The sequence below is a fragment of the Sander vitreus genome, chromosome 9, assembly GCF_031162955.1.
Source record: "Sander vitreus isolate 19-12246 chromosome 9, sanVit1, whole genome shotgun sequence".
NCBI lineage: Eukaryota > Metazoa > Chordata > Actinopteri > Perciformes > Percidae > Sander > Sander vitreus.
In genome coordinates this window covers 2,950,214-3,022,302 of record NC_135863.1, presented here as the reverse complement: position 1 = coordinate 3,022,302, position 72,089 = coordinate 2,950,214, and the positions used below count along the sequence as shown (strand labels likewise).

At 41.1% G+C, this 72,089-nt stretch overlaps 4 protein-coding genes and 1 long non-coding RNA gene across 5 annotated transcripts in view; 2 read left to right on the top strand and 3 right to left on the bottom strand.

The window, feature by feature from the left end:
* The window catches only part of gmds (GDP-mannose 4,6-dehydratase), a 181,439-nt gene extending 172,673 nt beyond the window's left edge, over positions 1-8,766 (top strand). The window contains exons 10-11 of the mRNA XM_078258355.1: positions 6,721-6,789; positions 8,231-8,766. Of these exons, the coding sequence (XP_078114481.1) occupies positions 6,721-6,789; positions 8,231-8,293 (132 nt within the window). The 3' untranslated portion in view covers positions 8,294-8,766. The remainder of the gene's footprint in view (positions 1-6,720; positions 6,790-8,230) is intronic.
* Positions 8,767-20,310: 11,544 nt separating this feature from the next.
* On the bottom strand, positions 20,311-22,506 carry LOC144523062 (forkhead box C1-A-like). Its single transcript, XM_078258354.1, has one exon. It carries the CDS (start codon positions 22,201-22,203, stop codon positions 20,788-20,790), a length of 1,416 nt encoding a protein of 471 aa, XP_078114480.1. The 5' UTR covers positions 22,204-22,506; the 3' UTR covers positions 20,311-20,787.
* A 2,785-nt stretch (positions 22,507-25,291) lies between these two features.
* On the top strand, positions 25,292-28,156 carry LOC144522860 (uncharacterized). The gene is made up of 3 exons (XR_013502456.1): positions 25,292-25,358; positions 26,529-26,631; positions 27,257-28,156. It is a non-coding gene; the product is annotated as an uncharacterized LOC144522860 (long non-coding RNA).
* Positions 28,157-36,125: 7,969 nt separating this feature from the next.
* foxf2b (forkhead box F2b) lies at positions 36,126-40,821 on the bottom strand. The gene is made up of 2 exons (XM_078258353.1): positions 38,684-40,821; positions 36,126-36,800 (listed from the first exon to the last, which is right to left on the bottom strand). The coding sequence occupies exons 1-2, from the start codon at positions 39,657-39,659 to the stop codon at positions 36,628-36,630; spliced, it is 1,149 nt and encodes a 382-aa protein (XP_078114479.1). The 5' UTR covers positions 39,660-40,821; the 3' UTR covers positions 36,126-36,627.
* A 3,700-nt stretch (positions 40,822-44,521) lies between these two features.
* Positions 44,522-46,165, bottom strand: foxq1b (forkhead box Q1b). The gene has a single exon (XM_078258352.1). It carries the CDS (start codon positions 45,971-45,973, stop codon positions 45,077-45,079), a length of 897 nt encoding a protein of 298 aa, XP_078114478.1. The 5' UTR covers positions 45,974-46,165; the 3' UTR covers positions 44,522-45,076.
* Between the last annotated feature and the right edge of the window lie 25,924 nt (positions 46,166-72,089).

Below are 72,089 nucleotides of genomic sequence, written 5' to 3'. Positions count from 1 at the left end.
TAGCACAAAACCTATTTGATTAGAGTTAGGGTAGTCTATATCCATGAAGTTCCACTTTCGGTATTTCTCTCGTTCTGCCGGAAATTCCACCGGATGTCACTCTTTTTGGATGTTTCATTACCTTCCACTTTCTTTTTTGTTGTGATTTTAAACTCCGGTGGATTTCTGAGGACTATGGTTAACTGCTCCTCAGATCTCTGCAGGGTAAATCCAGACAGCTAGCTAGACTACCTGTCCAATCTGAGTTTTCTGTTGCACGACTAAAACAACTTTTGAACGTACACGTTCCACCAAAACAAGTTCCTTCCTGAGGCTATTTTCCAGGGGCAACGTTGCTCCATCCGGCGCTTAGCGCCACCCAAGACAATTATGATTGGTTGGTAGAAATGCCAATAAACCAGAGCATTTAAACCAGTGTTTTTCTCCCATCCCAGAATGCTGTGTGGACTCGTCGGACCCTCCTTCGGAGCGCTGTGGAGGAAGGTCTGGCAATGCAAGACTAGAGTTAGGGAAATATGGTGGTTGGGTTATAAAAACTAAACTACTTGGTTAAGTATAAGGAAAGATTGTGGTCACGGTGAGAGGATACCAAGACTCATGGGATGTGGATAGTCATCGTCCTCTCTAAGGCAGAGCGCGTTTGCAAAATGTGAGGTGCACTGCCCTGATCAGACCCATAACGTCTTTTTGTTATTCTTGCTAGGCAACCATCGAATCACCAGTCCTCAGCTGTTAAGTAAATGAAGTCCGGCGATTTTTCCTCTCTATAAGTTGATGTTTTTTTTGTTACTTAAGGTGTTCAGGTTATCCGGCAAAAAAATGAGAGGCAAAACACTTTACTCTCATTGAAAACAGTAACAAAAAGCCGCCCAGGATGCTGATTGTCTGATCGCGGCCTCACACGTTTTCCAGTATTATTACAATGTCACGCTACTTTTGCCTTTTCCTTTTGAGTGAAAAAAGTCATATTCCTCATGGCAACAAGAGGTCCTTTTCCAGATAGCGTAAACATAGGTATTTTTGTTGTTGTTGTTTGTTTGCATTTAACAAATTATCAGTGCCATTGTATTCCCTGTGAGAGTATTTTTTTAAAGCAATTATTGATTTATCTGGTCTAGGGAGGTGTTCACATTTTTACTGTCCACTAAAGAGGTAGATATTTTAGATTTATCTTAAAATATGGACTTAAAGTGAACATGTTTCAACTTCCCAATATCACCAGGAGAAAACCCAGGCCACTAGCATGACTATAGCTCTCATTTGTCCCAGTTACTGTAGATGATAAGCCACTGCAGTATTACCACCACTTGAATAGCCATAAAAAGTGCCCTGGTTGATTTATCAGTTCAACCAATTAGCAAATGAAAAAAGGTTCATTGGAAAATAGTAAAATGGACACAATTCTGTATATGACAACAGTAGTAGTAGTAGTAGTAGTAGCAGTAGTAGCAGTAGCAGCAGCTTCCCAGTCGGAAACTATATGTCTATGGCATAGACTGTATAAAACAGGTCTATGGTCGGAAATGTCAATTCTGAAAGATATAGCATTATTTGCTCTATGAAAGACATTGACAAAGACGAAAACTAAGGACATTTATTCAATCATTTTATTTTAGTTTTGCAAACAGACATTACAGTTTTAGTTAGTTATCGTTTTTTTGTAATGACTCGTTTTTATTTTTATTTCAGTTTACGACAATGTTTTTTCCCACCTAGTTTTCTTTATATCGTTCGTTTTCGTTAACGATTATAACCTTGTTTCCCACTCTTAATTCCTACTTGTGATACACATCAGTCCTCAGAGACTGTGATGCTCACTCACAGGCCTGTAACATAGTCTCAGATGGTGAGTTGGCGTAGTTCATATTGTCATTTAATCTCTAAAAATGCCTAATGCTCGCAGAGTGAGGGGCACATTTTGTCACGGCTAATCTTCGGCTTACTTCTACCAGTTGTTGTTATTATCACTGCTGCATATTTTCAGACATGGGCAGAGCGCTGCTTTAAACAGGATGTACCAAAACGTTGGGTTTGGTTCCAAATCGGATCCATATGAAGATTATATTGTGCCCCCATCTGTTAGTAGTTCGTGTTGAATTATTTGCTACATGCTCTGTTTGGGGTGAGTTCACTTGGTCACAGAATGCTCTTGTTAGCAGTTTAGAAGCAGCTTTTATTCCACTGAGCCGCACTCTGCAGACGGATCTACGAGGGTGAGAATGTCTGTCACCTGCAGAAATCCTGGTTGAGAAAGACCAGGCGCGGGATTAACTTCCTAGATGCTGAACTGTGTGGTTGTCTGCTAAGACGGCAGACTTAGCAGACAAGAGTCTGATTTCAACAGATGTTCTCCTGCCAAGCTGAGATGGAGATTTCAGAGGCCAGTCATGACGATGTTGATGACGAAGATGATGATGATGATAATACAAGGCACGTCTCTGCGTACTTCCTGTTAGCCCTGGGTATCATTTGAAATGTTTCGATATTGGTGCAAATACAATACCAGAGTTTTGGTAAAGAATATAAAATGTTTGGAATATCTTAGTTTAAGGAATTGTACATTTAACAAAGTACGCCCGACATCTTGGTGTTTAATGTCTTTAACACAAGCAGCAATACAAGAACTTTGCATAAATAACATCAAAAATGATATCTGATCAAGAATACGTAACAAAAAGACCAATTTGACGGAGCATCTGGTGTTAACTTTCGATACGTGACACTCAAAAAGTATAGAGGTTCAATGCTCCGCCCTACTTTGTGGGTCCAGGTCTCTCAATGATTTGTAGCTGGTCAGCAAAGAGAGCGATCAGCTGGATTTTTACCAGTGGTGAAGTCACAAAAACGTGATTAATGTACAGGTAAAAACAATGATCATCTTTCATGCGGTGAAACTTTGCTACATTAATAATTGGTAATGATTTTCTGTGTCTGTTTTAGCACACGGTTTACTAAAATGAGGGTTCTCATGTCTTGGTCCCTCAGCCGATAAGCCAATTTATGCTTTCCACATTCGTGTGGCCACAAAGGCTCCTTGTGACGTAAATATCGTCATCTGCCCATGACCGTGAGAGTCGGTGTGGATCAGCATGCAGCCAAGTTTGTAGTCTGGTTGTGTAATCTTGTACAAAACAGCATGATGGCACACAGCTAGAATAATAACTTCATCTCCAAACACAAGATGTGTCAAGAAAACACTCTTTTTATTGGTTGCCCATGCAAATTTGCTGGTTAAAGCTTGGCAAAGGTGTGGCCGGGTTAGCTCAGTTGGTAAAGCAGGCGCACATATATAGAGGTTTACTCCTTGATGCAGCGGCTGCGGGTTCAACTCCGACCTGCGGCCCTTTGCTGCATGTCATTCCCCCTCTCTCTCCCCTTTCATGTCTTCATCTGTCAAGTGAAAATAAAGGCCTAAAAATGCCCCAAAAAATAATCTCAACTAGAAACAGGAAACACATTCTTGAGTCACTCTGGCTTCAGTTGAAGTGAAGGAAAGACTGATGGCACCTTGACTCGGTGCGCCGACAGTTTTGTCGTCATTACTTAAAATTCCTCATGGCGGTGACAGAAACTACGCACTACAGCTTTAATCAATGAGACACTGCATCACAGCTTTGAGTTTTTTTCAGTTCATGGGATTAACATATGCACACAGACACTAAACAAAAGTTACAACTTTCTGGCATTTATCTTCCCTTTTTTGGCATCGGCCTCTGACAGACTCATATCACATAAGACCCGCCCTCTTGGCATTTAGTAACCAATCAACAAGGGACATAAAGAAAACGTGGGACACACAAATCCTAAAACAGGTTTAGTTTCTAACAAAAAATAGTCTCTGTAACACTTCAGACCAGCTTCAGTGTTCGTGACGAGAACAGTTGATGTTTCTTTTATGCCAGCTACGAAATGTTCTCCATTACAAACCCTAATCAATATAATTATGAGGCAAGTGGATTATTTAATGTAATTGTGGAGTAAGTCACCCTATAATAATTACATTCAGCTCCATGATAAATTATGTCTCATTGCTGTAGGTAATTAGTCTGAAAATGTTTCCAGTTATGGCTTCAGAGCCAAAAATGGATGTGAGTAATGTACAGAGCTGCTCACATGAGAAAGAGCTGTTTGTGCTGCCGTTACAGACGGAGGAGAAAATGGGCTTTCATCTGCTGCTGGGCTGCCTGTATGTGCACCATGTGAAGTTAAAAATAAAAGGACCCAGAATTGAACCGCGTTTTCAAACTGAGCAGCGTCCCAGCCTGAATCGGCCTGTACTTGTTCACTATGTGTGTGTTCAGTGTTCTTGCCTTTGTGTGTATCAGAAGAGTGTGATTAAGCGCCATGGAGCCTCTCTTGAGATGTGGGTCCCTGCTCTCTAAAGGGCTGAACTATGCCAGTGCTGCTGTGAGCGTTCCTCTGTAATAAGATCACCCAGAAAAGACATTTTCAAGAGGTTCAACGTCAGATAAAAAACACTGCTGGGCCCCCGGATAACTCAGCTGGTAGAGCAGGCGCCCATATATAGAGGTTTACTCCTCGATGCAGCGGCCGAGGGTTCAACTCCGACCTGCGGCCCTTTGCTGCATGTCATTCCCCCCTCTCCCTCTCTCTCTCTCTCTCTCCCCCTTTCATGTCTTCAGCTGTCCTGTCAAATTAAAGGCCGAAAATGCCCAAAAAAACACTGCTCTCCTTTTTATATTTGGCCGACTGTGTACTTCTGGTCTCGGGCTGTTTTTCATGGTTTTGGTTAAGCATCTTAGTTCCAATCCATAGCATCCAATATTTTAGACAAAAATGTGCTTCCACTTTCTGGCAGTAGTTTGGGGAATAGTTAAAACAGGTTGGTGTGTAAGAACCATCTAACACCTTTTGGGATAACCCGGGTCTTCATTTGTAGTTCAGCTTCGATTTCCACCTGTTAATAGCATCACTGAAACAATAGTCGGATGGATTGGATAAGGCCGTATCATGTTTTCTATTATTTTCCCCACAATAACTGAGTTTACATTCTTTCATTTACTTTGTGAGAGAAGCCACAGTGGTAAGGTCTGCCTTGTTTCAATAGTGAATGAGACCATTTCATTTATTGTTCATTTAATAGGGACAAATACAGTCCTGCTTATAGAATTGCACAACAAATATCCACTGCAGTGTATCACAGCATTTATAGCTGCTGCTAATTTCCAATACCCGTTTCTAGAAGGGCCTTTAAATTAACAAATATAAAAGATGTTCAGACAATAAACATACATTCTCTTGAATTTATAGAAACAGAAGTATGACTCTCCGGTATACTAATATATACTATTCCATGCAGTTGCCATATTTAGGTTCTTTGGTTAACCATGATGGAGTGACAGTGAAGATTTTCAGTGGAGATGGCTTTACTAAATGTTTGTTTCTGAAAAGGACAAGATAACTGCCGTTTTTAACTTTCTCTGCCGGCAAAGTTCTTCCAGTTTCCACGTGGTATCTCCTTAGCCACCGCTGCCCCATCATGTAGTTGCATTTTTCAGTTACTGCGTGGCTACATGCATATACTCTGTAGCTACACTGTAATCCCTTAAAGTATTATTATAAATCAACGTTAATGCTCTTGTGGCTAAATTGAAGGAAATCCCTGCTTCAAGCATCCAAAATATTGTGGAAAGCTTTCCCAGAAGTGTGTAGGCTATTATAGCACTGCCCAGTGGGTTCTCAGCAATCACATGTTGGTGAAATGCGTGGGTGTCCACATACTTTTGGCCATACAGTGTGTGAGACTAGCACATACTTTTTGAGAAAGCTCTAAAAGCAAAATAGAAGTCTTTGTTATCCTTTCAACAAAGGATTTTCTTGAAGGATTCATTCATTTTGGAATTAGCTGCAGGATTAAGAAACATAATCACCACAGTATCAGTTAATTGAAAAAAGCAGATTCTTCAGTATCAGGTTTCACTACAACACTTTATTAGACCCCTGGAGGCCAACATGTGTGATTCTGATACAAACATAATACAGATGATGCCTGAGAGAACGAAAAAAAAACTCCCCAAAAGTTAAGATGGAAATAGAAGTGGGAGAGAGAGAAAGAAAGGGAGCTTTATAAACATAGAGGACAGGAAAAAGTTTTTTTTTTTTTTTTTTTCCTGTCTCTTTGGTGGTCTCAAACAGGGTCTCGCTGGATCTTGAACCCGGTGCAAAACACAACAGGGGGGGAAATGAGTAAGGGGTTGAGGAGGTAGGAAGGGTGAGTGGGGGGTCCTGGGCTGGGGGTTACACCACCAGAGTCCCACAATTCATCATCCTCTGGCACCAACGGGGGCTGTCTGGACAGATCGGTGGGGGGATTGATGGCCAGCGAGACTCTGTGACCTCCCTTTTTCCCCGAGAGAGGAGATAGTGTGTGTGTGTGTGTGTGTGTGTGTGTGTTCATCACCCTCCATCCCTTGCATCCTGTTGAAGACGTTAAGTTTGGACATTGAGTTGAATCCAGTATGTCTTCATGTGAGGACGACACATCAGCTGGCTGCAGGGTTCTCCTCATCAAATCAGACATGACGGATGATTTGTTTGTTTTTCTTCCCCCTCTCTCTCTCTCTCCCTCGCTCGCTCTCTCTCTCTCTCTCTCTCTCTCTCTCTCTCTCTCTCTCTCTCTGTCTCTCTCTCTCTCCCTCGCTCGCTCTCTCTCTCTCTCTCTCTCTCTCTCTCTCTCTCTCTCCTTTCTTTTTTTAACAGGACTTCCTGCAAGGCGACAGCACCAAAGCATATCAGAGGTTGGGTTGGAAGCCAAAGGTTACTTTTGAGGTGCGTGTCACACATCCGATAGAGCTGGACGACGTGGTTGAAGTCAATATGGTCACATGAATGAGTAGATTTTGCCACACAAGTACAGACATGGAATGATTTGATGAGACATAATTTATATCACAGGCGGGACAAGATAAAATACCAAAGTCAAATATTTTTGAAGGATTTCTGGCAGATGTAGAAAACAATGGACTCTGCTGGAGATTGAAGTGTCTGAATCTGTATTTCTATATGTATCTACATATGTAGAAGGTGGGTGGGTTAAGCAGATTATGCGAGTACAGGCCTACTTGTATGTCTTAGACAGTAATCTGATATGAACCTACTGTATGTTATATGGGAAGGAATATGAAATTGCTTTCTTTATTGGAAAAGTTTTTAACCAGAACTTCATGATGGACAGCATTGAATTTAATAAAAATAACAAACCAAAATATGTTCCAATATATTTCAAGACATGGCAAAGTTATGCAAAGCCACATATAAACTGTGTTCAACTGTATTTTAGTTTTTTTTTTTAATGATCTCTATTTACTATTTGCTTGTAAGCCTTAATATAGACAACATGATTAAATAAAACAATAACATGATATGTTCATATACTGTTGCGGCCAAAGGGATAACATATTTGGGTAAATATGATGCCCCTTTGATACTGGTGCCAAAATTATATTTTTCTGAGAAACATAAACATAGTTTTCAAACAAACAATCAAAAATTTCTTAAATGTGTGGCCAGGATAGCTCAGTTTGGAGGAGCAGGCACACGTATATAGAGGTTTATGCCTCGACGCAGAGGGTCCAGGGTTCGAGTCTGATCTGTGACGATTTCCTGCATGTCTTCCCTCTCTCTCTCTCTCTCTCTCCCCCCTTTCATAGCTGTCCTATCCATTGAAGGCAGAAATACCCCAAAAAATCATCTTTAAAAAAAAATAAAAATAAAAAAATTCTTAAATGTTAAAAAGTTGTATTAACACAAGCAGCAAAAATGAGAGGAAAAAAGGTATACAATTGCCAACATTTTGAATTAAATCAGGAAATAAGTGATCAAAGAAAAAGCGAATAAGACTCAGAATGTGACCTGACTCTCAATGCCAGTTTTCGGTACTTCACAGTTTTCCATATTCTGTGCACTGGACATGTTTTGGTCGGTGTCTAAAAAAACAAGGAGGTTTCATCATCATTCGTCATTCTAAAAAGTACATTTCAGCAGAAAGTCAACAAATGATTATATTGAATTATTGCTGATACTGAACATTGTTGGCATCGTCATTAATGGCAGGCCTACTATAAACCACAATGTAAATATATTTAAAGAAAGCATTTTAATTACAATCAGTTGCTTTACTCTGTTTTTATTAAGAGATGTATGTCACTAAAGATGAATTGTCAACCTTTTCAAAGTTAGGAAACTAAATGTTAACGTTGTCCCTCTGCAGGAGCTGGTGAAGGAGATGGTGGATGCGGACGTCGAGCTAATGAAGAAAAACCCAAACGCCTGAGTCCAAATCAGTCAATCCACCCGGGACGGGAACATTTTAGCACTCCTGTGTTCAGTGAAAGAAACACATTTTATCTTTTATGACTTTGACCAAATGAATTGGGTCCTTTCTTCTTTGTTGAGGAGGTTTAACTTAACTTTGTATTGCCTTTGTTTCTTGGGTCTATTTCTAACATGTTATTTTTTGTTTTGTTATCACATAGCAGAGATGTCTTTTATATTTCCACGCTGATCATGTCATTATTTATATATATGGCAAGTTTAAAGGGTTTATGTATGTCTTTTGTTATTTTGAATTGTGGTTGAATTGATTTAGATTCTTTCTGTCAGTGGAAGAAATGGTAGAATATATGAATAAATATAATAATGAAGATTTGATCATTTATTGGAAAATAGAAATCAACGGGTTTATTAACAGTCTGACATATAAATGAACAAATAAACTGTTTGCTACAATAAAGACTGGTCTATTTATATATTGTCCTAATCTTTGTCTGAGGCTACGCGAAACTGATAAATGATGTAAGATGGAGGTTTAGGGGACTTCTGGTTTGGCGATGTAGGTGTGAGACGCAGAGCAGGGGGGCTGTCACTGCCCGATGTGAGTCGAGTGCAGATGTGAGTCGCGCATGCGTCACTTTGCGACAAGTCGCCTACAAGATAACGACAGACTTCTGTAATGTCAATACAATAAAATGGACCTACAACGAAGTTCGTTCACTGCTGGCTACAAGTTAGCAACCAAACCCAACAAAGGCTCACTTGAATGGCGTTTTGAGCTAACGTTACCAATCAAACAATCTTAGATAGCTAAAACGTTTTTGAAATGATTTCCATCTTCTGTTATTGTATGTAAAGAGAAATGTTTATTATTTTATGGATTTCACAAATTTCAGTATGACACGTTATGCCGTAAACCGTTTTAATCTGAGCATGCGCAACTCACGTCTGCACTCGACCAGAGCCGGTCTGACTCGACTAACATCGGGTATGACACGTTATGCCGTAAACCGTTTAAATCTGACCATGCGCGACCATAGACCGCATATAGAATGGACCAACAGATCCCGTTGCTCTGGACGGAGACCAGTGAAGGATATTAGAAGCACTTTTCCAGTGAGCGTTACTGCGCAGCCTCCAACTGAGAGAGACGACGTAAATGTGACGTGAGCAACCTGTCTGAAAGTTGTAAGTCTTCTGGTAGCTGTGACAAGAGAAATCTCAATCATTCCGATTATTGCAGAGACGGAGAGCGTAGGTATATGTAAGGAGATGACATGGACACAGGCTAATTATTGCTAACTAAAATGCTAGTTAACATTAGTAATTAAATTTGAACAGCTAATGTAAGTCCAAACTGCCTGCGAGCTTCTCCTGTACTATACGGTAATTCCTCTACTATGCGACAGTAAGTCCCGTGGTTATGACACAATCGTTAGCCTATTTTTACAAAAACGTCTGCTACAGAACCATAACGTGAGATACAAGGTAATGGAGCCTTTTACACATTGTTGTGTTTCTTTAGAAATAAACAATGGACAAATAAAGTATTTAAATGCTTCAGATGTAAAGTTATTCATTATAAATGAATGGCAGTCAATGGGATGCCAACGGGGGGGGGTGAGTGCTTGTTAGCATCAAAATGGCGCCATAGGAAGTACACGTTGTGAGGAGAAGCTTACCCCCTTGTGCGCGACTCACATCTGCACTCGACACACATCGGGCAGTGACGGGCTCCCGATTGCGAAATTACGAATCTCACTATGGCCACGCCAAGACCCACCCTATGAAGCAGCTCGACTGGTTGGGGATAGGCATTTGACCTTGAGTGGTTAAGGTTAGGATAGCTGATTGGTCAGGGGATAGGACCTGTATAAATGGGGTTACGTTACCTTGCGTAAGCATGGACGCCTGGCCACTAAATGCTATTGAAGGGTGGGTCTTGGCGTGGCCGTAGTGGGATTCGTAATATCGCCTCCCGATTAACTCTCTTAATCACCCAAATAACTGACGACTTTCCACCGAGATTTGATCGAAGTGTAAGAGTTAGAGTTACTGGTCTTTCGAGGTGACAAAATGAGTAAGCAGCAGAGACAAGCGAGCACACGATCTAATGTTAGCTTAACTAGCAAGGTAGCTTCTATGGCCGCGGCAGCTAACACTACTACTATCGCTGACAAATCGGAAAATGGCCATTCTGGAGACTCTCTCTTAATGCCATTAATGATTGCTGAACTAGCTAAACAACGTATTGGTTTTAAGGAAGACATGGTCACACTAATCCAAGAATCAATGAAGCCCCTGCAAGCCTCAGTGGATGGACTGTGTGATACAGTCAACTCTTTTCAAGGCCGTCTTACCGCAACAGAAACCTTGGCAGGCGACAACTTCGAACAGCTGTTCGCAACTAAAGCCACCATCAAATCGCTCCAGACCCTGAACACGTCTCTGTCCGACCGCCTTGAAAATCTGGAAAATAGGTCTCGCAGAGCTAATCTACGCATCCTGAATTTACCTGAAGGTAGCGAAGATGGCCAAGACCCCACTACGTTTGTATCCAGGCTGCTGAAAGATGCCATGGGAGCGGACGTATTTGCAAATCCTCCAGAACTTGACCGAGCACACCGCGCACTAGGTCCGAAGCATGCAGAGGGACGACCTCCAAGACCTGTGCTTCCATCGGTACCGAGGGAAAGACCCCGCCTTGAAATGGTCCAGACCACACCAAGTGAAATATGATGGAATTACATTGAGGATATATCCGGACCTCAGTACCACCCTCTCAAAGATGATGTATGACTGGCTGCGGCTCATAGCTCAGATTGCATGCAACAGGTATGTGTGTATGAGTCTTTTATTTATTTATTTATTTTTTTTTACTTCTTTTCTTCTAATCCTCTTTCCCACCCCATTGTTTGCACTGACTAAATGGGACGTTAACTTAGTCTGCAACCAGACAGCAGCTCTCCCAAGAGATCGCCAACGCATCGCAATAACTGATCTGAACACTGCTACAAGGATTTTTCTTTTCTTCTTTATGCTTATGGACTGTCGGCCAACTGAACAATTCACCGATTTAGCATTAGGCCTTGTATCAGTAGAAACACGGTAGTATTTTCGAATGACCGTGCTTCCCTCCCTCATGTCCCCCTGAGACGAGAGATCTCTGTATTGTGGGTCTGGGAAAAAATCTTCCGATGACGCAAAAATTGTCGTTTTCTGTCATCGGAAGATTTTTTGCCCAGAGGCAATGTACTACAGCCAGTAGTAGTAGCTACTTCCGCATGTTTTCAACCCGCCCATAGGGTCGTCTTTACCCGAAGCAAAACGAGTGTCAGCCATCTTGAAGCTTCGCTAAACAGTCTCCGTCTTATCAGCAGAAAACTTTTACAACAATTATGTGCATTCAAACTACCGCACGTGTACCACCAGGATGCATTGGTACAGATCAGAGAATATGCACGAAACTTTATTACAGAGGGAGTACTCTACACACTACGCGAGCTTCGCCTGCTACGGAGACCAGCACCTCAGCCTGCGGTCTCACTCTATGCCGCTAACTGGTAGGTGACATCCTCAGCGGTGAAATGCGGAAAGAGTGCTGGATTACGACTTAGCTGGGTGGAAAGCTAACGCTAGCCGGACACCTGTTCCATCAATCCTGCTTCCAAGTGTCCGTTCATTAGCCAACAAACTGGACTACATCCAACTTCAACGAAACTCCCAACGCGAGTTCAGAGACTGCTGTGTTTTTGTTGTTGTGGAAACATGGCTGAACAACAGTGTACCGGACTATCCAGCTACCGGGCCTGCTGCTCTGTCGCCGGGTAAGACTAGTGGAGGTGGGCTGTGTTAACACGGACTGGTGCTTGTATCCAACTAACTGCTAACTGCTGGTGGAGTTTGTCACTGTTAAATGCCGACCATTCTACATTCCACGTAAATTTACAGCTGTGTTTATACTCTGTGTTTACAGCCCACCGAGTGCTAATGCTAGTATGCGTTAGCTGAACTTTACGGAGCATATAATGTGTGTGCACTAAATGTAGCCTGTTTCGTATGTCGTTTTTATATAACGTTGTTTTTATATATTTTAAATGTGTAACACCACTTGAGCCACGGTGAAATGTTTCGTGGATATGGTTGAAATAACAATAAAACACACTTGAGTTGAGTTGACTGTCTGTCTGTCTGTAAACGGTAGGCGTGACTTGGGAGTGGACTCTAAAGCAACGAAGCAAGTGCATTCTGGGATTTGGTGTCCATCTACATGAGCAAAAAAACACATTTTCTGGCTTTTCTCGGCCTAGAAGCCACCAATTTCTAAAACATTTTCAGATTTCTACAACGTAAGTGACCCAATTTAAAGATATATTCATCTTTCCAACGGTGAAATATCCCTTTAATTTGAAGTAGGTCTTACTTATCTTTCATTCTTATTTTAATTTTATTTTTCCTGGAGAGAACTGAATCTCAATTCCCTGGACACAATAGGTAAGCTACACTGTGTATTGAGCCTTGTAACATGTACAAATAGAGTAGATTTTAGGGTGATCACGAGAACTGGAGATGTCGGCCCACTAGGCATGATACATATACACTGTACTGAAATAGAATTCGGCCATAAAGGAATAGTATTGATCACCGCAATGTATATTCAGTTGGTTATTGTTAGTTGATCCAATGCTCAACGCAAATGTGATGATATTGATATTGCATTATTATTTTTTATTTTTATTTTACAATTATTGGTATGGATATACGCACACAAACCACTTGTTAACCTTTACTCAGCGTTTATGACAGACATAATTTCTGTGCATCAAACTGGCTTTATTAAAGGTTGTCATTCTTTTGCCAATATATGCAGGCTCCTTGTCGTCATTCACTCCTCGGCATCCTCTGAGCCTCCCGAGGTGGTGATTTCCTTTGATGCGGAGAAGGAGTTTGACTGAGTTGAGTGGCCATATTTGTTTATATTGGAAAAATTTGGATTTGGACCAAAACTTGTATCACCTCACAAAACTTAAATGGAATCTACAGAGGAAATATGGACCATAGAGTGTCCTTGTACGCGGACGACTTATTGCTCTACATTTCGCCATGCGCCTCTGACACTGTGAAAATGCTGCATCGATTTGGTAGTTTTTGAGGTTATAAATTAAACTTTTCAAAAAGTGAATGTTTTCTGGTCAATAATCCATCCCTTACAATTGCAGAGTCAGCCTTGCCCTTCCCTCTTTCTAGGTCAGGATTTAAATATTTGGGAATCAATGTTACCCGTAATCTATCTGGTCTTTATGACAAAAATGTTATACCCTTGATTAACAAGCTTAAAACTGACCTCCAGAAGTGGAGTCTATTAAATCTGTCTCTGGCAGGCAAAATTGTGTGTATGAACGTACTGCCCAAATTTTTATATCTGTTTCAGAGCTTTTTGGACTACGGTATTCCAGACGTTGTCTGAGGCATTTGACAGAGATATTCGGCCTAGTGCTGAAATTGCTATTTTTGGTGTTCCAGGGGAAGGTATACAAATGACAAGTAGACTAAAAGATGTGTTTGCCTTTGCAACTCTTCTTGTGCGGAGAAGGATTTTGTTAGAGTGGAAAATCGGAACATTCACCCAATGCCTCACCTTGGATGAACGACCTGATGCTATTTCTAAAGTTATGAAAGATTAAATATTCCAGTAGAGGGTTGATCCACAAATTCCATAAGAGATGGGCTGCTTTGGTGTTTTATTTTGAAAGGCACAAGACTCTTCCCGAAAATAAAGAAGGACTGCATCCTCCATAACTAACCCTGCTCCATTGTTTGAGCTCTCAGCATACTAGAGTATAATGATAAGAGCTGATGGCAAATTAGCCTATATACTTGTGCATCCACAGACATCCTTTATTCGTACCTCTAAATATGTATTTTTATTTTTTTATATTTATTTTTTATATTGTTACTTTATTTTAATATATATTTTTATTTGATGTTTATGTATTTACTTTATTGCCTACTTAGTACAATACCCTGTATATATGTTGGAAATAAGTACTTTTTTTCCCCAGTATAACTATTATTTGCATAGGCAGTATGTGGGGGGTGGGGGGAGCAAAAAAACAAAATGTTTGTTGCCAAATGTCTGTAAGCAATTGCTGTTCTTTTTTATAATTTAATTTGAGGCAATTTATAAAAAAAAAAATCTGCAGCAGATGGTTGTCTTTTGGGTTTTTTTGTGTATATATTTATTTGTCTTATCCCTTTAGGCCTGCCAGTGAACGTGTGAGAAATGAGGGCAGCAAGCAGCAAATCTTCCCCCATTTAAATACATGTGCGTGCGTGCGTGTGTGTGTGTGTGTGTGTGTGTGTGTGTGTGTGTGTGTGTGTGTGTGTGTGTGTGTGTGTGTGTTGCCCAGGTTGTGCAGAGGTCGGCTGGCTCAGCTCCTGTCGTTTCTTTCCAGGGTTTTTATTTGCGGGCACACTGCGCTCTTTTATTCGGCAGGAAGTGCGTTTTTCCCGGGGAACGGAGTCCCGCTCTCAAACGCCTCTTGTCTGTCCAGACTGGCTGCAAGTTAGTATAGAGCCTGGATCCAGACCTGCTCTGGTCCTGATGATAGTTGTTAAGTTGTACACTGATAACAGCAAAAACACGTCCCAATTGCATAGGTTATTATTTCTCTTAAGCAACAGATTTAAGATTTTGTCTCCTTAATTTGCGATCAAAATCTTTAAACTGCTTTGAAGGGAATAATTCAAACATTTTCTTTCAAGCAATGCGGTTTGCATGGCAGCACTTGAATCTCAGTCATCTTTAAAGATTGCTCTCACTTGTTTTTGCAAAAAATAAGTCCGTAACTTTAATTAGCCTACAAAGTGCTATTTTCAGCTAAGTTCTCATTTTCTCCCCCCCCCCCTGGAATATTAAATGAATATAATGCACATATAGGCTTAATAGATAATATTATGTTTAATACCGTCTCTTGGACCTATCATCATCCGTGAAACCTCAGTTGGCCTAAAGCTGTGGATGTATTTGTGTATTTCAGTATTTTGGGGAATTAGTTGTGGAATAGGCGACATATTCAGATCAGCTTAAGTAAAAAGAGCACATGTAAAACTGTGTTACAAATGAAAGTCCTGCATTCAAAATCCTACATGGGCCCAAGTTAAAGTATTAGTGCTTAGCCTACTAATCAACTTAGTCAAAGCTGTTATGCAGCAGGATGGCTCCTGTCACTGTTAGGCTAATATTAAAATAAATAAATTATTGGATTATTATGCCTGATGCATTCAAGTTAATCAGCGTTAACCTTGTAAATTGCTGATATCGTTTTAATGCATCATATTTATGATCTCTGATATTTTTATATAGCCTATAAAATCTTAATTTGTAAAGTAGGCCTAACGAAAGCTGTCAGATGAACAGTGGAGTAAAAGTGACAGTATTTCTACCGTATAAAGCAGCGGAAAATATGCTCAAAAATGTACTTTGGTATATATTTAGCTATACTCTAGGCTACTTTGGGGTTGAGCTGTTCGACATTCAACTTGTCCGGAGGCCTGAGTGTCTCAGCGGCGTGAGTGGGATCGCCTCTGTCCGTCTGTCTGCCTGTCTGCCTGTCTGTCTGTCTGTGTGTGTGTGTGTGTGTGTGTGTGTGCGTGTGTGTGTGGGGGACAACACCTAGCCACAGGACATTTTAAAGTGTCTCTGTGATCGTCCCGCGCGGCGCTGAGTCTGTGCGGACTCTGCATTGAGAACAGATGTGGCTCTGAGGTAGTTCGGGCCCCTGAAACCGCGCGGAGGGCAGACAGCACACACTGAGCCTGAAGCGTCTCGCAGGTGCACCGCGAATCGCTCAACAACAATTAGGCGAGCCTTGTGATCAGCTTTACTGTTGGCACTCAAACAAAGTAAAGCTATTCTGGATGTGGACCACGAATGTAAAGGAAAAAAAAAACAAAAAAACTCCAAGCTGCTAAACAAACACTTTAAGGAGATAAAACGGTCAATTTAAACTTATGATTCCATAAGTCCTTGTAAAATAAGAATATTTCAGTTTGTTTTGTTTGTTCTGCTCTAATGGACTTCAGGGGAAAATAAACTCTCAGATTACACCTCCAGGTGGAAGAAGAAACGCTTTCGATCAAAGCAGCAATTTTAAAACTTTACATTATTGTTGTTTTAACTGCTTTGAGCACATTTTGACAGACTTGAAAAACAGCATTTTTTTGTCATAAAAACATATTCTAAGGAATCTAAATCCGGTATCTATATTTCGTGTAGGCTATAACGTGTTACTCAAAGCGTAAAATTGTTATTTAGGCCTGCTGGATAGTAAAACATTTATTTATGTTTTCATCATTTCATATTAGAGGCCTTACTATCATATGTAATTAAAAATAACAGACGTTTTTTTCTCCTTTTTCAGCTGTGCTAGAAAACCGAAATGAAATGACCAATCTAACCATACCATGTTTAATATTACAGCTCTCCCATAAGCTCTCCCATTAATTGTGTTGTTACACAATTTAAAAAAAAATAAATAAAAAAAAAGAAGCTCAAAAAGCCTCACTAAAGATGAATAAAGTCGTTTGTGGGAGCAAATCAATAATTCAAGCTGTAGAATTTGGGACGGAGGAAAATATAAATAAAGTTTTCTTTTCTTTTTTTTAAAAAAATCCAAAAACAGTCAGTGACGCATAAAACGAATCGTTACCGTGACATTGATCTGAGGACATATTTTACCATTTTATTTCACCTTACTTGTGTTTCATGACGGCCATCTGAAGGCTTTGATATGTCAAAGACTTGGCTCTGCGGGACTTCATGGATGTTTTCAGGGCACGAATACTCGAAAACCAACATAAGAGGCAGAAAACTCAAATCACACACACACACACACACACACACACACACACACACACACACACACACACTCTCTCTTCAGACTGAACATTGAGATAGCCTTACAATTAGGCCTATTAGTTTTTAGCGGCCATAGATGTTCTGCATTTAAAGTGAAACGCCTTCAGTTTGTGATCTTCCAATGTCCTTGTAAGGTTTTGATATAAAATACATATGTATACTAATTGAAATAAGCGTTATAGGCTCTCACAAGCAATATTACATTTCCTTCAGATTTTAGAAATTAAAACATGTAAATACGATTATAAATTATAGGCCTATTAGTCATATCCGCGGGAATTTTTTAATATTTGCGTTTTGGCTCCAGCTGCAAAAATATGCTAACAAATTTTTCTTAATTTTTTTTAAATTATAAAAAAATATAGGCCATTAAAGAGGCCGGTTAGCTCAGTTGGTAGAGCGGGCGCACATGTGCAGAGGTTTAATCCTCGACGCAGAAGGACTAGGGTTCGAATCCGATCTGTGACGGTTTTCCTGCATGTCTTCCACCCTCTCTCTCCCCTTTCATATTTCGGCCTAGTGCTCAGCTTTAAATACAGCGGTGCTTCGGTGAATAAAGAAGCGTTTTCAAAATCCAAATTACTGGCTGCGCAAGATATGTCGCCTAAATACTTTGCTATGTGCCAAACATTGAATAGGCCTACATGAGATGTGGGCTTTCAGGTTGCTTTACAACTCGCCGTAACGCAGCAGTAGACTACATTAATAAGAACTCACCCAATAGGACATCTGCAGACACCTACACCACTATAATCCCTTGAGGCGATGTATATTTTTAACCTGATGTCAGTTAACTGAATAATAATATCCCTCCAACACAACATGGCACAATAACCTAATCCTTCTTTAATTAGGCCTTTTGACTGCGCGTTTAGTGCGCTTGTTACGCGCATTGGCAGCGTTTCCAGTCCACAGAGCCCTCCTCTCCTCCTCTGGGAGTCTTTGTACGCTGCGTGCCTATTAAACTGCCGTAACAACACACTCTACAGTCCCAGTGAAGGTGGTTTAGATAAGGTAATGACAGGCTTTACTGCAGCCTTCTCGCCGTCCTTTCCTAAAGTGCATTGTTGACATCCTCTCCATTGACCTCCATCACCTTCTCCTGTCTTGTCCTTACAATGAAAAATGATTCTCATCCGTGACGGGATTTTCCTTCCTGAGTGTCCTGAGTGTCCTGAGTGCCACATAAATCACAGAGACGTTTGTTTAGAAGCAATAATCTAGTTATTTTTTATTAGTGCTAGGCAACTTTCTGTGCACATGATGTCATTTAGCAGTTAAACTTACATTAAACCCCCTGTGGAAGGTGCAGCACATTGTTTACGTTAGCTTTATGGGCTTGACTCATCTGACTGCTGGCCCTGGGGAGCGTTTGCATGCGCTGGATTTTTTAGTTTCACTGACTCATTAAAATCTCATCCACACAGGCCTGAAACTGACAGTCACGTTTAAGCTTTCACCGTCTGCTCGGCCTTGCAAGGACACACACACACACACACACACACACACACACACACACACACACACACACACACACACACACACACACACACACACACACACACACACACTGCTCCGTGTCCAGAGGTGTTTTACTGTCTGCCAGATAATGAAAATGTCTCCAAGAGCTCAAATAAACACAACACTTTGAACTTTTTAGGTTATTCTTAGACAACATCCAAACTGTCCAATGTATTGTTATTATTATTATTATTATTATTATTATTATTATTATTATTATTATTGCTGATTTTATTGGTGTTGCCAGAATCATTTTTTATTGTAATTTCTTATAAACATTTACGTCACTTACCTATATTTTTTTGCGCGGGGCCAAAATATTGAGAAGTACACAATTCTATTTAAGTATCCATAATGATAACTTTCTCGAATTATTGTATCTAAAATATAATTCAAAGTACAACAATCTTAATAATAATATACTGATAATAACAGCATGCAAGCTGCATGCAGTGGATCAATACAGATTTGCAAAAAACGCCTCATGAAAAGTTTTGATCTTCATATGTGTGTGTGTTGTTGTTGTGTTTTTGGGAGGGGGGGGTGTTTCCCCATGTTATCAAGAACATAAATAAACATCTGACAGCAGCAATATTTCAATCAGTCAAAACAGCTCAGTGCTGCTGCTGTGATTGTGGAGCCTGCTGGACACCGTCAGACCGTCCCCAGCCTGCTGCACAACGTAGCCTACCTCTGAAGACATCCAAAACAAATGCAGCTGCAGCTTTTTTTTTTTTTTTTTTTGCATCCCTAACCTCCCCTGATTGACAAACAGCAGTCAGACGGAAGCCTGTTCGGTTTGTAATGACTGATTTGTTTTGCTGACAAGGCCTTTAGTGAGTTCAAACCGCACCGCTGAACTGCTGCCACGTGTGTATTTATTCCCCGCGTGCATTTACTGTACACATGCATGTAAAAAATACACAATCTGCAGGTTAGCCTAAAGCTTTTATACTGAAAGGCAAAATGAACATGAATCTGGTTGATCTCTCACAGTTTGATATTGTAGGTAACCTCGGCTGGAGAGGTTGCATTTGGCCTCTGCAGCGTTAAGTAGCAGATCCCCTCACACCTTTAAATAAAAGATTCCTTCTTCGAACCAAACAGGCGCTAGGAACCTTAATTCATGTTGCATTGGTTTTGTCTTACATAAAATAGAATATTCAAATAATGTGGATCTCCTGAGAGACTCAAATGCACGCAGACAAAAACAACACACTTCTTGCATTTTCTTAAAAGACTGTTTCTTAGTGGCCACCATTTTAGAGCATTTAGAAAGTTCCAAATATAATGTTAAAAATGTTGTAATTAAGTTAAAGCAAGTATAGGCCTTTATTTGGATAGGACAGCTTAGACTTGAAAGGGGAGAGAGAGGGGGAAAGACATGCAGCAAAAGGCCGCGGGTCGGGGTCGAACCGGCGGCCGCTGCGTTGAGGAATAATCCTCTAAATATGGGTGCCTGCTCTACCATGTGAGCTAACCAGGCGCTCTTGTTAACTCTCTCTTAATTTAAAAAATAAAATATGCCTACTCCCTTGCTGTAGCGTTAGCCTACCACTGCTAATAAATCACTCCAATTAGGATCAAATAGACGGCACTTTATTAAACAAACAAAATGTAATGCCTTCAAAATAGTTTTTGACAAATAAGACAAAATGAATAAAATAAGTCAGTATAGTCTACAAAGTCCCCTCTCTATTTCTATACAAGAACTGGGACAAATAAAGGCAGCAATAAGAAAACTGGAAAAACTTTAAGTGTTTGGTCCTCAATATCCAACCACTCCCTTGCCCTAAAAAATAAATTACTATATTAGGCTATAATTTACAGTCTATGGTCATAAAAGCTGGTATTTGAGCCATTTGTATAAACAATTCTCAAAGTGAGAGGGAAGAAAACTTACGTGTTTTCGGTGTTACACACGCCTCGACAAAACAGTCTCTGAGTCTCTTATGTCCATTCGGAGTGTGAATAAAAAAGACCAAAAGTACAAAAAAAATATATATATAAAACATATATTAGAGTTATTAATTTAAAAGACACACTTTTAGCTTTCAGAACTTGCTGCAGTCATAAACAAAAGCTCCTGAGGTGCGGTAGATGGACTGGCCGGATGGGAAAGCCATCTGACAGCTATTATTCCCGTTGACCGGGGAGCCGTTCAGCCCGATCCGCTGGGACTCAAACATCTCCCGCACAGAGTGGAAGTTCTGCTGCTGCGCCGGGTAACCCGGGCTCAAGTGGCTCAGGTCCCCGTACCAGGACGCGAGCCTGCCCTGGTGCCCGTGGTGGCCTTCCTGGCCTGCCTGGCCCAGGTTGCTGTGTCCGAGAGGGGACGCGGTGGTCGTGGTGATGCAGTAGTCGGGCAGAGCCTCCTCCACCGTGGAGGACGGCGCCAGGTGGCCGCCGGATGATCTGTCCCCCGCGTACAGACTCATGGCTTGCATGTTGCAGTGATAGGTCGCGTTGGAGTTGGACAAGGCGTTCTGGTTGCAGGGCGTTGAGCTGTACCCGGATGTTTGGTTCGGGGAATAGTTGAGCGACAGTGAAGGGGTTATACCTGTCCGAGAGGAGGCGATGAGTGGCGGGGAGAGCTCGGCCTGCGGAGACCCCCGCAGGGTGGTCATGATGTTATCCACGCTGAAGCCCTGTGCCGGGGCCTGGCCGTGGTGTTGGTGGTGTTCGGGTCCATCCATGCTGAGGGACCGGGTGGAGGGCACACTGTGCGGGCTGCCTGTTGACATGCTGCTGCTGCTGCTGCTGTCAGGGCTCTCGATTTTGGGAACGGCGCTCAGGGCCGGGGACGCGGCCTGCGGCGGCGTTGAGGTCCCGTTCTCCGTCTTTATATCCTGGATCCGCACCGGCTGAGAGCCCTGCACAGACGGGTCCTGCTCCCTGCCCGGGGTGCGGGCAGAGGGGTCCTTGCCTGGTCTGTCATCCTTGTCCTTTTGCACGTCCTTCTTTTTGAACCTCCTCCGGCGCCGTAGGAAGCTGCCGTTCTCAAACATGTTGTAGGAGTCCGGGTCAAGAGTCCAGTAACTGCCCTTACCGGGCTTCTTATCGTCCCTGGGCACTTTGACAAAGCACTCGTTTAGAGACAGATTGTGTCTTATGCTGTTCTGCCAGCCCTGCTTGTTATCCCGGTAGAAGGGGAACCTCTCCATGATAAACTGATAAATTCCGTTCAGGGTGATCTTTTTCTCCGGTGAATTTTGAATGGCCATGGTGATGAGAGCGATGTAGCTGTAGGGAGGTTTGACCATGTCCTTCGGCTGGTGCTGAGGGGTGTACGGTCCGTACGCCCGGGCCATGCTGGCCGGGTACTGGTCGTGGGCCGCATGGGAGTACATGCTCATGGGCGCAGGCATCCCGGTGTATCCACCGCCGGCCCGGTAGTAGCTCTGGTCGCTGCTGATGTACGGTACAACTCCCAAAGAGTTGGGGCTGGAGACGGAGTAGCGCGCCTGCATCCTGCGCAATGCGTAAAACCTCCCCAAACTGTGTCCCCCCAGAAACTCTTATAACGTCGGCGTGTGCTCCGATTCTATGACTGCTTTCTCTTCTTTCTGTATCGTCTGGAAGTCCCTTTTTAAGCCACAACTCGCCACGGTGAACCGGAGAGAGCGCACACTGCTGCAGTGAACTGAAAGTAAGGCTGGAGGAGCGTGAGTCTACACAGCAAGGAAGTCTTTTTTTTTTTACCCTTCACATTTTTTCCTCCCTTTTGGCTGCTCGGACTGCTCCTCCCCGAATGTGTGCTCCATCATCCAATTGGAGGACGAAGTGAACCTGTGGAAAAGCTGCATGGTGACAAAAGTTACTACACCACCCCTCCTCTTCCTCCGCCGCCCCCTCTCTCCTTCCCTCTCTCCTCAGCTCAGACATGGAGTTATTAAAATGCTGTTAAGGGTGTGCCTAGAATGTTGTTCCCTTAATGACTCAAATTGCGAGACATTTATTATTTGTATTAATGCATCATATTGGGAGCCATAAAATAACTTCTCATTAATCTATTTTGGAAACGAGAAAATTAGTTCACTGTAGGGTTACGAGCCTTAAAACTTCTCAAGAAATGTGTGTACCCTCCTCTTCAGCTCCGAAATTTAATTTAATTCACCAACTCTGCGTAAAAGTAGAAATTATCCAAAACAGAGCTCCCAAAATGTACCAACAAGGCCATTCACAAGTATATTCTGTTACATCTGTGTCATAGGAGGCCTTATAGGCCCTGGAATGAGAGGCCTTTTCCAAAATGAACAGTTCACATGTATATTATTACAATATGTTTGGATGCCTACATATCTAATTAGAACGAAGGTATTAGCGATTAGGAATGCAAAAGGAGCTAATGAGGCTGCAGTCTGTGAGGAACTCTCGTCAGCTGCGGTTGAGCCTCTGAATAAACAGACGGACATGAAAGAGTGGGGATGCCTCCCTCCTGCTCCCCGACCGCGCCGGTGGGCGGTGTGTGGAAACTAATTAAAGGTTAAATTAACCTCATTTGGTCGAGATGGGTGAGAAAAGGTCCCCTGGGTGCGAGCGGCTGCTGGGACTGAGGTGGGATTTTAAGATGAAGACCTCCAAATGTCATTCACACTGAACGGGTGTCAACGGAGCCATCAGACCCCCCCCGTGGCTTCTGGAAAGTTATGTTTCGTTGTGTTGATTGCAAAGCCTAAGAACAACATACGTGTGTTTCCAGCCTGATGCAAATAATCGTTTAAAAACATTACAAAGATGAAGACGATGAAGGATGTTTTTTTTTTTAACTGACAGATAATATACATTAATTAACAGTTAACAGTTAATTATTAAACTGAGAAAATAGCATACAAATAGCAGGATACAATAACAAATACTATTTCATGTTTGTCCTAAAATCTTTTTTTTTTCTTTATTTCTTTTATTGGTGATTTGTTACTAAAAGGGCGTTTAACGCTTTGCCACTCACAGTTCTGAATTTAATTCAGTTTTATGTTAAATGAATAACATTTGTTGAAAAAAAATCTGTCCTCACATGTTTTTAAATATAAATTGTTGTGTCTAAAAATGTAGAAAAGTAAAATGTCTTAGTGTGTTTTAGTATAGAATTATTTCAAACGTATGAAGCAGCCCTGCATGTGGCATTTACAACATTAATGTAACCAAAGCCGGAGTTTCTCTGTTTTATTTTGTTATTGTTCTTACTAAACTATAGTTTATTAAAGGTAGCAAACTGCAAATAATGTAGCCTAGAATTTCCTGAGCGTTCCAACACAAGACTTTATAAAATTATTCTATCTCATTCATGGATTTAACGAAATGTAAGTTTAGCAAATTCCCCTCAATGTTCTTTAAATTTCACAAATGTTTCCAAAACGAAAATATTTCCTAAATATCTCTATTGACTAATAAGTCAGGTTAACATAAAGCTTGGCTGCAGTTGTAGAGACTAGTTGAGTTAAAACTTTGCCTTTTTACATCCTTTTTTGGGAAAACACATGTAGTTTATTGGTATTAAGACACACCTAAGAGCCCATGGAAATCATTAAAAATAGCATATAGGCTAGGCCTAATGCAATAGAAGAGGTACAAGTCAGCTTAATTATCATATCCCTATTTTGTAATTTGACCTGAATGATCAAGAGAACAACTCTTTCAGAATGTGCAGAGTTTTCATTTACGTAACAAAAGAAGATACAAAAATAAATAAAACATAGCAAACTGATAATCTTTGACAAGAGTTCATTTCTCACTTGTGTGTTTTCTTTCTGCTCTTTGTTCTGTGATTTGCATGTGTTGTCAGGACTCTCCCGAGGAAGCAAATGCAGAGCGGACTGTGTCACCTGTGGGGTCCGGCCGGTGAGTCCTTTGTACCGGCCACGGCTGCCCAGTGAGCCCGGCTGACACACCGAGGTTCGCCTGTTTCTCCACAGCATCTTTCGGTGTGTGTGGAGGGAAACCGTAGCCTGCAGGGAACTTAACCAGCAACCCACAGGTGGATGCATGAGATGTAGACTACTGGTTGGTAAAATATTTGTAACGCTAAAAAAAAAATATATTCTGAATTAGTCATGGCATTTGTTCCAGGAGTTCTGAGAGAGAACAGGATAAACCCGTTCATACGGGCAGCACTATCTTGCTATCTGTCACTACTGAGATTCCAATGAAAACCAATCACATCCTGAGATTATATCTTGGACCAAATACAAGAAGCACATCGGTGCTAAGCCTCCTTATATGTAAATATTAAAGGAGTATTACAGTGATTATGTTTTTTTTCTTTTTAAATATAAATTAATAGTTAAGATAATTTAATTAGATGTTTACTAGATAAGTTTGAAACAAAAATATCCTGCTAAGAGAAAGCTTGAAAGCTTTATTTTGTAATAAAGAAATGATTCTCCTAATATACGACACACTACTGCCCCCCAGTGGTCAGCACGTAAACGTGCATGTTATAGATGCATGTTGTCAGTAGGGGAGACCGGGGATAGTGGGAACACATCCATTTTCTCCAATCACGAACAAGTTTGGACTCACCTGATTCACTCTAAACATGCTCTGTTTAGGCCATACACATGTGAAGAAGCAGTCCCCTGTGACGGCACTGAACATTTTAGAAAGAAACAAAAACTATTTTTAGGTAAGAAAGTATTATTTTTTTTACCTCATTTATTTTTGTGATAGCATTGCCGGCTTTGTAGTTAAACTCAACAAACTTAAATCATGTTTATTATGTGTCTTTATGGATATATTTCATGCAGGTTGTTAGTGCTAATGTTTTTAGCTGTTAGCTGTAAATTAAGCTAGTTCATGGCGACAATAGTCTGGGTTAGTTGTAACAAGAGTCTGGGTTAGAAAACGTTACAACCTACCCCAAGCAAAATTCTGGTTGTATTTACGTTTTTTTCTTTAAATTTCGGTTTTGGAAAAGAAAGACAGACCGAGGCGTGCCTCTCAACCCATACACACACAAATAATTTATGTAAAAAGTAATTTAAATGTTGAATGAAAGTTTCAGTTTTTCACCCGGGGTAAATTGTAACATTTCACTCCTCCGTGTTTGAGAGTAAACCATGCATTTTCTGTTTCGGTTACAAAGATAACAGCTACAGCATTTAATAGCAGGCAAATGTAACTAGTTTGTAACATATTTTGAATGCGCTGGCTCAAAAGAGCTCTGAGATACAGAGAAGAAATGTCGAAAAAAATTTTATTAAGTAAAAGTAGTCTACAATAGTATTAGCATCAAAATAAAGCCTACAAGTACAAAAATAACAAATAATCATTATGCAGAATGGCACATTTCAGAATAATATTGTATTATTTTTGGGGGCATTTCTGCCTTTAATGGATAGGAAAGCTGAGAGAGAGGGGGAAGACATGCAGGAAAACCGTCACTGGTCGGATTCGAACCCTGGACCTTCTGCGTCGAGGAATAAACCTCTGCATATGTGCGCCCGCTTTTCCAACTGAGCGATCCGGCCACATTGGGTTATAATTATTGATGCATTAATGTGTTCATCATTTTGATGTTGCAGCTGGTAAACGTGGAGCTGATTTGAACTATTTAAATAACTAGAGGGATCAGTTGTATGTGTGAGTTGTAGAGGAGTAGAAGTATACAGTAGCATAACATGGAAATAAATAACATGTAGTAAATAACAAGTACCTTAAAATCATACTTAAGTACAGTAGCTTAAATGTACTTAGTTACCTTCCCCCACTGGTTTTTACTTAAGGTTGGAGCTTCACACAGTCAAAGACGTCTGCGTTCATGTTCAATTTATTTTGACAGAGACAATTTCCACAGTTTGTTGATAGGATCATATTTCATAGATGTTTTGGGGACTCAGGTGCAACATATCGAGGGAGTTTCATCACCTGTAGACGGATGACGACTGCTAATCAATCAGGTGAGACAAAGAGAGCAAATGCAGGATCTGTGCAATAAAGATGTATCAACCCCTGAATGTTCCCAAAGAAACATTTTTTCACTACCGTGTAGTAACACCACTAACACCTACTTATTATCACTAGTTTTTACACACATTTTTGAAACTCATGGTCAATTAACCGAATTTATAGGAAATTATACCTAATTCTTGAGTTAAAAAAGCAGAACGGTTGGATAATCACCGACTGGTGTATGGCAACGTTCAGTCAGGATACTGTTTCAAAACCACTTTCTTTTTTTATTTTCAAATGCCATGAAATTGAATGAAACACCCAACATTCGATGAAAGTAGAGATCCAATCATTTATTGTACTTGTACTTGTTTTTGGGTAATTCAAATTGGTAGTAGTTAAAAAAGAAACCCATATTTCTGATATAGACATTTTTAAAACGGGTCAAATTTGACCCACAAGGGTTAAGAAAAAAGGCTAAATGTTGAAATGTATTTGAAATGAATGTGCAGCACTCCCTAAAGTGGCTGTGACAAGATTTATGACTTAAAATATTCAGTTTTATATATAAAGTAAATAAACAGCTATTGTATGCAGTGGAACATCAGCTTTATTTCTGGTTTTTATTTCCAGGTATCAACACCACCATCATCTTCGTCATCATCATCATCATGATCATTATCACGATGATGTTGCCACCAGTCTCTCCAGCTTCTAAGTCATTGTATTACACTCAAACTGGCATTAAGTAGTAACAGAGCGCCCTCTGCTGCCACATTGATGCACATGCACCAATGGCAGCAACAACAAGGACTTTGGTTAAGGGATGAGACGCAGAAAAGGTCCGCGTGTTGGATTCGAACCGGGGCCGCTGCAAAGGACTCAGCGCTCCATGGGACACACACTCTACTGGGTGAGCTAGAGTCCACCCCAACAACAAGGAAGTAAAAGAAGGAAACCCTGATTTATGAGCAACATTTGGTTTTATTAAGCTCAATTCAATAAGGAATGTCCATAAAAAATGAAGTATAGAGTATTTTAATTCTGTATTTTTACTGGTGACCTCACATCAGTTTGTGGTCTTTTCTGAAATTGTTTTGCAGGCACTTCAGTGTGTCATAGACAGTGTTTATATTAGGTGCCTAATTAAACACAGACAGTTTCCAAAATATCCCAGGACCTCAAACCCATGCGCCCAAAGAGCACATTGGAATTGGTTTTCAAATAAATAGCTGCCAATCATCCATGTGCAAAACATTAATCTTGTGTTTGGTGCTCCGGCTGTGACTGGTTTGAAGGGGGTAAATCTGTTCTCAAGGCCACAAAGCGCCTCAGTGTGGCAGTTTCCCCTTTTTTTTACCCCAAAACTCAACCTTTAAGAGCAGACAGACGAATGTGTCGAGCTTCTCTGAAAATCCAAATAAAGCCATGGGAAATGACTGACGAAAAGTTTTCTTAAGATTGAGCTGTTTCTGATTTAGCTGCCTTGATGAGCGTCATCATTTTCTCACACGACACAAAAAAAATCCATCTTTATCTGCACGGCATTTCAAATGAAATCAAAATTAGCATAGAAACTGTGCAGAATAAACATTTAGATCTATTTGACTCTCTGTCTCTTTGGAACTTTAGACTATATGTGTCCATACATCAATGGACAAAAAGCCTGAATAGCATTGTGGGATTAAGTTCATTGTTCAGTCATTCAACTATTGAATCTATCTGTACAGCATTGCACAGTGAACTGTGTGACCTGACTGTAAAATTAGCAAACTAAAAAGATTAGGCGTAAACAATTGTCAACAAATCTTGCAGGATTTTATAACATAGAAATCAAGTTTTCAATATTTCTCAAAGTGGAAAGACAGAAGATGCATCATCATAAAAATCCTTTGGATATGAGATAATGGACAATGTCTCTAAAATGCTAATGGCGTTCACAATCGGCAAACAAACTTTATTTTTCCTGATAGGAGATTTGTTAGTCTGTGGCTTTAGTTATTTTGCGACTAGATATGTATTTTAGTTTGTTAGTCAAATTAGTACAAGCTGCTAAACTAAGCAGCAGACCCAAACTGCTGCTAAACTCTGCCCTCTAGTGTGATACCTGCAAACATCACCCTCTTCTTCAGGGCTGGTCTTCCTTTTATTTTCTCTTCCTTGAAGAAGGTTAGCTGAGTGCTTTCAATAACTTTGTAGATTCAAACCTGGAAAGGTCTTTTCTTACGCCAGTTTCCAGATCTGCAGAGCTTCCGGTTTTTATAAGCATATTTTCCAGATAAAATGCACTTGGAAAAAGCCACAGCTGCAGTGAGAAGACAAGATTTCAAGCTTACTGTAATGGCTTTGACCTGCAAAAGAAGATGCTTCAGCATTAGATAGAGCTGTTGATAAAGCAACTCCACCAGAAGCTCAGACTACAGAGAGTCAGGAAACCAAATTGAACCTACAGTCATGTGAAAAAATTAGGACACCCATGCTAAAGTTGAATAAAAAGAGCAATAAAAAAAATCATCTTTTGGAAATTGATCGTAATGCCTTAATTAAAAAAATGAGGAAAAATCCAATCTTTAAGGACACCAATTTTCTTTGTGAATGAATACTGTATCGTAAATAAATAAATGTTCTTCCTTAAAATACAGGGGGCATAAGTAAGTCCACCCCTATGTTAAATTCCCATAGAGGCAGGCAGATGTTTATTTTTAAAGGCCAGTTACTTCATGGATCCAGGATACTATGCATCCTGATAAAGTTCCCTTGACCTTTGGAATTAAAATAGCCCCCCCACATAATCACATACCCTTCACCATACCTAGAGACTGGCATGGTTTTATTTCAGTTAGCCTAATAGCTGGTTTGATTTACATTGAGAGATGATTTTATGGAAAGTACCCCATGCCAATCTCTAGGTATGGTGAAGGGTATGTGATGATGTGGGGGGGGCTATTTTAATTCCAAAGGCCAAGGGAACTTTATCAGGATGCATAGTATCCTGGATCCATGAAATAACCCTTTAAAAAAGCCTTTAAAAATAAACATCTGCCTGCCTCTATGGGAATTTAACATAGGGGTGTGCTTACTTATGCCCCCTGTATTTTAAGGAAGAACATTTATTTACGATACATTATTCAATCACAAAGAAAATTGGGTCCTTAAAGGTTGGATTTTTCCTCATTTTTTTAATTAAGGCATTAAGATCAATTTCCAAAAGATGATTTTTTTATTCCTCTTTTTAGTCAACTTTAGCATGGGTGTCCTAATTTTTTCACATGACTGTACAGCAATGATCTGTGGAAAAGGAGGTTCTCCTTAAAGTACAGCAGCTGGAGGTAACTTTTAAAAAGTCAATCAAGTGGCTCTAAAGGCTGTGGAGAAGAGTCAGGCCTCCCAGCTAGCTCAGCTAAGAGAAAATCTTGATCATGGCTGCCACGATGCAGGCTGAGCAGTAGGAGGATAATACTTTGTATTGGCTCTGAAGGAGAAGGTGTAAACGGGGATGTGAGGTTGTGATCTGGAGAGCTGAGCTGAGCCAGATGTTGGAGAAAAGACGAGAAAGCCTGATTTCCTGCTTGGAAAGAATCTTTAAACCCCTGGCCCCACCCCTGATGGAGGAGGAGAGGGAAAAAAAACACACACACACACACACACACACACACACACACACACACACACACACACACACACACACACACACACACACACACACACACACCTCACCTCACCTCAAGAACCATTTCCAGCCCATCAACCCAACTGTGTTCTGTTAAACGGTGAGGTTATGCTTGACTGATGTCTATATCTGAGAATTCTTGGCCTGTAACTAGCTGGGTGGTTCTAGGTCTGGCAATGTCAGTTGGATGGTCTGTCGGTTGTACAGTTAAAGGGAAATATTTACCACAACTCGGATGCATTTCCATTTCCATTCATGGTTGCCCCCATGCTAGCTGTAGCATTAGCATGTTGATATCAGCATTCAAAGCACCGAGTAAGAATACCAAAGTTGTCTTTTCATTTAGTGTTCATGTGAAATGAACTTTACAGCCTCACAGGGCTTTAAACTAATTCTTGTTACAAAATAATACGCTAAATGTTCACATTTAAGGGTACAACACCTTGTCCCTGTGGCGGTACCCTGTAATGTACAGTTGTTGTACCCTTATCGTTTGCTTGGAAACCTTGAGGTCCAATAATTAGTCCTAGGGGGTACACTAGTGTAAATTGTAACTTTGGGGACAGACATGGACTCCTACTGTACCCCTATTTGGGACCGGGAGATCAGTTCAGTTTATTCTTATTTTTAACTTAAATCTGTTTAAATGCTGAGCCAATTGAATAGTACGTTTTTTTCACAGTATCAAGATACCTTTTTCTTCAGTGATACAGCAGGCTGGGAAACATTTGTAATCCAGTGTCTGTGTGGACTCAACCGGGGTGGGTTTTTGCCTTTTGCCCAGCTTGTGGTCCATATTAAAGAAACACTGACATTTTGAATTTTGTTTGTCCAGAATTATAATGAGACATCACTTTCATGTGTGTGGGTGCAGTAGGCTGCAGAGAGAGGTCTGGGACTTGTTTAGCCTAGTTTAGTTAAAGGACTGAGGGTTGGGAAAGTAGTCAGCCTCAGTCATAACAAAATAAAAGGGAAGATAATAGTTGGTCGGTTTGTCTGCTCCTCTCTCTGTCCATCCAACAAGTTGGTCCATGGCATTGTATCTTACCTCATATCTGGATTTCCTTGACCGTGCATGTCTTCCTGGTCCCTTGAGATTGATTCAGAGTGTTTTAGGATCTTCTGACATTCTGGAGGCCAGGAATGCCATCAAAAATATATTTCAAACAAAAATGTACATTAATTAATTAGCTTAGACTGGATAATTGAACTTCAACGCTGATTTTGCTCCAAGACATATGCGTGCTCAAACCTGGCGTAGAGGTGTGTAATTCAGGGAACTCGGATACCAGTGAAATTAGCTCCTGCATTGTGGTTTCTTGTGGTTGCCACAGTTATACAGCGAACTATGCCAGCAAGTTGAAAGATTTTCAAACACCATTAACTCAGCCAGCAGGGAGATGCGTGTTCACAAGAGTGGCAGCCACCATCTCTCTTGCTGCCCCAGATCCTCAGGGACCAGAATGACCCATATTAACCCCTTTGTGCCTGCTACTGAAATCCAAATCGATCAAACTGAAAAATGTGTTAATCTTATCATACTATATTTATTCTTTAGCCACATGGGACTACTGTTTTTTTTATATATTATTTATCATATTTAAAAAATAAAAAAATAAAAACTGTAATCCCATTTGGCAGACTAGAGTTTGATAAGTAAATGTCTGTATCTCAGAAAATACAAGGATCACAATCTAGTATTTGGTAGCTATGAACTCATAACAAGTTACATAAGGCAGTGTTAAAATATATGTTATATTAAATACACAATGTTTTTCATTCAAGATTATTAATAAAAGTGTGATTTTTTCATGTGATCTAAAAATTTCTAAATTGTACTGTTAGATACTTTCCCTAAGTATGTCCGAACCAGATTCAAAGACCTTAGACCAATCAGAACAAATGTTGTGGCATTTGGTCTTTGGGCACATATATGGGTTAACTGTTTGTCAGTTGTTTAGGAGAAATTTGATTCATTGCAAATTTATTAGGGAATATTCTATTCTGAGTGTGTCATATTCCTAAATAAATTAGTTTTTAACCAAATTACCACAAACAAGGTGCAAAGGAGGCCCTCTGCTAGTTTTCAGGCTTAGGCCCCCTAGTGGGTTCACCCGACCATGACTCTAAATATTGTGTTTACACAGAAATAGTGTTAATCACCAGCTCAACTCTCAGTTTACGCTCACCTTAAAGTCTGTTGTAACATTTCTGAAGCACTCGTCATGCAAAAACCTAAATCAGGTCTTTATCTGGATGATTAGCATTACACTGTATGTATGTCCAGAAAAAGGCCCAGCAGAGGTTATACTTCCTGCGACAGCTAAGGAAGTTTAATCTGCCTAAGCAGCTGCTGACCACTTTCTACTCAGCCATCATTCAGTCTGTCATCTGCACCTCCATCACTGTCTGGTTTGGTTCAGCCACCAAACGGGATAGGGCCAGACTGCAACGGACAATTAGGGCTGCAGAGAGGATCATTGGAACTGATCTTCCCTCCATCCAGGACCTGTACCGGTCCAGGGTCAGGAAAAGGGCAGCAAAACTCTCTGCAGACCCCTCACATCCTGGTCACAAACTGTTCAACCTCCTTCCCTCTGGTAGGCGATACCGGGCACTGTTTGCCAAAACCAGCCAACACAGAGACAGTTTCTTCCCCCAAGCAGTCACTCTATTGAACACTCAGAAATAGCCCCCACCCTCACACTGAACAAAGTCAACCACCACTGTTCTGCTCATCTACCTCATGTCTATTTCAATCCTATAATTAAAATATTGTTATTAATATATTACCATTGCACTGATCTGCCTTGCACTGTACTCATATTTAATTAAATCCTAAAATCTCAGTCTATTCCTTCCCTCTCTTTTGTATATTGTTTTGTAAAATTGTAAATTCTATTGTATTGTTATACTGTACACTATTCTTTTCATATTCTTACCGTCAACTCTGTTTTTATTCTTAATATGTTAAGTGTTTTACTACAAGTGTACTTTGAGAGCAAAGATTACCGGAGTCAAATTCCTTGTTTGTCTACGCAAACCTGGCCAATAAAGCTGATTCTGATTCTGATTCTGATTCTGATATATGTGTTAAATCAGGCGTTAAATTGTGCAGGATCCAGCAGAAGTGAGACAAAAGTCACATTTTTACTGTAGGAGTAGCTTTTGGTAATTTATTTTTGCTTTCTCAGAGTACTACAGTTAATGGGTTAGGGTTAGGGTTAATAGGGTTAGGGTTAAGGTTGTCGCTGCTTTGTGTATCCCTCATGATATCGCCCTACTGCAGAAATGATCTCTGTGGATGGTCTCAGCCACTAGATGACACTATACTCCACCATATTGAAAATTCAGCACTCCTCAAAAATCTTGTCATGGAAAATCCAGTAGCTGCAGGGCCACTTTGTGTGACTTTTCATCATGGAGGGTTGCATTGAGGAAATTAGAAAGGACTTTGTTGTCTAGTCAAAGACGTTTTTTTTTCTTTTTCTTTTTGAACTGTGACTGCTGTTGCCGTTACCAATCCCACCTGACATTTGTTGGACCCCAAAGTGTTCAAAACACTAGAGGGAGGCCACTTCAGTAAGACTAACAGGATAGAGTCAGTTAGTCCCTCACCCGTGGGTTTTCTGACACTGATTCTGGATTTGAAGCTTGCTTACAAGTAGATATAAAGTATGATGATCCCCTGTATAATTTGCTGCCACGTCTTTCTTTATTCTCAGCATCATAGAAGAATCTGTCCATATGTGAATTTGTTTTGCACATGTGGATTTTTGGCCACTTCAAATGTGAAATATTACTTGGGAAAACATGGATTTCACATGTGTTTTGCATGTGTAATACCTTAGAATTTTTAAAACTGGCTGAATTTTGTTCTTACTTCCTAGACAATTACTTTTAAGCAACGTGACAAAAGATATTTATAAAGTACTGTGCTCCAGAGAAAGGTTTTAAAACCCATAGTGCCCTTTAACACGACAAATAAACACTGAGGTAACAGATATTAAACATCCCAGTGAAAACATTTTCTCAGACGTTGCATTCAGCACACAAATAGTGACTCCACAGAGCACTTTAAGAAACTGTGATTATGTCAGTGGCCTAATGAGGAGCTGCCACCGCCAAATCTCTATCTGCATATGTCAGCCATGAGGGATGCTGCATTTGAGTCATGACCAAAAGCCATGTAGACAAAAAGAGAAGCAGCACAAGTGCAGCCGCCCAAGCCTGCCCTCTGTTTGTGTGAGAGGTAGCTCTCTGTGAGTCTGATCTGTTTACCATACTCTAAAAATACCAAGTTGTTACATTTCCATAGACGTGGGCCCTGTCGTTTCATTTGTTTATATGGCGTCTTCAGATGTTGGCAACGATGGATGTCCACATGGAAAGGAGCAGCCTCAGGATGCAGAAAGACTTACAGCTGTGTTAGACAGGCTGGAGGTGGCTGTAAAACATGCAAAACCTGGAAATAGTCAAACTAGAAGTGGCTTTGTCCTTTTGTGTTCTAATATAACTTTCAAAGGACGTTTATCTTTTGAGCCTCACACCTCCTATCAGCAGTATACAAGCTTTAATGATCAGCCTGTGTGGTTTTTAGCTTTCTATATTGCTTTAAAAGTATGTTTCCTAATACACAACTACATTATCAACAGTGGTGAAAAGAAACAGTTGATAACATGATTCCTGATTTTGGTTTAAACTACCCAACAGGATGTAATGTACAATATCTCCACTTTGACCTTATGCAACATTCAAATTGTGTTTACAGCCATTCTGTTGTATAACGAGTACTTTTGATCCTTAACTAAGTGTAAATTGATGATAATACTTCTGTACTTTTACTAAAGAAAGATTTTACATGTGGGACTTTTACGTGTAATGGCTTTACGGTGTAGAAAAATGGAGCTTCATTTCACTATAGTGACATTACTACATTTACTTGAGTAAAGGATCTGAATACTTCTTTCAGCACTGCAACACCCCCAATATAATAGCAAACTGCACACCAAAACAGAAACTATTGAAATAACAGAAATTTCACTTTTAAATCACTTTAGAAATGAACATTATTTATTAAGTGATAAAAACAAAATTGTATCTGAAAAATAAGATTCAAAGCAGCTTTTTTAGAGCGTTATGTTGCACATTAGATTATTATACTGTATGCGTTCCTGTGTTATTAAATGTCAGTTTAGAGAATAATACTAATTAAAAACCTGACCATCAGTGGTGGAATAACCAGATAATTTACTTAGGTAAAAGTAGCCGTACTACAATATAAAATTGTTCCTTAATAAGTAAAAGTCCTGCATTTAACCCCTTACTTATTACAGAAGTATTAACTGCAAAATATACTAGTATCAAAAGTAAAAGTACTTATTATGCAGTAGAATGGCCTCTGTCTATGGTATTATTTGATCATAATCTAAAAAGAATCGTAATGTTGTAGCACTTTTCAACAAAGGAGCTAAGTTTAAATACTGTTGAATAGTTTAATATATATAATCATGCTTGAAATATTATGAACTGATCTCAGGTTTTGCATGTTAAATTGTATTCTGATAAATACAATAACTCCAGCTGCCAAATAAATGAGTACAGTAAAGTAGAAGATCGTTAAAATACTCAGTTAGGTATCTTAAATTGAGAAAATGTACTTTCCACCACTGTTGGCCATGACTGGAAATGTGTAAACGGCCAGAAAGCAATATTCAATATGGAAACCTGTGTGTTTCTGTTTCATGCAAGCTCAACATCAGCTCCCTTTAAAGTAAAGTAAACAACCTTTCTACATGAATGTGCATGGAAAGACAGAAGTCTGTAGGAATGTAGCCTAAAATATATATCAGCTTTATTGAAACCTTTTACAGGACATAAAGTTGGCAAAGGGTTATACAATAAGTGCAAGGTTTGTTGCAGTTCATGTTAGCCTAAAGCGTCTTGTGTGTAGTTACTCGAATAGGATAGAACATAGTTACATAGAATATAATTAGTTTGCACGTGTTACAAGAGCAAACACATTAAAAAAGTCGTGTTTCTGAAGCTTCTTTTGAAGAAGAAGAAAGCGCTTGTCAGGGTTCATATTGGCAGAGTGGTTTTTTTTAGTTTTAAAGGCATCTGGAGGTTTCTTCATTCATTTCCTTCAATGCATAAGTTTCTCAAGTCCAACCAAGAAAAGCTACTTTGGCTGCATGTAGGAGGCAAACATGTGAGAGCGACGCCACGATACATCCTCGTATGAATCCTCCAAAAAAAAAAAAAGAAGTAAAAATTACAAATGTTCGCTTTGATCTCTTGTGACAGAGCTGCAGTTTGACTGTGGCCGTGTGTCTCACATCACGCAGGGTTTGATGTCCTGGCAGACGCTCTGGGGATGGTGATGGTGGTGATGGTGGTAGTAGGAGCCGCCAGCCGAGGGGTGGAAGGAGGAGATGCCGTTAAAGTTTAACACAAAATCCTTCCTGTCGCACACCGAGGAATGGCTCTGGTAGCGTGGAATCCCCACTGCAGAGGAGACAGTAAACACATGTAAATACAGAGGGGAAAGACATTCCTAGTCATTAGCCTCCATGACTAGCCTATAGTTTTATTTTGAGCATCTTAAACAAGGTTTTGCATTGAATTATTCTGCGTGTGGGGGTGAATATCGTTTGTTGTGACCAGAAAGGAATGTTTACAATGTCAAATATCTTTAAAATAAAATATAAAATACCTTAAGATGTTTTATAACCCGCACAAATCTGTATTCCCTGTCATATAGACTTTAAAAACTAACACAATTGACTGCATGAGGGCGGATAAGGCCTTTGTTTCAATTTATTGTTTATACGAAATATATCCCCCCCTAGCTGCCTCACATCTTTACGGATTAATTTACATTTATGGAAAACTGTTATTTCTTTACACAAGAGCAGACATAACTTATTTTGTAATTATGTTTTTTTTTTTTTTTAAATGTGCCTTCTGTACACCTTCCACAAGTGCGATTATTTCCAATAATGTGTGTTCTTTAAAAGACACCGACCCTTCCTTTAGCTATTTTAAGGAATACATCGAATGCTTTCTTTTTGATTTATAACCAATAACAGTAATCAATATGAGTCTTATTTTTTCCTGGAGAGCCCCAGACCGGCAAGAATATTTAAATGAGACTCAGTGACCGTCATTTTGTGTCTGTAAGCGAGCCTCTATTTCCAGAAAGAGAAAAAATAAATAGAGAGGCTGTGGCTTCGTCCAGGTCATAAGGACTCCAGATGTGACTGTTTTCCAGGGGAAGACAGCAGGCTTTATCCTCCGGGCCACAGCTCGCTGCCCTGCGCCCGTTTTCACAGACAACACACACACACACACGCACACACATGCCTCTCTGACTGACAGTGCAGTTAGCGACCCTGCACTGCGCAGTCCAACACATTTATCCCCCGTACAGGCTCAATTAGGACGCTGCGTAAAGTTTAACAAGGCCTTCCGTCTCTGGTGGTATCCTCCGCCGGTGTGGTCCGACCTGCACAGTTTTGTTTAGTTAACCTCTGGGACCCTTTCGGGCTCCAGCATGGGTTACTCGCCTCGGTGAAATCCCCAGACTTTAGTAAAGCCTCAGTGTGTTATGTTAAAGCAAATGAGCGTGAACTGGGGAGGTGAATTAAGAACGCGATCACAAAATAGCTGTTTTTCTTAATCTTTTTATTAGCGAAAATATCCCGTGAACACTTGTACCGAATAGATTTGATTTAGAAAATCCTGCAGACTGTGGATTAAAGAGACATACATTACACATTTAGCTCCTAGAATCTAAATATATTCATTATGTATTGGCCTCAAAAACATTTTGAAAACTACAACAAAATTGAACTGAACAAGTCTTCAGGTCAGTACATGGTCTTGGGTGTGTTGTATTTTTTCAATTAACATTCAATTTAACTTTATTATTCAATCAAAATAGTTAAACAATTGATAAAAGATTGTGTCACCCACTACGTCCGAGCTTAGGAAACACTCCGACGGAAATAATTTAGAGTCAAGTATAATTAAACTATATCATTAAAATGAATAGTACTAAATGATATTTTTATTTGTATTACTCGCCTTGCACGAATAGGTTATGTAAACTCCCCTTTGGCATCGTTTTTCTTAAAAATAAACACGGCAATCCTGATTTTATTAGTTATATTTATAAAATATATAATTTCATAACTGAGTTTTGACTCCTTCAAGAATTTGTCACATGCCTCTGCTGCACATGGAAACACAATTTAGCATGTGAGGTGGACATGCTGTGAGGATTATTATGTGTTTTTATTAATTTATTTTTATGATAACCCCCCAAAATATTACACGGGGCTCGCCTTTCCCAGTGTGAGCCATAGGCCTACGTGAGTTTGTAGTACCTGATATGTCGGTGCTGTGGCTGTCCCTGCCGTTCTGGTGAAGATAGCTCTGCTCCAGGGAGTAAGGCGACATGCCGGAGTGTAAACCAGAGGATGCGGGGCTGCTGGAGGTTATAGGCTGCTGTTTGATGTAGGGGGACCCACCGGAGGACGCCCAGTGTGCGGATGTACTGGCGTACGGGGAGTGGCCGTCCAGCGCGCTGGCCATGGCTGGAGAGGACGGGACGGGGCTGCTGCTGCTGTCCGGTCCGTACTCCCCGTTAGACGGCACAGGACAGCTCGCCATGTATGTGGAGCCGGGGCTCGGGGACATGTGTGGTACGTGGTGGCCGCTGCTTAGCCCGTCGTATCCCCCGGCCATTGAATTGCTCATCATGTCCAAGTTGTAGCTGTTGCCGTGACAGGCGAGAGTGGCGGATGGAGCTTGAAAGTCAAAACTCTGCGGGAGAATGGAGGTACCGAAGCCTATGCCGTTCATCATCCGATACATGGGCTTCAGAGCTTGACATTTTCTTCTGAAGCCTCTGGGTCTGCGACGAAACGAGCCTTCCTCAAACATGAACTCACTGCCCGGATCGATGGTCCAGTAGTGGCCTTTCCCCGGCCTGCCCAGCCCTTTGGGCAGCTTGATGAAGCACTCGTTCAGCGAAAGATTATGCCGGACCGAGTTCTTCCAGCCCTGATATGAGCCCCTGAAGAATGGGAAGCGAGCCTGGAGGAACTGGTAGATCTCACTGAGTGTCAGTCGTTTGGTGGGGGAGCTCTGTATTGCCATAACGATGAGAGCGATGTAGGAGTACGGCGGCTTTTCCGGTCGCCGTAAACCGGAGCTCGTCTTCTTTCCTTTAATGGCGGTGGACGAACTTTCTGTTCCGGCTTGTGGGCTCAGCATGGCGGGGTGCAGGGCGCCGGACGCCGGGCTGGATCTCAGAGGAGGCGGAGGGTCCAGCTGCTGCTGAGGGGTCTCGGTCGTCATGTCAGCTCTGACGTACGACTGGCGTAGAGTGAAGAGAGGGAGGGAGAAAAGACGAGCCGTGAAATGTTTCAAAAGAGAAATAAATCGGGATCCAGCGGTCAGTGTCCTTGCAAGTGAGCGTTACACCGCCAGTGGCCCTCAGAATCCCAGCGCAAAATGGAGTGAAATCTGTCTCCAGTTACGCACGACTCTCCAGTTACGCACGGTGCTCCCTTGACGCATGCAGAACGCACGGCGAGTACGCACTGACAGAGAGAGGAAGAGGAAGAGAGAGTGGGGGGAGCTGGTTATCCACTGGAGACTGAGTGTCCAGGGCTTTAGCTCGACACGGGGGCTCCACTGGGTGTCACAACGGCGCTAAGTGGTGCTGTGTGGCGCGCCGGGTGGCCATCGACCGCGTTAATAATCCCTCAAGTGGAGGAAACACAAAAAAACTCGACTTATTGAGCGCAAAAGTCCAGCCAAACAAAGCTCGACCACCTATCATTTCATAAATCTTTCTTCCCTCTGCGAGAGCCCCCCACCCCTTCTCCTCATCCGCACTGTGCGTCTGCAAATCTCCCTGAAATCAGTGACGAATGTAGAGCCACCCCCCCTCAACCCTCTTGCCAAATCTGGCCCAAGTCCACTTACCGTTCTCAACAACATTAAAGCCCCTCGTTCTTTCCTCGTCTTCTTTCTTACCCTCCCACCCCCTCGCTCCAAGTTCGGACTACACGCAATTAAGCCATCTATCAAACCTCCCCCCAGACATCCCAATCAACAGCGCCAGACGCACAAGCTAAAAAACGAGCTTTTTCCCCCTCTGGTCCTGCATGTATGAAGTTGTGATTTCAGCCCGATGTGCCACAGATCATACATTTTCCTGACACGAATAAACCTCCACAATATATGCAAAAGGTCCAGCTTGCAATTGAAACAATGATGAGCCTAAACATTCACTTGGGCCTACATGATATCTGCGCCAAATGATACCCTAACGCATCGCTGTGGAGCAATAAAAAACGCACCAACTTGTATTATTTGTATTGTTTTGCTCATAATTTCCTCCCAAACTGGTCCAGAGGATAACAAAAACAAACTGTCGCGGTGCCGGGCTGGGTCGAGGAGTGTGAGAGATGGAGAGGTGGTGGTCTTTGCCGTGCGTGTGTAAGCGGGGGGTTGCTCTGAGTAAATGACTTTGACATGAGTGGAAGCAGGCTTTTTCCATCAAGCCCGGCCCTGGATACCACACACAGCGCGCCAGTGTCAGCTTACCGCCCCGGGCCAGAGCCGGTCCCATGGGCCCCACGTTCATTAGAGAGAGAAAAGCGAAATTAGGCGAGCGGGCGTCGACAGTTTCCTCCCCTACGGAGACATCAGACACAGATTTGTCCAACATGATGGAGTTATATATCACATAAAGGTAATATCAACATCCGTGCTGCGACGGAGATCATTGAAGAAGAAAAAAGCATCAAGTTATGTGGTTGTCGCTAAACCGAGAGCTTTTTGGATGTGTTGTGCGCATGTTTGTCACGATTTCTTTTTTATTATGCTTTTTAATTTCTGGCCATGCATAGATAATATTTCAGCGTAATTGTATGAACATTTGATAGCGTCATTTCTTTCCCAGAGGCCCATGATGATGATGTTTGTAGGAGATTAAACAAACCTCAACACCACGAGTGGAAACTTCGCAGAAAATAAACATAGTTCCAATTTTTAAACTTTATTTCACACACTCAAATCTGTGTCTGTGCACGTGTTTGCCGACACAACCTTTTGAAATTAAGATATAGCTTGGACGATTTTCCAAACAATAACCAGCAACAATAACCTTTGCACTTTGCACAACAAAGGATGTGTGGTTAAAATAATTTTCCACCATGACACACGCACAGACGCACAGACGCGCGCGCACACACACACACACACACACACACACACACACACACACACACACACACACACACACACACACACACACACAGCAGTTTGGAGGAGCTTTACAGCCCCAGAAATTTCCTGCAACATCAAAACTTATGACCCCCGCCGTGATCAGGATGCCTCGGCTTGCAGAGGGAATCTTTGTTCTGGGAGCGCTTTGAAGACGACGCTCCGGCTGCTTTTACGCACCGAGATTATACGAGCTCCTTATTTAGCCTTTTGGAAATAATAAGTGACCAGCGGCCAACACGTAAGCTATTCAGAGGTGTTTTTGATAGGAGCGTTTACCTTTGGAATACAGTCACGGCTGGAGGCCCATATGAGCCTAATGCCGACACAATAAGGCCTTCTGTTTGTTTTCATGTTTAGGCTGAAATACATTGTTTATCCTCCGTGACATATTAGGTAGATAAGATTTTGAGAGAACGTTTGTCGGGCTGTCTAACCTCGGGTAACCTATTTCAGGCCATTTTGAAATAAAATGTTCACGGCCTACAATTAGACTATATTTAAATGAAGTATATTACATAAAAAAATGATAAGGGTCCTCTATTTCTCACAAAAAAATAACCAACAAATATTTAGAAATACGTTTTTCCCCCCCAATATAATACGCAAACACAACGTAATAATAATTAGGGTTGTCTTAAATGCCCCATGTTTTGATTGCCCTTTTTATATTATATTGCCCTGTAATAAACATAATTCATTAAATAAAACAATAACAAACACTGAGTTCAGCTCCTTTTAACGGTAATCTAATATTCTTTCGGCTGCTCGGGGTTTTCTCCGCCTGCGTTTCCTGTGGCGGTGTCGGGAGCTTTGGAGCTGCCTGTCCGGGACTCTGGGAGGTCAGGCGCGGTTCAGTTTGCCGGAGTGACAGACTGTTTGGACTTCCTAACATTGTGCCTGACTTAAAGTTTGGTTTCATAACACTGTGGGCCTTATTCCTTGGCAGCCAGACCTGAGTTCCTGCTCAGGCAACATGATAATGTGGACCGGGTCGAGACAGGCACTGGTGGAAATCTAAATACAGAGAAAGGCTGTTTACAAATATAAAGGATGCGCGTCATGACAACAAGGATGTTAACAATGCAGTGACACTAAGATCAGACAGGTGTGCTGTTCCGGCGTTTCACCTGCAGGTAGCAGCATTGTCCCTGAAAACAGGAGCAAGTCTCACCTGTCACCTGTCAGACTGCTCTGCGCGCTCTGCACACAGCCTCAGCATTATGTACTGGCTATGTGCATAACGATCAGTAGGGACGCGTGAGAGGTACAGTGCAGGCCTGATCAGAGTTGTAGCCCAAGGGTCAACATGGTCAAATACTGAGATGACGGCAGTGACAAAAATACAGGATATTTAATGTGAATTGTGCAGATTGGTTTTGACTCATGCACCTGCATCCGAAGAGCTCATGTCCAAAACTCCAACATCAGGTTCCAAAACTTACTTGAATTTAGTCATTTAACATATTTTAGGTATAGAGGATCTGTTATTTTGAATAGTATTAAAACTCGCTTTACATTACATTTCGAAACAAATAAACAAATAACAAACCTTTTGTAATACAGTGGCATCAGTCTGGTTACAGTTCTGAAAATGACATCTCATTTTTGTGGTATTATTCTTCTGGTTTTGTGATTACATAATATGGAGGAAAAAAAATGAGCTTTTTACTGAGTAGGTATATATTTTTTGAGGAAAACTCTCAGACTGAAAGTTTTTTTATTTAATGTAACCAAAACAGTGCACACCAGAATGACCGCAGGTCATTATGAAAATTGGAACTTTAACTTTATTTTAGGAAAACTGTGTGCCGGAGTCAAAACAAAGTGTTTTCTCATCTTTATATTGAACTTAAGCGAATAATATTATTTGGAGATTTTACACGAATGTGTGTCGTCACTGGACCAACCGCAGATGAGTCTGGGGTCTGTTTCAGGACCGCGGAGAGCAACTGCAGCCTCCTCCGGACACGAGCAGTAAACAGCCTGCAGGACAGTGTGCCATACTGTTGAAAATAATATCGTGTGTGCATATGAATCTGAACATCTGGCCGACATCTATGACAAATAATCATAGATAGTTGAGTTTTGATGGCGGAAAAAAATGGAGTGTTTTCTTTTACGATGAGTAAACGACTTTGTTGTGTCTCTTGGTTATTATCAGTTTGTGAAAAACTGTTATCCCTACTCACAATCATGTAGAACTGATTGCATGCATCAAATCATTTTCATATTTTTAGTAAACATTGTGTGGCATATTTCATATTGTTATTTTGACGAAACAGTAAACGTATCAATATGAATGGGCTGTCTATATAAAATTAGATCCAAATATAATAATTACAACAACAACAATAATAATAATGTTAGTAAAACGTCCTTCTGGACATTTTTTTGTGGCAGGTTTTTATTTGCAGAGCCTGAGACAAAGTGCTTTATTTGAAATATTATATTAAGAAGTTATGTTATTGTCTGACAAATGTTTCACCACTGCGACAGGAGTCTTATGAGTCCATGTTGGCTTGTCATGTATGTGCATGACACACTGAAAAACACAAAATAATAATTATAACAACAGTGTTTTTTATGTTTACTCTTAAATATTTGATATGTTTATTTATTTCTGTGGTTGTTGCCTCGATTTGAATATATCAAGACTGACTGTCTTTTTTTGCCATTTAAATAAGCTACTACTGGCTAATATTTAGACATTTTAATAAAAAAAAAAAAAAAATGTAACAGATTATGAGACCAACAACCCACTCCTTTCTTTGCCTTTACAGTCAAATCTACCGCAGGTTTCTCTCCTGTTGAACAGGTGTCAGGCCCATTCCCTCCCGCCCCCACTGCTCTGCACACCTGCTCCGCTCAAACACCCTCTCCCTTTCATATCCGTATAATGAACAACTCATTCAACACCAGGGTCCCATTGTTTCACGTTTTTTATTCATAAAAATACCAGGCATGCATGAATCAATCTTAGGAAAACATCGGGCATTTCCATGCGTTTCTAGTGCAGCCACGTCATTCTCAAAGCAGCTCAGTCAACATTTCTTTTATATACAACAATATTTTATACAGCAGGTCATACAAAACATGAAAATATAAATAGATGAATAGTTTTTTTGTTTTTTTTACATGGCGCTTGGTTGCCGTCATACAGTGGAAATGACCAATGAACCATGGGTGCATGAAGACACGCACACACACACACACACACACACACACACACACACACACACACACACACACACACACACACACACACACACACACAATGACAGCATCTATTTGCTGTGTCACCACACAGATTAGATTTACATTGACAACACGTCCTTTGTTTTGTTTCACTGCAGAATGACGTTCACTACAGACAGAGTCCCAAACAGTTAAACAGCTAAAGCACTGGAAGCTAAGAGCGGTCACAAAAGTGCACATCATGGGTCAAAACATACAAGTCTGACAGCAGTCCGGGTGCTTTATGAGAGCAAGGAGTCTATATGGAAACCTCGCGCCTTGTTGGACATGTTGAGCACGTGGAGACCGGCCTCAGGTGCGACCATGCCCGGTGCTGTCTGCTGGAGGTATGTGAGTGCATCCCTGCTGGGCTCTGTGCTGCTGTACGCACCCTCTGACAGGTACGTGTGCTGAGCCGGGTAGCTCAGAGTGTAAGGCAGTAAGTGGGCCCCTGGGGACCAGTAGATCCGGGGGGCGTGGGTTTCTGCCTCAACGTGGCTGTCCTCCCTCCGTATGAAGGGTGTGCTGAGGATGCTGTCGATGGCGAAGGAGCTCGAGAACTTGGCCCCCACTCTCTCCTCCGGGACAGGGAGGCGGGTGTCCTCGCTGAGGATCTCTGGGCTCTCCCTCTCTTTAGCAGACCTCTTGCCGATGCGCTTCCTCCTGCGGCGGAACACTCCGTCAGCGAAGGTGTACTCGCTGTGCGGGTTGAGCATCCAGTAGTTGTCCTTGCCCCAGGGCCTGGACGGGTCCCGCAGAACTTTGAGGAAGCAGTCGTTGAGTGACAGGTTGTGGCGCACGGAGTTCCTCCAGCCGGTGTAGCTGCCGCGGAAAAACGGGAACTTCTTCATCAGGTAGTCGTTGATTTCTGCCAGAGTGAGGCGGCCGCTGCTGGACTCCCGGATTGCCATGGCGATGAGAGCGATATAGGAGTAAGGGGGTTTGGGTCTGCGGGTGTACGGCTTCCCCTTGCTGCTGTCGCCGCTCTGGGCGACAGGTGCCGGGCTGTTGGCCACGCAGTCCCCGTCCGACCCCAGCTCGTCTCCGGATAGAGGAGACGGGACTCCCCCCTCTGGGTCCATGCACAACTCCAGCGGCTTCTGCGCGAAGTGGTGCGCGGAGAAAACTTCAAGTTTCATTTTTGTTTTCCCAAAAAAAAAAGGATGATCTTCTCCCTTTAAGTGTCTCAGCCGCGCAGCAGAGCAGGTGTAGCAGTCCCGACAGCAGGAATGTCTCTCTGTGTTTGTGTGTTGAAGAGGCTCGTCGTAAGCGTTGGAGGCACCCTGCGTCTCAGTCTAGAGCAGCAGAAAACAGAACTATCTACGGAGACACGCTTGTCTTGTTATAATGTAATGCCTCGGCAAGGGACGGCCCACAGGCGGGGTTTCCAGCCCCAATCCATTGAAGCGATTGAATGATTTAGCGTGTGTTTACAATTGGACGCTACCGTGCCACGCCAAGAAAGAGGAAAAAAACAGTGAGGGAGGGAAGTGAGAGAGGGCAGGTACTATGAAAATAATTAGTCTGAGATGCAACCAAGTTTATCTATCTATCTATCTATCTATCTATCTATCTATCTATCTATCTATCTATCTATCTATCTATCTATCTATCTATCTATCTATCTATCTATCTATCTATCTATCTATCTATCTATCTATCTATCTATCCTTTATTTTTCAAAAGGTTTAGCACACACACGATTAGACACAATAGCATTTACTGTACATATCACAGTTTTATAACTTTTCCTGAACTAGATTTTGTGGCAAAACATGTTTTTTGTTCTTTTTCTGTCTGGATTTCAGGCTCAGTGAAAGTGCATTAAAATTAACGGTAGTTCAAAAGTCAAATTACCGGTAGTTCAAATTCATTTTCCTTGGTTTATTATGTCTTCTCTCTTTAATCGCTTCTTATGGGGAAAAACTGCGATATAGAGAATTAGATTTTAGGTTGTTCGGTGGGGAAACGTGCCGAGTAATCACAACAGCAAAGCCCCTTGGGGCAGTGTTGAAAAAGATGTACATTAACCATAAAAACACTGGATTGACAGTAAAAGCGGAGCAGAATAAATGGAGAAGTAGACAAGTTACTGCTGTTCACTTCCACCTGCTCCTCCCTCCATCGGCGCTCCGGCGGAACGGGAAAGTAACGCGGACGCACTTAACGAAATAAGAGATGGGTTTGGATGAGTTTCACCGTAACGCACAATGAATGACATGTTAGCTCTCAGGTTAAGCAAGAGGGTTGAGGGGATACATAAAACAGAAAGCCTGAGAGGTGATGTAAAGTTTAGAGGACCATCGCACCTGCATGCAAAGAAGCACTGAAGCAGCAGAAGCCTGAAAATAGGCGAATCGCTCTGCGTTGGAACCGGTGATGCAAATAGAGAGTGAACGTTTTGTGAATATCTTATTTGCTTTATTTGAGTTTCATGGGCTTAAAGTTGGATTATTATTAGTATATTTTGGATTTAGTTTTAATATAAAGAAAAAGTGTCATTTACTTTTGTACAATTAGAACACCTGGGTCGTCTCATAGCATAAGTTAGGTCAGTTCCAATCTCATACTGTTTAATGAGAGCCAGGGCCGGAACAAGATATTTTGTGTTCCTATTTCTTTATTATTGCAGTGGAGGCTGGTGATAATTTCCCATGTGAGGCTGCAGGTCTACTCTCTGCCTGTCCCTTTTGGCTTTTTGAGCTACCAGTTTATTAGGTACCCCTGCAAATTCAACACAAAATAAATTCAACTAATCAGTCTCTGCTTCTTTGAATTCCATTTCCAAATGTTTCATACTTTAACATGTTACTCATTAAATACAAATCAAAATGTCTAAAAAAGTAAAGTCAAATCTACTAATTTAAATATTAAAACCATTTCCAACGTTGGCGCTTCCTGGTGGACGCATCAGACAGACAGCATAGGAATTGTGTGATTGCAGTTTATGAAATCCACACGAAAACTGTAAATTCTTACTGCATGTTCACGTTATTTTATTTTTTTTTTTTTTTCTTCAAATAAAATTTCTGCCATCAGAAAAATTTGATAAAACAATTATACTACCACAATAGAAATTCTACACGTTGTGGCTTTAAAGTGTTTAAAGAGTTCTCCTGAATGAGGGTTGCTGCTGCAAGCAGGCCGTAAGTAATACTATAACACTGAGCATGGATGGCAATACTGCGATTTTATATAAAGTGATACAACAAATTTAGCTGAAAACGGGAAACTATAAGTAACTAATGTATCTGCTTGCAAAAGTACTAACACCAGTTTTACAATCTCAAAAGAAACAACTAAATAACTGCAGCAAATAAAATAACAGTAACTCAGTTTGATTAAAAAAGTGTGTTAGCACAGTTTCCTTTCCATGGGCAAACTTAAAAAACAAATCGAGACCATTAAGACTTTGCACTTCTGTGGCGCGCCCCATACTGCTGACTTAGTTTCGGACCATCAGTCTTTTAAACTTTGTGCAACACAGGTTTTGGTGACTTATCCAGTTTCATCCTGGCGACCAATTAATATATGAGCCATAAATCAATGCCAGGTCACATTTGTCTGCAGATGAGTCAATTATAGACAAATAGCTAATATTTGTAAGGAGTGTAGCATCTCTAACAGGTTTTAAGTAAACGGACGTCCCTGACACCTGTAAAGTAAGTGTCTGTTTGTCCCACTAACTCTTCTGCTGTCAACAGCTCACAGCCAGTCAATGGTGCAGAAAGAGGTTGGAGACTTAACATGAGTTATGAGCTTGGCCTCAGGCCAGTAATAATCATTAAACTGTCTTCCCCGGCACTCCTCCTTCTCAGCTGCTCGGACTTTGCTGAGACATGAACAACTTACTGTAAGTTCAGCTCTGTCCACTGTACACATATGAATGTGAAGATTCATTGTGATCCTGTAATGAATTTCGGTATTATGCTAAACAAAAACCACATGAAAGACCCATACAGTAATGAAGAATTTCACAATGATACCATAGGATATAAGATAAGGTTACTGTAAACTGCCAATCTGTTTCTGTTTCTGACAGAGATATGAATCTCTGGTTGGCATCTTGAGCAGTTTGTGTGTCTACATGTTTAATTTTATCACCTAATTATCAGCTTGGGTGTACATGACAAGCACGATTAAAGATCTCAGAGTACCCAGAGCTGTTGGTGTGTATGTGTGGGAAAGCAATAGCATCAGGGTAAATAGATTAATTACATGGAGTTGGAGTCTGTGTCTGTTTTTCCAGTCCTGTTAATGAAAGGCCTGATGATAGCTCTTTTTTTTAAACTGTCAGTTGTCGCTGTTCACTGTACTGGGAGAAGAAATGGAACAGATATGTGTGCTTAACTGTAATGAGTTCCATTATCTGAGTCAGTTAACTGTGGGCTGTTGTTAATGTTCACTCTGACTAATCAGTGGGAGCAATTAGTATTTAGTCCCTCATGTTAACGTGCACATGCATGTCTGAAGCAATCAATCTAAGGCCTTCTGATTGAAAAAAAAACATGTCAAATTTTTAATTCTTGATCTTGGAAATAGCGCTTTTCCAATGGTTTTCAACCATATCACAGTTTGCGCAGTTGTCACAACGATGGATCTGTTGACATTGGCTGTTTAAAGTTAAGTAGGTGTTAAAAGTATTATAGGGAAATCATATCAGCAGATCCATCCTCTGATGAGGACCATGGGCTGTGTTTGAACACTCTGGACAAAGCTAGTAGTTGGACTTTGAGTTGGGATTGTTTTGTCAAAAATGTATAACGCATCATTTGAATGCGTCTTTAGTGGGCTGTTAATTGCAGAAGCCAAGGTCTGGACAGAAATACTGAATCCTTTATTTATTCTACTAAGTTGATCCTCTAAAGGATAAGCAAGTATATCTAATAGAACAGCCCATCCTCACCCAGAAAACGACTGGATGGGTCGATTATGCAAACAGCTCATAACGACCACACGTTACGTTTCTTGTTAAGCTGCGATCTCTCATGGCTGAAGTAATTATTGCGAGAGCAAAGAAGAAAGTGAGGCGACAAAGTATGAGATCGCCTTTCACTCAGGAGACTGGGGCTCGCGTCCCATGTGAAACCATAAGTCAACTGTCAGTTTGAAATTAACCAAGTTTTAGTCCAAGACGCAATGACGTCCCTAAATGAATATATAATAATAATAATAATAATAATAATAATAATAATAATAATAATAATAATAAATTACTAACCCTAAGTATTTTTGTTGCCTAAACTTAACTAGTTCCATTTCACAATGTTTACTACGTGTTTAAAGCTGCGCCTGTTACGTTAAATAGAACGGTGACATCATTACAGCCACATGATTAAACTGCCACCATGCAACAGTAAAGAAACCGGTCATGTGTGTCATTTTGGGAGTCGTTGGAAATCAATCTATGTTGTTGTTTAGGTATGAGGATGTGTTTAATGGATGGATGGCCTAAAAGTCCCAAATCAGCCAAACTGTGCAGTTTTAACTTCCTTAGGGTTACTAAAACCTCCAAATCAAAAATACTAAGGACCTCAGTGGAAGCTATGGTCCTGATCTAGTGCTTCCATTGTTGGACAAAGACACTCGTTTTTTTTCAAGTTCAGGCAACTCAAATTTAGCTAAGGAAAATATTATCTTGGAAACTGTCGGAGAGAGAACATGAACTTTGGTCTCCAGTGTCAAAGTCTGATGTTTTGTACTATCTCCCTTCTGATTACCGCCCTTTTGAAGACTTTGGGTGGTGGTACAAATACATCACGCTACTGCTTTGCTACTCAATCTAAACATAGATACTTGTTAGTGTTTAACTGTGCAATCCTGACATTTCTCAGTAAATTGAAGGTTATGGACGTGCTTTGCCTTAAAATCTTAAGGAACACAAGTACATCATGAAATTTTAAGTCTGGACTTAGTTTTGATATCTGAAACTCTGTAGTTGTGATGGGAGAAAGGATGTCAGAGAAACAAAAGGTCGTCAGACATCCTCTAATCAAATTTAGATTTTGGAAATTGCTTCCCGCTCTCACCGGGACATTGCTGCAGTAGCTGGAGAGCTGAAGCCAAAACATTTTTTGTTGAAACTCAGGAGGGCGACCGCTGTGAGCCTAAAACCAGGGCTGGAGAAAGCAGCGGCATATGTGCTATCATTATCACCGCCACTGTGCAACACTCTGGCAAGGCAAAAAGAGAATTTTACACCGCGGTGTTGGTGGTAGGTGTGCCTGCGTGTATTTTCTTCTTTGCAGGAGTGTGATGAGGCTGTATTTGATTTCAGGTACTCTGCCAAGATGGCTACACACACCTGCGCTGAAATAATTTGGTGTGAAAGGCAGCACACCTGTTTTCAGTTTTAATCTTCCACATGGCAATTTGAAATCAGAAGTGGAAAGACAATTTCCCCATAGGGATGAATAAAGTATCGTATTATCATTCCTCCCTGGATATTTGGGCTTATTTCAGAACATTGCATCATTTGAGAAGGACAGGACCATCTTTTACCTTTAGGTTATAATGGAAAATGATATATATATATATATATATATATATATATATATATATATATATATATATATATATATATATATATATATAATGTAGTACAATTACTTTAATTGCAAGATAATTGAGGTCAAAAGAGTCAACTCTGCTCTGGAGAAACACTTCAGGTTTATATGACCTGTTAAGTATCTCTCCTAAAATTGGCACCTTGTTGTTTTAGCTCACCTATTGAGATTTAAAGTGTCTCCTTTGAGCAAGAGGAGAAAGCTCTTTTAAATGCTGACATGAGTGGAATTCCAGTAATGTAAATTCATCTGGTGAATCCTTCCTAGCTAGAAAAAAGCCCCACCTCTGCGACGGTCTGCACTCACACGCTAACCCTTGTCTGCATGTCTGTGGCTGACTTCTTACCTTTATCTCATCTTTGTTTTCTTTCTTTTCTGTGAGTGAAGGGTGTCCAGCGCCCATGGCTTTGTATAAACAAAGTGCGGGCTGTGGGTTGGCAGGGCAGGGAGGAACGGCAACAAGAAGCGCTGCGTAACTGAGATTCCCAAGATTCCCTGCCGAAGATTTAGTCTTTGACAGAGGCCGCTGATAGTCGACATGCTTGGTTTGGGCGCAAAGCTGGGTACGGCAATGTGTCTACTTCACAGCCAACCAAAAGATGAGACATTCCACATCAATTCCAATCATTCCTGCACTCAGCACTGTAGGCACCAGCACAGGGGTTTGTGTATGGGGGTGTATGGTTGCCTGCCTCTGTGCGTCTGCTCAGGTGTGGGTGTGAAAGTGTGTGAGATTGTGCATGTGCTTCGGCCAAATAGAAGAGTAAGACTCATACATTCCATCTAGTTTATTCTTTGAACGGTGATTACTGTTATTATGCAACAATGCGGCCCTCTAAACGTTTGCTGCCAGCTTTGTTGCGCTTCTCTAGAATCATACCTTTGTGTTTTGGAAGATACATGGTGTGGGGGGGGTGCCTAGTCCATGTAATCAGAGGAACACCTGAACACTTAACAGTGACAAACAAAAGTTCCCACGAAGCTGTTTTGATACATAATGCAAGAACTTTACGTATTGAATGCACTCATAAGCAATGCTGCCTGTAGCATACAAGTTTTTATTGTTGGATACCTCACACACACACACACACACACACACACACACACACACACACACACACACACACACACACACACACACACACACACACACACACACACACAAATAAATACAGTGACTCACAGAGTCAGTGTGATTTAATAAGCGTAAATCTATGCTGCTTCTGTGTCAGCGATTAATAAATGAAATCTGATAAAATGAAGCGGCATATCCTGCAGTCAGTTGGCAGCCCCATGTTGCTATTTTGGGTTCTCCTGCATTCTTACCTGAGGTGCTCACACCCTGCCAGACCAACAGAGAGAAAAAAATAATAGATACATATAAATAAACGGAGCCAACAAGGGTATAATTAAAGTAATTAAGGAAAGAGGTGAAGTACAGGTGAAGCAGAGGTGAAAGGCAGCCTGGCACCGCCAGGAACTCAATCACATGCAAAGGTAGTGATGTAATTCTGTTCTGGGTCCCCCCTGTATCTTATTGCCTAATACATGCAATATATATTTACACTTCTAACCAGTAGCATGCAAAGAGGGTCTTTAAAAATAAAAATAAACTTTAAACCAGGACATGTCTCCACTAACTGGAAACTTGTTGCTCTGATGTCACATCAGTGGGGCATGTGGGTCCTCTGACATGTGCAAAGTCTTATTTTCAAATGCATCTTAAGTCCCCAAGTGCAGCACTGGTTGGTGCAAGTTTCCTCAATGATCAGCCCAAAAGGGCCCTGAGGTAAACCCAAGAATCCCTCTGATCAGTCAAAGTGCCCCTCTGCTTACCTCAAGTGGAGCTCTGGTTGGCGCAAGTGCCCATGTATTCAACCATAATACCCCTCAAGTTTCCCTCTGGTCAGCTCACTGCAGCTGTTGTTGGTGCTATTTCCCCAATGGTCAGCCCATTGGCCCATCTGGTTAGCTTAAGTGCAGCTCTGTTTGCGCATGTCTGGTCAGCAAAAGAGCTTCTTTGGTCTCTAAGTGACCATTTTGACCCAAAGTTTGCTTCTGGTTTGGTCTCGCATTGCCAGATTTCCACAGTGCTGTGGAGTAAGGTTTGGCTACACTACTGATACGTTTTAGGATAGGAGAAACAAATGCTTTGGGTTGTTTGCATTTCTTTCAACCAACCTTTGTCGGCGCTAAGTTCCGGACAGCTCTGCAAAATGGTCTCGGGAAGGAACTTATTTTGGTGGAATATTTGCATCCTGCATACCAGTGTATTGCCTTGTGTACTTTGTCCACAGCAATCCCCGCACCTGACATCGCTCCGGATGTCAGGCGTTATTCTGGAAATGTACTTCTGTTGATCCAGACTAGCTTCTGGTTAAACCACATGCCCCTCTGGTTGACTTAAATGCACCTTTGCTCAGCTTAAAGGCCAATTTGGTTTGCTAAAATGCCACCCTTTTCTCGTCCCTAAGTGCCCATTCAATATCTACATGTACCCCTTTGGTCTTCAAATGACCCCCTAGACCCCCAGTGTCCTTTGGTCAGACAAACTGCCACACTGGGACATGACCGTAGGATAAAAATGAATCCTAACACGGAAGAGGTGCCTCTTGGATGGTCACACCACTTTTTCTAAGCATTTTCCTAACTCTGCATGAACAGTATATGTGAGTGTGCATATATGTATGCCTACTGTTATCCTTGACATCGCACAGCCCAAAGTCTACACCATCACCTGAACACTTCTGGGGACGTTGAACAGATTCTCCAAAAACCTGAGATCAAATGGTGGTCTGCAGTCTACAGAAACACAAAACAAAACACTGTCATGGTAAAAGCAGACCTGAGTGCACCCCTTAATGCTGCCTGTAAAATGTTACTGTTAGTGCGTGTCTGTCAATGAACCTCTGCCATGCGGGCAACACAGGCTCAATACCTGCCCTATCTGCCGCTATGATCCAATTCAGCTCTTCACACGCTAGAGTCCCCTCGCATGCCGAGCTGGGAGGCGTGGAGGAAGGGTAGGGGGTGGGAGGGTGAGGGGGGTGGATAAAGAAGAAAAAGAAGCAATGATTGATCTTAGCCATAGACACCTTGCTTTATCGCTGCAGCTGATAGGACCTACCTCCATTCAGCAGTGCTGTAGGCTGTTTTTGTGTAAGCATAAACACAGGGCCAAATCAGTACCTGCGCTGCACTGTTTACCTGGCAGCCGTTCAGCCCTTTTCTGTCTAAACTTGAAATAGGATTCAAACACTCTACTCACGCATAGTGGTTTGCACGAGATGCTTCGCCTGCCTCTCAACCTACCGCGGGGCTCCGTAGCGCTATTTCTGCACAGTCTGAACCTCAACCGCCCCTCTTATTTCTTTGATTGAGAGGTGGAACATCTAGCTCGAGGGCTTTAACTGCAAACATAGCAGTGAGTTTTAGCAGTTACCAAGGAGTCATAACCACAGACAACCCCAACAAACACCTAGCTGATTGACAACATCAGTCCTTGGGTTATATTTAGATCCCCTGTTTCTCACCAGTATGTATTACCACAATTTACCATTTTAAAAAGGACTATCACAGACCTACATTGTGGATTTTTTAGCTTCTTTAAGAAATACGTAACATTTTGCTGGTCATTCAGTACATTACAGAGTACATGACTATGAATGTAGCATGAAGCAATGTTTCACATTGTTGCCATAAGGGCCAATAAATTACGTTTTCTAAATGGATTTTTGAAAAGGGTTTTCTAACATTTAGAAAAGAAAAGACAGATGGTGGATTAAAGCGAATATTTTACTTATCTTGAGATATTTCAGTAGTACAGCATTTTAAAGGGGCACTCCACATATTAAATTCAGTTTACTCGTCACAGAGAGTATTATAATGTCTTCTGGATGGATATGTCTGAAAAATGACGCTGATGACTTCACCAAAGCTTGGACACCTCAGATTTTTCAAACTGGGGGCTTGGATTTAGAAAGCCCTTATCATTTACATGTCAGGGAGGGTCTAATGAAAGAGGTTTTTGATTTGCAGTATGGGAAATGTAGGATCCAATGTTGGGGGGGGTTTGACCTATACTTAAGACTAAAAAGTTGGGATAGTTCGGCCTATAATGCTTTGAAGTCAACTAACTTTATTGAAGTGTAATACTAAATCACTGGAGTGATTGGATTGACCTACATTTTTTCTAGACCCAGCTTTGAAGACTTTGATTAGCACTTAATCAGGTCGCCACTTAGTGTAGTTTAGTGGCTATCTTGACTTGTAGGAGGCACACACAGAGAAAATGAGCAAGAGAAAGAGGCTGAGATGGGTCATTTATCAGGGAAGGCACATCAGTCATTTCAACATTGCAGTCACTGGATCAGTGGGGCTTTGTTTGCTTATACTGCATTTATACTGAATTTGTACCTCCAATTTTCTCAAACGTTTCTTTTCTACAACCCCATTTTTGAGGGTGACAAAGTTTCATGACATCAAATCGTCAGCATTTTACTTCTACGTGCAGAGAGGCAGCTCCAAATGGACTGTGAAGAAATTATAGATTTCAAACCAAATCATAACTACAAACACTACAGGAAATACCAGTATGCCAGTCCAGAAATCTACCACATCTCTGTCTGTCTGACCCATTGGTGGGTCCCGAGCCCAAAGTAGAGAAACTCTTGACTCACCCTTTTATTCCCCAACTCAAATATCAAATTTGTTTTTGATCTTTGTAGACTTTACATGGCTCACTGCAGCGGTAATTAGAAACCTGGGCTCCTGGGCAGATGCTGCTGTTTGTAGTAAGAGCTATTAAATATTGATCCGGTGATAATTCGTAAATTATTATCATTAAGGATCGGAAGTTTCATTGGGGTGGAGGCCTAATCTCCTCCAGCTGGCTGTGGGGTCATTACGTGTCCTGCCTCCGCTCCTGCATTGATCCACCGGAGCAAACAGCAGCTGCATGGCTGCACAGCAAACCCCAGCCCCCATTTAAGATAATATAAAATGTTAGACACAGTAGAACATGTATGACGGTGTCGCATAATATGTATTATTGTATTGTTATTTTGCCGAAATGCATCTTGGGACTCACATTTAACTTCTATCTTGATCTTTTTATTTTTTACACATTTTTTCCTTTGTTTGTACTGATGATTTAACCGGGAGAGTTTCATGCTGATCCAAGCCAAAGAAGTGCTTCAACTGTCAGTCACATAACATTGTCTATGGAAAAAATTAATGGGACTTTTATTGTACTTCCAGAAATCCAGGGTGCCCAAATTCTATTCTATTCTTTTATGTATATGTATGTGGATTTTGGCTAACAATGGAGTTCTATGGTATGAAGGAATAGCTATATCAGGTAGTGGATTAACAGACAATAAGCAAATTATTACTTAAATATGGGTTCTTCAGGGGATTTGTTGATTTAAATAGAAAGATAATGCCAGGCTTATCCATCCAATAAAACCTTATCATCAGTTAGGATGAATGCCACCCATGTGTCAGCTGACAATGTTAAGCTGTTTGAGCATACGTTTTCGTGTGATTTTTGGCACAATCCCCAACTCTCCTGTTTAATTTGGAAATAGATCTGGCCTTTGAATGTTCTTTCTTTACAATTAAACTCCCCCTGCATGCCAGAGAAACAGGTTTGGCCATTGGGACAGCCAGGTGGATGGAGGGGAGGAAAAAAAAGTTTAGAGGCAGAAACTGCAGCACCTGCTTGATGACTGGAATGGGCAGTCATGGGTAAGCAGTATGATAACGGGGTAAATATGGGATTATAATGCAGCAGTGTGATTGTATCCCAAAGCATTTCAGTCAAATGACCCTCAGCTGGGCCACAGTGAGCGTCTCGCTGGGAGAAACTGTTGGTTCCAGTGCTGAGATGAGAGCATTTCAGTTACATTAGAAGACGTATAAATACAATCATGTGTCAGTGAATGGTGTACACCTCTGCTACACTCAAACCAATAATCTCCAATTATACTAAAAAAGAAGAAAACCATAATTACGGCTCTGTTTGGCTCATTCATGTCAGGAGCTGTGTCGCTGCCACACCACTCTAATTGAACTTTCTCTGAAAGGCATTGTGAGAAAACAGGCGGTAACTATTTATACAGCTACACACCTGACCAGGCATCTATCCAAACAAAAGGTCTTGAACCCAGCCCTTGCGTGCCTATCCAACCCAGACATCTGATTAATTACAGTGTGGCCGTTAAGGCGAAGAATAACTAGCTGATGAAAAGTCAGTGAGTCTGCAGGCTCAACCTGCCCAAACAGCATCATGCGTGTTAGCTTGTAAAAAGTCACCGTCACGCCCCCCGCCCCTCTCTTCGTGTGTTTGCTCCCACACGCCCCCCCCTTGCCTCCCTCCTCTGCTCCTGGCCCATTCGTGCAGACGAGGTAAAACATCTCCCTCGCTGTGTCAGAGCCCCACAGGTGGGCCCCGCGTGCTCATGTAGATAATATCACTGTTACTATAGACTGTGTTTGGGTTAGCTGGAAAACACTTTTCACGGCAGGGGCAAAACAAAGTGCTGTGCAGTGCGTGATAACAGCGGGAGCTGCTCCCTACAAATTAACCTGTGGAAACACTTTGGCCTTGCACGAAACGCACACACGTAATACCTGCTCCTTAGGGTTGTTTTTTTTTTACATCAGTTTACATGATGTTCCTCTGGGAGCATGGAAAGGTTTTATGAGATTTCTAGAGATTTAGGAGATGCCTCTTATATGTAATCCACCAAAGGAATAATTTAATCCAAAACAGTGAAATAAGACTTTAATGTCCTGGTGATTATGTAATAGGACTGAGCTGCCTTATGTCCAGATTGAAAGCATTGGACTGATTGGACAAGTCACTCTGTTTCTAATCTGCATACTGCTTGTGCAGGAGACTTTATAAATTAACTTTCTTTAAACAAAAGAGGCATGAATAGCTCGAATGTGCTCAGGGCCAGAAGCTGGGATGGCTTCCATAAACAGATCACCCAGGTGGTCCATGTGTGAGAGAGCGAATGGAGCGCTGGTTGAGAGGCCTGCTGCTGCAATCACAAACCTGGATCTTCTTATTTCAGGAGCTCCTTCTGTCTCTTAGCAAAAGTCTGAAGTGCTGCTGATGCAATGAGGATCTGACTCAGGTTTACAACTGTCTGGCACCAAGTAATTATTGTCGCACAAAGGAAATAAAAAAGACTGAAGCACACAAAATTGAGCTTAGAGATCTGCAAATTTTAACTCAGGCTTACAGGTGATTTTAGACCAATAATTTTATCTCCTCAATATTTCAACAATATCAAGGTGTTAGGGTTAGGGTACAGTGCAGGGGTGTCAAACATACGGCCCATGGGCCAGAACCAACCCGTCAAAGGGTCCAATTAGGCCCACTGAATGACTTTGCAAAGCAGAAAATTGCAGAGAAGTAATTAATTCCAATTCCAAATTTACCACCTTCATTTTAGAGAATATCCAAGTTTTTTTTCCGTAAATTAATGACTTTAATCTTAGAGTTTTTTCTCAGAATATTACCCCTCTCTCCCGGGTCCGTAACAATATCTTTTTTTCTTACAATTATAATAATTAACTCTTTTTCGAAAAAGTCAAAAACCACCTCAAGCGAGCGCAAAAACATTTTTGCGAATTTGAGGACGTTTTTTTGAATTTCAACATTTTCTAACGCGATACTTCAAAATGCGCATTAACAATACATTGATGGAAACACGACTACTGTTTGCACTTGTAGATTTTTGTATTTATCCTAGGGCTGTTTGAAAAACAATTCCACTTATTGGGGGATTTGGAGATCATAGTGCAATGAGTTTCCTCAGCAAAATGCCTCATTACTTTAATTTTCTTTAAACATGCTCTATAAATAAATGGACTTGTTCTGACTTGTAAAAATAGGAGCGTCAATGCCAAAAACAACCCAAATCACAGGCATCTCCAGTTTGATCCACACCCAAATACAATCGTATGATTATAATCGCAAACGGGAAAGGCAAAAGGAAGATCATAGGTCTAAACTTTTTGGTCTCAAGTGTCAAACTCAGCATAATCCAGGACTCTGGTCCTGTGCTTGTTTATACTTTATAGTTTATATTGTGAGCTGGTCCAGACAGATGCAGGCCTCTGAGCGCAGGGCCACACCATAACAGCTCAAAATTTTCTAGATGGAAAAATACATTCCTCACACCTACACACACACACACACACGTCAATTCACGTCACGTCGAGGGTTTATTTCTCATCTTCAAGACAGGGGAAAGATCACAGCAACAATACCAGACACCTGTTTGCTTTATGGAATGTTTAGATAGCATTTTACATAACTAGCGTGTTTTTGAGGCCTCTCTTATCGCGTGTTTGTCTAAAGAAAGGATTAACACGAAATATGAGGAAACAGTGACTGACAATATGTGACTCTTAGGGGGACCCCAGATAGTGTTTCACAATGCTTAATAGTGTCAGGTATTAGCTGTGAGTCATTGTTGAGAGTATGCCATCGCGTGTGTGTTGAGCAGTGGAAGTTAGGTTTGTGTGTGTGTGTGTGTGTGTGTGTGTGTGTGTGTGTGTGTGTGTGTGTGTGTGTGTGTGCGTGGGTGCGAGGGTGCTATTAAAAAACTGGTTCTTCTGAAATGTTGTTTTGACAGATATCAATAGCACAGGGATCACCAGATACAGGGGGTTCCCTCCACGGTCACAAACAAACCTCTTTATTTGATTTCCTGGCTTTTATTTGGTTTGGTATTTTGGCTTAGCCTGTAATGCCACGCTGATGAATCAGGTCTGACATTACTCATATGGGTTTGGATAGAAGGTAAGGACATGTTTGTCTGTGGCTTAAGTGCTGTAAAAGTTTCTGTTATTGTTTTTTGTTCTACATGCTAGCTTTCTGACTGCAGCTCTAAAAATAACACAAAGTCTATAATTATGGTTTTAACCTAAAGCCCCCCCCTCCTCCACTCCCTCCTGCTATTCTCTTGCTTAGCACCTGTACTGAGACACACAGGTAAGAGCCAAACAACCTCGGAGTAGCTGACGTAGACCTGTCAAGTGCATGTGTGTGTGTGTGTGTGTGTGTGTGTGTGTGTGTGTGTGTGTGTGTGTGTGCGTGCGTGCGTGCGTGCGTGCGTGCGTGCGTACGCATGCATGCAGCTTCGTATTTCTATGGAAACTTTGGCTGATGGCATGAAGTTCTGGCCCTCAATAACAATCATGAGTGTATTTATAGCACTACTGTTGTGTTAGCATGCAAGGTGTGGCACTGAGGATACATTTTCTCCTCTCAGAATTCCTCTTAATGCCTTAGGCCATGTTGACAGTAAATTACACAACCAAACTTCAAAGTATACACATTTAAACAATAAATAAGAGTCTATACAGCCATGCTAGCAGCTCTGTGTTAGTACAACGCTATCATGCGGATGTTTAGCAAGTGATATTGTCAAATCAAATACTTTATTGGTTTTCAATTCATAGCAAGCAAGCATGCAATCAGAAGTACACATACCATAGACAAAAAAAAATACTTTATATGTTAATATATTATGTTAGAAAGACATACACAGATTGACAGCAGTCCATATATACAACACCACCAATGCACATTCTGTGACATATTATACATGAAACAACTTGTGCAAAGTGCAGTGCAAGTCTATGCACAAGGTAAACTTACTATTTCTTGTTCTGTTGGTGTCTAAATACTTTGTGGGGCAATTTACCATTTACCAGGTTAGGGTTAGCCTGGACTAAAAACAAAGTACAGCTGAGGCTGGATTGGAATGTCATTAGTTTTGAAAGTACTTGAGGAAAAGTTGGAGGATCACCGCAGAGACCTTGAATATGATATAACAGATACCACAGCAATCCATCTGATAGTTGCCAATATATTTCAATCAAAACTACATAATGTCAACCTCATAGAGGCACTAGAGGAAAAGGCAGAGGATCACCAAATTCATCAGGATTTCATTCCCAGGGGACCATGAATGTCTGTAACAAATTGCAAGGCAATCCATTCAATAGTTGTTGCCTTATTTTATTCTGAATCAAAGCTCTCTCTATAACTAAACTGCTAAAATACGTTTACAATAGAAGGTAGATATAATACAATATTATGTAAATGAAATAGTATTATTGTAAGTTGATTGTGTAATCATTTCATTTTAACATGTGGAAATGGGTAGTGTGCCTGGATACTTAGTTTGACATGTTACGTCAGAGACAGACAAAAATAGCTTTGGGGTTGACATCAGTTGACATTTACTCAGCAGACAGTGGAAACAGACTGTGACATCTGCTTGTTTGCATATTTGTGCTGTTTAGTCAAGACAACCAAGACAGTATATACATAACTAAGATTTTTCTCAACATGCCCTTACTTAAACAATAGTTTGTTTGCCATTGCCATGATCTTTCCCTAATCTTAGTAGTAGCCGTGCATCTATATTGTGTGGGTAATTTTTTTTTTAAATGTTGTCATTAAATGTAATCTTGGGATTGCAGAATCATCCAATATCAACATTCGTCAATAGGGTTGTTTTTACAGTAAACAAAGTACAGTACACTAACTTCCTATGAAATTCAGGTAAAAGCCAAAATGAGACATTAGAATATATAAACGTTTACATCCATGCAGTCATCTGACAGAAGAAAAAAAAATACCTCAATGCCAACACTGTATTGTGTGATCTGTTATGCTCACGCACATAAACTTAGCACAAAAAGTAAGGAAATTTGTGTTTGGTAGATTATTTCTCTGTGGTAACAATGCTTTTTGGCAATAAATCTTATACCATTGGAAAGCCTGTTTAGTTCCCTTTCAAATTGTGCCCCATTTGTAAGAAACATGCATTTGTGGGATGAGCAGCAGTGCTGAGTATGTGGGTTGCGCCCATGAAATATTTGCCAAATCTTCTTTGCCAATGCCAAACAGCTTATTCTGCCATTGACTCGTTTGGTGTTTGGTGGATTGGATGATTGAAGTTTGAAGAAACAAGACATATTGGCAATTTAAGAATGTATTCATTTCACAAACAGGAGCCTCAGTAGCGTGTGGAAGAACCATACACAGCCACAACAGCCTGGCACCTCCTCCTCATGCTGGTCACACACTGCTGTGGGATGGCATCCCATTCTTCAACCAGCATTTGTCGCAAGTCAGCCAACGTGGTTGTGTTGGTCACTCTGGCACGAACAGCATGCCCAAGCTGATCCCACAAGTGTTCAATGGGGTTGAGATCAGGACTGCTGGCAGGCCATTCCATCCTCTCTCTCTGAGTGTTGTCATCTTGGAGGATAGAGTTCGGTCCCAGACTGTGGAGATATGGGATTGCCACTGGTTGCAGAATCTCATCTCTATATCTCTCTGCATTGTGATTGCCTCCAATGATGACAAGCCTTGTTTTTCCAGTGAGGGAGATGCCGCCCCACACCATCACACTGCCTCCACCAAAAGCTGTTACTCTGTCAGTGCAGCAATCAGCATAGCGTTCGCCACGTCTTCTCCACACTTTGACCCTACTGAGGCTCCTGTTTGTGAAATGAATAAATTGTTAAATTGCCAATATATCTTGTTTCTTCAAACTTCAATCATCCAATCCACCAAACACCAAATGAGTCAATGGCAGAATAAGCTGTTTGGCATTGGCAGAGAAGATTTGGCAAATTTTTCATGGGCACAACCCACATACTCAGCGCTACTGCTCATCCCACAAATGCATGTTCCTTATAAATGGGGCACCATTTGAAAGGGAACTAAACAGGCTTTCCAACGGTATAAGATTTATTGCCAAGAAGCATTGTTACCACAGAGAAATAATCTACCAAACACAAATGTCCTTACTTTTTGTGTTAAGTTTATTAGGAAAGCACAGAGAAAGCTTTGTAAGGTTGTTATGAAGAACTCCAAAGCTCATTTACCCTGAGAATTGCTTTAAATGTTTGATGATTCTGCAAAACCATTGCCAATGCAGATAGAAATGTGCCCCCTTGTTTTCAAATGTATCATTAGTGTTATCCTGTTTACAATATGTCTTTCCTTTGATCAGAGATTGCTGAATGTACCATACCAATGTTGTAGGAATGTATGATACCAAGTTGCACATTTCATTTCACAAGAAGATTTGTGAAATGGTACTGTGGCTTGTGGCTCAGGGGTAGAGTGGTCACCCCATAACCACAAGGTCGGCGGTCCAATCCTATGCTCCTCCAGCGTCATGGCAAAGTGCCCCTGAGCAAGACACTGAACCCCAAGTTGCTCCCCAGATGCTATTAGCTGTCCACTCCTAATATACTTAGGATGGGTTAAACTGCACAAATAACATTTCACGACATTGTACCGACAATTCAGAATAACGTTTTTTTTTATGTTTTCCTTGGAGCCATGTGCTTTACCAGCTATCAGAAACAGAAATGTAACAACAACCGTATCACATTTCTCCTTCTCACCTCCTCTGCACTTTCAGTGGAGCAGCTCCACCAGCGACTGGCTGCTGCCTATCAGTCCCCTCATCACCGCTCTGTTGCGACAATAACGTGCCAGCGTATGCGGGCATTTTCTGTCAGCTCAGTGTTGGCACGCTCAGCGAGGTGCGTGATGTCACAGAGGCGGGCCGTAGATCTGATCTGACTGAGCCAAGCAGCTATAGCACATTGCGTAGCATAGCATGACAACACAGTGCGCAAAACAATCAGATAGTGTCACTAAGCTTTAAAGAAGCTGTTTTATGTTTTTTACATCGCGTGTCTTTTAAGAGTACATCAAACTCCCTGAGAGGTCTTAACACCTCAAAGAAAAGAGAAAACTAGATTTTTGTTCTTTTGATCTTCAAATGAAGTTTTGCATGACAAAGAACATCAAGTGAAGCTTCTGCTCTTAGTTCCTTTTCGTTTCAGTTTTGAACTAATGTCTGAAACAAGAGTGCTACTGCTTTTTAAGTGATCAAGTGGTACAGATTTATAGAATGACGTAATACCATACTCATGCATTCATATCTAATCTTAATATCTCATTTCTAATCCTGTCTGTGCATCCTCATAAACATGAGAGAAACATAAAGATGTACCCACAGAGCCCATTGGTGCAGTGTGCAGGGTTTAAACTGGCAACCCCATGATGTATATAAATCAATCGACATGGACAATTTTTCATTTTATCATGGGTCTTCTGTTAAACTGACAAACATAGAAATACTATACTATCACAAAGATATGTCAGACTGCGCTATGGAGTTAAGCTGCTGTTAGTTTTACTCAGTATCTATGGTGGGCAGTAAGTCTCAGGTGTGAAAAATGGTCCAAAAACCTGCAATTCAAGAGCACAAATTGCTAATTTGTGAACTGTGTAGACATTAGCTGTAGCTGTCAGCTTGCCAGCATTGTAGCCACCATGTGTCTGATCTCAAAAACGTACCAGGACCTCATATAAGAATTTAGTTAGTTAGTTATTTTCCTCCAGTTTCTTCCACGTGTCGGTCTTCACGAAGTGGAGTCATACATTCTTGGTAAGCACACATTTCCCACTAAAATGGAAGAAACATTTTTAATTTGTGCAGGCGCATCTTCACTTCGAATCACCTCGAGTGAACTTTAGAAGGTTTGCGTCAGCTTACATCTTTGAAATGACAGATCAGATATATCTAGCTGCACCATCTCTAAAAAGTGAAATGTCCTTGTAATGGTTTCTTCTAGAAGTTTTCTGCTTGGACAGCTTAAAAGCAGCTGCTTGGTCCACTGTTTTAAATCTTTTAATAAATGTCTTAATTTGTTCTACTTAAAGCGTAACTCTCGCCAAATTGCAACCTTGGGTCTTTTTGTGAATGTACAGGAGTCAAACCTTCGCTTAAAAGCATATTTAGGACGAAATCGCCACTTTCAAGATTTACCGTATTTTCGTTTTTCGGTCAAATGGTGCTAGGGGCACTTTTATGCTAGCCTCAAAATAGCTATTTTTAAAACACTAAGAAGGCTTGATACATCATGAAACTTTGCTCCAAGTATCACCAGGGGCTCTACACCTTAACGAAAGCATTGACAACATTGTTTGTGTACCCAGAGTTTACTAAAAAGAAAGGTTTTGAGCAACTCACGTTAGCAGTTGTTGTTTACACTATCCACCATTATCCCAGTCAAAAATAGGCGATCTCCGAATGAACGGACTCCATAGGAGGAAATGTCATTCTTATATGAGGCTCCTTTTTCAACTACAAGGTCAATATTGTGTTTCACTAACGACAAAACAACGAATTATCCGTGCATTTATATGGAACTAAGCTTTTGGAGCTTTCCATCTTTACTCTCCCCCCTCGACTATTTTTGACTGGCTCGATAGACGGCAACCGGAAGAACAACAGCTACAGTGAGTTGCTCAAAACCTTTCTTTTTAGTAAACTCTGGGTTGTCAATGCTTTTGTTAAGGTGTAGAGACTAGCATAAAAGTGCCCCTAGCACTCCCATTCAAAAGGCCATTTGACCAGAAACACGGTACATCTTAAAAGTGGCACTTCCGTCCTAAATATGCTTTTAAACGAAAGTTTGACTCCTGTACATTCACAAAAAGACCCTAGGGTGCATTTTGGCGAGAGTTACGCTTTAAAATAATCAATGACTATTTTAGAATTTACTCAATATTGGCTGCTTAGTGAATTATATTTACTTTATTTTGTCCTCTAATTTCAGTGGTACAAAAAGTGTCAAATCCAGTTTTCAAATTTTCGACAGTGGAACTTGTTTACAACATGTGTCACTTACCTTTGTAACTGTAATCTCTGTAATGCGACACTAGTCACTAAGTGTCTTAAATCACAATCTACTGCATACCATGGAGTGCTTACAAAAAAGACACTAACACGTAAAACTGTTGATATCTGCAGTCTGATCAAGGAAATAAACACATGAGATTTAAACTGGTGCAGCATGGAACGAGACCTCACAGCATGCCATCATTATCTTATCATCCTTTCTCACTATAAAACAGCTTAACTTAATATTTTCTAATTGACTAATGTTTCCATGCAATGTGTTACTGTTTGTGTTAGTTTACTTTGCAGAGACAATCAATCAATGTTGCTTGAACCCTGTGCAGGACGAAAACCCAGGTGAAGTAATGTGCTGTCGAAAGGGCACAAATACTGACTTACGACATCATTTGTAAAACAGATAAATATGTTGCTGTCATTTTCTGTCTGTATTTTAAAAAAAAACACACACACATACACATTCTCTGTGCAGCACACAGGTGCGTGAGAATTTATTACGCTTGATTAAATGAGCTGTGCTCTCGGATCAGATAAGCCTTATCAGATCTGTGCTCGAGTCGTTCTGTATAAAAATCTAAGATAATCTGTGCGTCTGTTTGTGTCTGTGTGTAGAATATGTGGCTGCATGTTTATATAGGGCAGATGTCAGAACAGGAGCTCAGGTTTAAACCCAAACAGGGCAGTAAATTAGAACTGGCAGCCTGCCGCAGGGCGACTTTGACTGTGATTGACAAACTCACCTGAGCCTGTCTCCCAGGTGTGATCACACTGGGCTCATCCAAATGGTCTAGGCCAGGTGCATAGTTACCCCACATCTTTGCGTCAGAGCTCACAGAGCATGTGCTAATCCTGCAGGTATTTGCAAAATATTCCCTAAAGGGCAAATATCCTTGAGCTTTTCACTCAAGAACTCTGCTGAAGATTGATCCAGCAGACATTTCTGGCTGCACATGGAATTTGAGATATTTCTGGTGCAAAAATAACACCTCACATATGTCTGATTTGTTGTATTACAACAGCTGAATGTAAAGAACGGCTCATTGACAACTTTGGATCTTAAAATCGTATTTTCTTTAAAGTACTGAAAGGAATCTGCCAAAGAGATGAAATCATTTCACTTACAATGCTACTCACTTTGTTCAAAGGACTTTCAAAGATTAACTTTCTTGTTTTGTGTGCAGGAATCTGGCTTATCCTGTTCTGTGTCGAGAGGCGGACATTTTCCAGAGCATTCTGGGAACAACCGTTTACTATTTATAACAAAAATATATATGTCTTGAAGGGGTTACGTTTAGGGGTTAGACACCAAATGACTTTATTGGTGTATGTGTGACACATCTAAAGGCCAGTACATGCTTCTTTGTGTGCACATAATGTGAATGTGTGTCATCCGGAGACATTTTCCTGGCTATATGGATTTGAAGTGTTTTTAATGATTTTGACTTTTATTATAGATTTTCCATGACAGACAGACAGACATACAAGAAAAACAGTATGATAATACAAAGACATTACTATTGCATTGGCAAGACAAACAAGTGGAAGGAGGGAGGTTTCCAGTGTTAAATTGTATGCATGTGTTTCTATTACAGATGCATGCACATGATCTTACATCATGCTTTGCTCCGACACAGTGAGTGTAATGTTAACATGTCCAGTTCAGTTCCGTCTCAAACCCACCTCCCAACATCAAGTCGGATCAGCTTGTTTGACATGCAGAGTGGCATAATGCGTTGTTGAGTTTCTAGAGGGGTGACCTATGGTTACCCATAACACCTTTCTTTGTGAAGATCTGCAGAGACAGACTGTCTACACACAATCACAGAATGTACCATTTTGTGTCCGCTTCATCCGTTTTTTTAAAATAACAAGAATGACGACCCACACCATCAAAGTAGCGCTACTTTGAGTGTTGCACTCTTCTTTAATGCCACACCGCTGCAGTCTAAATTCAAATGATCTGAACTTGAGCCCTGTCTACCCTTTGGACTTTCAAAGTGTGTCAGATCTGTTGACAGTTGAAGCTTACACACGGAGAAAGCTCAGGAGATGTGATGGGGTTGTACAGGGTGTTCCCGCAACACTTTTACATTAGAGGTGCCCTGCCTGGTGCAGAACGTCAAAAGATTTTTTTTACATTTTCCTGAAATCTAATATTATGCTTAGCAGTGAGGCTACATCTCATTTAATGAACGAGGCATCTCATAACTACATGGATAATGAGATGAGATGTGTCAGGATCTGTCTCACGCAGCAGTTTTTACAAGCTGGGAAAAGCAGCGCTTACTGCCCCTGCTAACCAGTTTCCTTAGGGAGACCCTGTAACAGTACAGAGCTGAGGTCTCTGTGGCCAACCCAGGTGCAGCAGATGCAGCTCAGACCAGTGAGAGAGTGAGCGTAAATGCTGCACTCTGTGCTTTGTCTTTATGATCTCCTGCACAATGTGTTCCCTCGAATAGTGTAATCTGGTGTTTAATGCCACTGGCCAGACAATAGACCTTATTCCCCTCTACAGTTGCCATGTTCACACCCAAACACACCTCCTGACCTATGCAGACTCAGGCTGGTACGCAGAGCCAGACATTCTTGTGCAGATTGACGCACGACACAAAGATTTACCTGCTCCGCTGGTTGATGTTATTGTAGTACCACCTGTGACGGCAGCCACCTGTCACTCAAAGTGACACGCCTGAACAGTTGTCATATAGGGGGAAACTTAGCTTTAGAACCCAAAACCGTTGTTTTGTACCAGGCTATAAACATGTTTAATTCTGCTGTAAAATTGGGCATTTTAACATGGGGGTCTATGGGGAATGACCAGTAAGTAGATTGTAAAAATAATGGACACTGCATAAACTCTGCTACTGTTTGTTTATTTAAATATAGGTCCACCTACATGTAGGCCTAAGAGATTGCAATATAAGCCTATATATTACTATTAGGACTATAGCATACATATGTCAAGGATGTATAAATGAAATAAACTTCAGCTGGAGTCCGATTTGGGCAACACTGTTGACCGCATCAGTGATCTCTTTCCATTCAGCATTCTTTCTACAGCCTTTAATACCAGTTTTCAGGCTGCCAAATAGTAGCTACATACAGTGCAAATGAACCTGAGATATCAGGGTTTCAATCTCCACCTCTGAAAAGTGCCGCTTCTTAGCCGGATTACGTGTCACCATGTCGTAAATTGTAGGGGAGAGGCCTCAAAACCCAGAATATATTGGGGCGTGATATTTAAATTACGATTGTTTCCAGCCGCTGCATTTATCAATCCATTCTTACACTCTGATTGGTGTGATACGAACATTTCATGAATCACACATGAAGCCTGTCGTAAAAAGATTTCTGCACTCATATCTGCGCTGGTTTCTACGTTAGATTGATAAATGAGGGCCAGTGAGAGGGTCAAAGTTTATGATGAAAACACTGACCAAACCCAAAAACAAGTTCAGGTCTATTTTAATGTGCACTGTGCCATGGTTAGCATTGCTAAACCTCTATCATGATTGACAGGTCAGAGGGTAGCCACGCCCCTAAAGCATCCTCTGCTTTATCGTCTATTTTAAAATAAATGGGGCCATAATTTACAAAATGAACATAATGCTGTATTGAAGAAGACTTGAGACTAGCGATTGAGACCATAAACTCGTTAGGAAAATGTTTATTGAGGTTATAAATCTAGGCAGAAGTATATATATTTTTGGACTGTCTTAGACCATAGGAATAACATGTATGAATTTTTTTAAATGGGCGTAGCTCTCCTTTAAGTACTAAAAGTAAATGTTTTCATGAGGAATGGCCTCTTTAAGACTGAGATGGTGCAACCTGTACCTGTTTGTAGTACATTCAAAGTTGTGATTTATGAGAGTACTTGTACTGTGTGTGTGTGTGTGTGTGTGTGTGTGTGTGTGTGTGTGTGTGTGTGTGTGTGTGTGTGTGTGTGTGTGTGTGTGTGTGTGTGTGTGTGTGTGTGTGTGTGTGTGTGTGTGTGTGTGTGTGTGTGTGTCTTTGAGCTCGAGTCCAAGTCAAGTCTCAAGTCTTTCAGCTATAGTCCAAGTCTCAAGTCTCTTGCGGTTATAATAACCGTTATAATAATAATAAGTGTTGTATCACCTGCGGCGTTCCATCCAGGCTGCTCAGAACACTGCATAGCTATATATAAGGAATTTAAAGCATGTAATATGTTATTATGACTCCTTTATCCTAAAGTATCAGCTTTGATTAGCTGTTTGGTATATACAGTAATCAGTGTAAACCGGCTATTGCAATATGACAAAAAACAATAAGAATGCTTTACTTTCAAGTTAATAAGTGTATTTAGGGTACAGTACCGACCAAATATTGCCTTATTAGGATATCAGGGAAATATTGCTAAAATGATTAGCAATAACCTATTTTTCACTTACAGGGCACAACCATGTAACGTGCACTGCGTCTACAACTTATGACAGCCTATAAACTACTGTTAGTCCACACATCCCCCAGACTCTTTAATCCAGTGTAGCGTTAACTAAATAAAACTGCAGCTGTATATGATCAACGATAAACCTGTAACCTGTTTGCAGCCAACGTTAATAATTAATGTGGTGGAAGCCAGTAAATGATAACGTAAATCCCCCCCAAAAAGTTTGGCAAACAAACGCTCATTTATCTTTTCATAACATCTAGCGAACGACAGTCAGCGTTAACCTCCTGTAGGTCGCAGCTAAAGCCAGAAGCAAGCTAATGTTAGCTGAGCTATGTTTGCTAACCTATTAGGGTGCGTTTTTAGGTGCCTGATAAAATGAGATGTGGCAGAGCCAGATTCCTTTATTTTGATACCACATATTTTGCACCAGGGCTTCTTTTGTTTGATCCTTGTTGTCTGATGTTTTTAAAGCCAAAGCTTCTGAATGGCACAGCAGCTGCCGGTGCGGTCGGCTTGTTTGTTGTCCTCTCTCACGTCTAGCCGCGCACAGCAGATACTTTACCTATTATGTAGATGTTATAGGTTAAAGCACTATTCGGCCGCAAAATGAACCTAGGGGTTAATAACACATGGGTACCGAGTCGACCGTTCTCTGGGATATGTTTTCATGCTAATCGAATGTGACCAGTTTTATCGCAAACCGCTAATTAGCTTACAAAGCTAGTAGCATACTTAAATAGCATCACACTTCCACGGTAGCATAATGAGGGTCCCTACATGTAAACCAAAGCATTGAAAACTTTGTAAGTGTACAGTTTATTAAAAAGATAGATTATAAAGACAGTACCGTTCGGTATACAGGCAGGCACCATCTTGGGAAAACAGTCATGACCAGTCGAACGACGAATGCCGGGCTTGAGCTACAGTTGTGTTCAAAATAATAGCACTCCAACATCACTAACCTCATAAATCACATTTTTTGGTAGAAGTGATATTTCTACATAGCTAATAATTTACTAGTAAGTGTTGTAGAGTCATAGAAAACCAACAGACCCAACAGTCATGACTTGCATGCTGCTCATTCTGTGTAATTGAATCTGTAATTGAAAGGGGCATGTTCAAAATAATAGCAGTGTTGTGTTCAATTAGTGAGGTGACTGATTCTGTGAAGAAACAGGTGTCAATTATGGCCCATATTTAAGGAAGGAAGGAAGCAAATGTTGTGCATGCTGGTTATAGTGCATTTCACACTGAAATACTCAGCAAAATGGGTCGTTTCAGACATTGCTCTGAGGAACAGTGGACTTTGATTAAAAAGTTGATTGGAGAGGGGAAAACATATAAAGAAGTGCAGAAAATCATAGACTGCTCAGCCAAAATGATTTCAAATGCCTTGAAATGGGATCCAAAGCCTGAATGACATGGGAAAAAACGGTCAACTACCATTCGAATGGATCGAAGAATAGCCAAAGTGGCAAAGGCTCAAACAATGATCAGCTCCAGGAAAATC

Excerpts from the sequence above, each read along its gene's own strand:
- LOC144523062 (XM_078258354.1), bottom strand. The coding sequence starts at position 22,203 with ATGCAGGCGCGCTACTCCGTCTCCAGCCCCAACTCTTTGGGAGTTGTA.
- foxf2b (XM_078258353.1), bottom strand. The coding sequence starts at position 39,659 with ATGACGACCGAGACCCCTCAGCAGCAGCTGGACCCTCCGCCTCCTCTG. Across the intron at positions 36,801-38,683 it reads CCACAGCACCGACATATCAG|TGGGGATTCCACGCTACCAG; the intron begins GTACTACAAACT and ends TCTCCTCTGCAG.
- foxq1b (XM_078258352.1), bottom strand. The coding sequence starts at position 45,973 with ATGAAACTTGAAGTTTTCTCCGCGCACCACTTCGCGCAGAAGCCGCTG.